We start from the raw sequence: 72089 nt of genomic DNA on the forward strand, positions 1-72089 counted from the left end.
AAGGAGATAACGATCATGGAAATAAACTTTATTGTGTGGATTTTTCCCCCCAAAGTGCGTTTATGTTACCAGTCCTAAAGCAGAGATGGGTAAAAATTGCGAGCGCTCAAATTTGAAAATAACCTAGTAGTGAACGAGCACTTCAAATTCGAAAGTCGGCTGATCTTGTTCAAAGAGAGAGATAAACTGTGCAAGCTCAGGGCGAACGCAGAATATTTGTTTCACTGGCTGATAGTTCACGGCGCGTTGAGCGAGATCGGCCGATCGATGGGCTAGTCTTTTCACTTTTGAGCGATAGTCCCTCTAGCGTCGCGGCAGTTTTTCAGTTGAAAGCGAATAGCGGCGCGTTGGGATATATCTTCCCGATTGACGGAATTGGATGTTCTATTTTTAAAACTAGTAAAGGGCGAATCTTGATCACGTTGAGCAATGGCGTGGTTTTTTCCTCGAATATCGTTCACCGGGAGGCGAACTTTCATTGAAAATATTTGGTTTTCTCATAGATTTGTCTATTATTTTTTAAATAAGTGGCCGTTCGAATAATTGTTTACACAACGATTTTTCTATTCTACAATTTGAAATATCTAGGCGGTTATAGAATAAAAAGTCTACAGTGCCCACCTTACGAAAATGGCGCCAGTCCGCCCCTGACCCTGCTTGTAATGCTTTTTACCAGTGGCCGGGTTATTTAATAGTAATTAGCTAGGCTAATACCCTAGGCGCCACCACAGTCCCAAGTCAGCTAGCGACTTTTAATGCCTTATTTACAGGTGGCCGTGTAACATTTTGTGTAGGAGTGTAGTTGCCAACCCTTCATGTCATCGACCATACATTTTATATATAAAATCAATTTTGATTTCAAGTTTTACGAGGGTTCAGTTCCAGGCTACTCAATATCTACGGGAGGGGGCGGGAACTAATCGTCATTTTAGTATCGTATTATACCAGTGGCGTAAATACGCCAATGTAGCCAATGTGGTGCATTGGGGCCCATAAATTCACTGGTGACTCGTAAACTCAGTTCCCGGACAGAAGGTTTTTCAAACGGAAGCGTGCCAGGCACCTCTAAACTGCGAAGTTACGTATATGGAGACATAATAAAGTGTCGTTTGGACCGTCTGAAGACGGAAGTACAAAATACAAAGTGACCAAATGCCTTTACTGCGCGGAGTATAAGCAAAAACATTATTATATATTTCTTATGAGAAAAGTATACATCACTCTATATTGTGACCATATGTAACGTTTAATCTACCACTGTTGGTAAACCGAAGCCAACTTACCCTGAGTTGCTACAATTGTATAAATTAAATCATGGGCGAGATATATACCTCTCGTTACTCGGGGTAGCGATAGCTGCTGTCTAGGGGTTAAACTTACTTTTAAAATTAATAACGAGGGTAATAAGGATTGCCAAACTTTAATTGAAATTAAATGTAACATTACCTAGAAAACAAACATCTACTAACCCGGAATACAACAGATCACACATATATAAAACAACTAAACTAAATAAAACACCTAACTAAACATTTTGCATCACACTAGCAACTACAGAAAAACAAATACACTTTAAACATCTAAAACAAACTATTTACAATACATAACAGATATAAAACCATATTTATGCAACTCCCGCACTCCTAGCCCACCTGCAACCTTGACAAATAAACAAATAAACATTGATACTCATAGTCAGCGAAGGTCCAACTTCTGTGCTTCTGTCACTTAAGCCGCCGCCATGAGCTCCAGACGGACGCCACGCACCAGCGCTTCCTTACGCGAGCCAACACTTTTCGCAGGCTCGCCGCGCCGACTTTCCCGTTGCGTTTTGCCGCGAACCACCTTGTCTCGAAGATCAAGGGACCCGGACTTGGTCCTGCGTTTTTCGGATCGCGACCGAGATGACGACACTGAGATCGAAGGGATTTTTCCCGCGCACTTGTTCAATCAAACCATGCGGATCTCTTCTGTCGGACTTCTTCTCCGTTTGGGTCCCAACACCTCGGTTTTGTTTAGAGCCAATGTCAATCAAAACACTTGACCATCGCCGCGACCGAATGGAAACCTAGGGGCTGATCTTCCCCTTGCCCAATTGGCGAACAGGGGTGACCCCTCGCGCGGAATTCTCGTGACGATGGGTTTTCTGGGAAAACCCGGGAATATGGGCCACGCACCATTTATGGCTCTAATAAAGCAATTAAGCGGAGCTAGGAGCGGAGTTTCTCCTTAAAACCCGACAATAAAAAAGATACACTAAACAACAATGGACACTAGAAAATATTTTAACAGTAGCTTGGCAATCCTTATTTTCTTGGGAGCAATGTAAAAACGGGAAAGAATGACTACGATAAATTAAGAAAGAACGAGGGCTAAAAATAGAACGAGGGCTTTTAGAAGGGATTGACAATTCATTAATATATATATTTTAAGAAGAGGAGAAATTATTTTTAGCGTGATGACCACCCAGTTTTCTTTCTTCGTTTTCTTAGCTTCTTATTGGTCAATTTACATCGGGACAAAGCTTATTAGACGTAGAATGTGGTAGCACACACTTTTCTAATTGGAACAAAATCTCTAAACCCAGTAGTTCTGAAGTGAGATTTTGAATGACATTGAAGACATAGTTCAAGGACATTGAAATTTTCATCGTCCAATGGCCCCCTGGGCGTACTATGTGACATGAAAAATTCCAAATCTTAGCTAAAACCGATTTTGAATAATTCACCCTGGATCTTTTTTTAGTGCACACCCTGTATAACAATGGCCGATGCCCCGTAAGATGCTTGTTAAATAAAACTCTTATCACACAATTCCTTCAAGATTTCAATTTGGTTCAAAACGTCACAAAGAAAAACGTTGTTCACGGTTTAACCTTCGATATTACTTAAATCCACAGCCAGAACTTGCCCCCTGTTCAATTTTACAGCGGGGGCAACACCCTAGCTACTTTTCTTCGGGCACATATTGGGCAAAGTTGTTGTTCACTCAGGATTCGTAGGTTTTTACTGTAAATAATAGGTTTTTTTACCATATTGTCCTAGACATCTTCTTTTTGCCCTGCTTTCGTAAAAACGTTGAGGTTTGTACGGTTCTAGCCCGCGCCTAAAGTAACCCACGGGCGTAGCACTGTATGCCAACACTGTATGCCAACATACGCTTGTTAGAGCTAGAAAAGTCAAAGAATGTACTGCATCAATAGCCTTTCATAAATTTTTGGAATCAGAGCCCAAGAAATTGGACATTGCCAAATTTACTGTTTTCGGTGGTTTCTCTTTGTGTGGTAGATATTTTTTTTAAATTAGGTCCGATAACGGCGAAAAAGGGTTGGGTTAGGATTCAGCGAAACTATATTTCCCGTTGTATCAGTAAATATTAATTTTAAGTATGGTTTTCGGGTAATTTACGTGGTTTTATTACGTTCCTTAATTTATCTCTGATTTTCATGAAAGTTATATTTTTGAAGAGCTGTGGTTTCCATATAACCTTGTTTTACAATTACGTTGCTTAATTATAAATCTCATTTTTTTGAGCAGCCTATACAAACCCCCGCAATTTCCAACATTGTCAATCGGTTTTCTTTTCGCATTTTTCAAAGCTGTTCTCGCACTCGACCAGTTGCGTACCTAGACCCTTTGACGCTCGGGGCGCATCACGAATTTGTCGCCCTCCCAATTTCCAAAAGCGTTATCGCTTAATCGTTAAAAACAGTAAAAACTACAACACAAGGCACTGTCTAATTGACGCTGGTGTGAAATCGTTTGTACCGCTTCGGCGTCGTCCTTCTTTCCCACAAGCGTGCCCACGCACGTACCGTAGTACGGTGATGAGGACTCGACGGGTCTGCGTTCCACGTCTTTGGGGGACTCGACGGGTCTGCGTTCCACGTCTTTGGGGGACTCGACGGGTCTGCGTTCCACGTCTTTGGGGGACTCGACGGGTCTGCGTTCCACGTCTTTGGGGGACTCGACGGGTCTGCGTTCCACGTCTTTGGGGGACTCGACGGGTCTGCGTTCCACGTCTTTGGGGGACTCGACGGGTCTGCGTTCCACGTCTTTGGGGGACTCGACGGGTCTGCGTTCCACGTCTTTGGGGGACTCGACGGGTCTGCGTTCCACGTCTTTGGGGGACTCGACGGGTCTGCGTTCCACGTCTTTGGGGGACTCGACGGGTCTGCGTTCCACGTCTTTGGGGGACTCGACGGGTCTGCGTTCCACGTCTTTGGGGGACTCGACGGGTCTGCGTTCCACGTCTTTGGGGGACTCGACGGGTCTGCGTTCCACGTCTTTGGGGGACTCGACGGGTCTGCGTTCCACGTCTTTGGGGGACTCGACGGGTCTGCGTTCCACGTCTTTGGGGGACTCGACGGGTCTGCGTTCCACGTCTTTGGGGGACTCGACGGGTCTGCGTTCCACGTCTTTGGGGGACTCGACGGGTCTGCGTTCCACGTCTTTGGGGGACTCGACGGGTCTGCGTTCCACGTCTTTGGGGGACTCGACGGGTCTGCGTTCCACGTCTTTGGGGGACTCGACGGGTCTGCGTTCCACGTCTTTGGGGGACTCGACGGGTCTGCGTTCCACGTCTTTGGGGGACTCGACGGGTCTGCGTTCCACGTCTTTGGGGGACTCGACGGGTCTGCGTTCCACGTCTTTGGGGGACTCGACGGGTCTGCGTTCCACGTCTTTGGGGGACTCGACGGGTCTGCGTTCCACGTCTTTGGGGGACTCGACGGGTCTGCGTTCCACGTCTTTGGGGGACTCGACGGGTCTGCGTTCCACGTCTTTGGGGGACTCGACGGGTCTGCGTTCCACGTCTTTGGGGGACTCGACGGGTCTGCGTTCCACGTCTTTGGGGGACTCGACGGGTCTGCGTTCCACGTCTTTGGGGGACTCGACGGGTCTGCGTTCCACGTCTTTGGGGGACTCGACGGGTCTGCGTTCCACGTCTTTGGGGGACTCGACGGGTCTGCGTTCCACGTCTTTGGGGGACTCGACGGGTCTGCGTTCCACGTCTTTGGGGGACTCGACGGGTCTGCGTTCCACGTCTTTGGGGGACTCGACGGGTCTGCGTTCCACGTCTTTGGGGGACTCGACGGGTCTGCGTTCCACGTCTTTGGGGGACTCGACGGGTCTGCGTTCCACGTCTTTGGGGGACTCGACGGGTCTGCGTTCCACGTCTTTGGGGGACTCGACGGGTCTGCGTTCCACGTCTTTGGGGGACTCGACGGGTCTGCGTTCCACGTCTTTGGGGGACTCGACGGGTTTGCGTTCCACGTCTTTGGGGGACTCGACGGGTCTGCGTTCCACGTCTTTGGGGGACTCGACGGGTCTGCGTTCCACGTCTTTGGGGGACTCGACGGGTCTGCGTTAAAAACCCCTTACCAACAGTTTTGGGGCCTCTGCTTTTTCTTATTCTTATTAATTCGATGCCTGAGGCAGTTACCTATGAATTACTGTTGCTCTTTGCTGACGACTTAAAATTATTCCACAAAATTAAGAACTTTAATAACTGTCATGAGCTCGAACGGGATCTGGATGCGGTGTTTATTTGGATGAAAAACCACGGTCTCTCCAAAAGTTCGGTTCTTCACCTGGACCTAAAATTATCGGCTGGAGTTGCTACAGCATCCATTCTTACTCCCACTGCTGTGAGCGAAGTGGGGATTGGTCCACCCATTCCTACTCCTTCTGCTGGGTTGAGTGGCTTGCGTCGAAGATGCGACCATCAGTAGTGGGGTACTGATACCCATGCTGGATTTGTCACCTGCCCGGGTTTGGTGACGCTGGCGTAGGGCACTCTGATGATAGGCCTCCGGTGGTATGGTCTCTGTTACTAGGTACACCGGGCTATAAATTCTGACACACTGCTCATGCCAACAAGGTCTCAAAGCGTGTTCGTTATTTCCGCTCCCCTTTGCTTATAAGGACCCTGTTTACCTCCCTTGTACTCCCCATTTTAGATTACTGCTCCCCTTTCTGGACCTCTCATCTTACTCTACACAAATTGAAACTCCAAAAAGCCCAAATCAATTAATAAACTCGTTACTAAGTTCCGAAATCTGTCCGCTCCTATCAGACTAAAATCCCTTAATATTACACCGGTCATTCTTCGTCATAAATTCTTCAACCTCGTTTGGTTAACTAATGTTCTTACAATAACTTGTTTCTGGGCTTTTCTGACTTTTTCGCGGTCAATGAGGGGTCTTGTACTCGAGGAAATTCTAGTAAATTATCTAAGCCCAGAGCGAACTCAATAACGCGTAGTAATATGCTCATACTGTTATAAATGACTGGAGCTCTCTACCTCAATCAATTGTTTATATTACTGATTATTTTAAATTTCGACCTGATCCGTCAAATCGCATAACGACATTACTACTAGCTTGGGCCCTGTGCAAAGTTAAATTTTTGGGCCACTTATTTTTTGGATAAATTACTAAGAAAAACACAGAACGAATTGTGAAGGGAAAATAATTCAGATCTGAAATTTTATGGTACAAGTTTGTGGGCGTGAGTGATGTTCGACGGTGAGAATAATTGTGTCGAAAAAATCAGCGAAGCTGAATGGTACTCAAGTTTTTAAGTTCGAGTGCCATAACTGCAAGAGAGGTGTATCCTTATATGAGTTTAAAAGCTCCTGCATGCCGTATTTCCAAAATAAAGATGCCAACGATTAAGGTTTTTACAAAGAAGAAATCTTTTAATTGAGATATATAAATTACTCTGAAAAAACATTTTGAAAGTGGTAAGGTTCTAAAAAATTTATTATAAGTGATACTTAAATTTTTCCTAAATACAAACTTTATATTAAATAAATATTTACTAATTTTTGGTACACTAGGACTTAGGACTCTATATTAAATGTTTTTAATAATATCAATATGTAATCAGCTTTGAGATAAAAAAAAATTTAATTTTAAATTAGTTCCAAACTTTAAAATTTATTTAACGTTTATCAAAACCAAACAAATTGGGTATGTTGAGGATCTGGTGGTCACATTCACGAGAAATTTGGGAAAGCTTAAGTCAAAAATTGGTTAGAGGTAATGTAAGTACGTTCTGCTAATAGAAGAAATACACATTGACAATACTACCAATGAAATGTGTGAAATATACTTCAAAACCAAGATTTTATTGATTCAAGAAACGTATTCCGACGCGTTTCGTGATGGTCTCATAAAGTTTCATGATTTCTATCTTTCCGCTGATCTTTTCAGCCGGTAACTTAATTTGTTAAATTAAAATTGAGAAAAATTTCCAAAATAAACAAAAAAAATCTCGCCCCCCAAATAAATTAACAAAAAAACACATAATTCAAAATAATCCACAGTTCACGATTTCAAACATCTTTTTGAATGGGGGTTGAGGGGGGGGGGATTACAAATTGGTATTATGGAAACACGCAACTTAGAAGATAGAAGGGCTGCCAAAATAAACGCCACTATCGTCGATCGACTTGTTCAGCTCATTCTCTTCTTCCTCGAGATACCTTCAACAAATAACAAGACGATCATTTACAGGGATGGCAAGAACCAGCCAGCCTTGTTTAAACCATTTTTAACCACCGATAAAATTGAAGGTTAAAAATTGAGAAATGAATTAGAAATATGAAAATTTAAATACTATTAATTCCAAATGAAAATGCAGAATATATTATTCTGCATTTTTTATTCCAAAATGAAACTAAAACTTAACCTTCACTTTTTGTCGTCTGGTATGTTGTCTCACGAAGTAATGAGGGCTATATATAAGCAATTGGAGGATCTTAAAATTCATTTTGCACGTGAAAATACGCCGCTGTGTCAGGGTATAAAAGCAGGCAATTAAGCCTGCTATACCTCACGGTGGGTACTGTCACGCGCAAAAACGTTATTTTGAAATCGGTCAATTTGAGCATTTTCGAAGTAATGAGGGCTAGATATAAGCAATTTGATTTATTAGTCGTTTTAACCAAATTAAACCACCGGTTGCATCCGGTTTTAACCATACTGGATTTCTTAATTTTTAAAAAAGCCACTTTTTTTGCCAACCCTAATCATTTTATTATGCAATAAAATAATCTCACCGTCATGGCGACTAGCCACAAAAGTGGCGACATCCATAGATTTATGGCCGAACTATAATTAGTAACGCTATTCCAGAAACTATCGGCGCTTGTGGCGTGACCGCGCTAGAGGAGTGTTCGTATTAGAAACACGCGTCGACAAGACTATCAAAAGTAAAATCAGGCGCCGTCTGCTTAGACGTCTAGCTCGGTCAAGCCAATAGTGGCGGTCGTTTCTTTTTAGATAATAATTACTTTATTTGCTAATATAAAATCTGTGCACAATAAAACTACGCGTTACCCTTAAGCGTTTTTAGAGCAGGCCAAACTTACACAATCATTGCCGAAATACAAGAATGGTACATTCACACAAAACGAATCATTTTACGTATGAACCGTATTAATTCATAAATTAGCTACTTTTGTCTACCGTATTAATTAATTAATTAATTTTAAGTAAGTAAAGTATTAATTAATTCATTCTGTACCGTATTTATTAAACCATCAATTAATTTTAATGGGCAGAACTGGTAATTTTAAAACTTCTGCTAATAGACAGTTTTATCAACACATGAAAATTTATTAAAGCAGATTTGGGGATCTAGTAGTTTGAAATAGATCCAACAGATGATTTTTCACTAAACAATTTGAAAGCTTAAAACGTATTTTGATAAGCAAGCACATGCGACAACGAAATTAGTGTTTGGAAAACAGTAAATCAGAGAAGCGAAAACCCACCCGTCGCATTTTCGTCGTCGTGTCCCCTGCTTTATCACTATGATACGCAAACAATATAAAACGGATGGCCGAGATTCTCGGCCACGGATAGCCGATATATCGGCTGTACCCATATCGTTGCATCCCTAGGTAAAAGTGACTAAGAAATGTACTTCCTTGTCAGCTGGCAACTGAACGATATTTGCGATTCGGGTCTATACCTGAGCAAGAGTTCCACACAGTGGTAAATGGACGGGCCAGAGTGTCCGGTGACGTTATGAAGTTTCTTCGGCCAGTAAGGCTGGAGCTGCAAGCATATTCGAATCGACGCTACGCATGAAGCCGCCACGGTGGAACAATTGTACTTCAAAAAAGTCGTTTCTGAAATGAATGAAATATTATAAAAATTTAAATTCGTGAAATATTCAGATTGCCTTGAATTATCAGGTGCATGTATTACCAGAAGAATATAAATATTAGTATCCTTCTAATTTATTTACAAATTTTTCAAAATAGGTTTCGGAACAGGATTCCGAAATGGTATTTAAAGCAAGCGTCGGTTCGTATTTTAAGGTTAGTATCATTGGCGAGCGAGAGACGTCACTTACGTCGAGTTTAGTCGAAATTGAAACAAGTTGAGCAAGCAAATTAATCCCTCAAAAGTAGGTGCCTCGACGTACCCCTTCCTTTGATTGGCTTTGCGTAATCACGTGCGCAGTCAACGTAGCTTGGATTGGCTTTTCTGCAATCACGTAAACGTCGACTTTCAAATAAATGACAATACGGTTTTAAAAGTCGATAATAGATGGAAGCACCTTCCCAGTGATCTAACCAATCATAGCCATCTTCGTTACATATAGAGGCTTGCGCTGCCGCTAAACGCCGCCGCCGCCGCTAATTTTGAACGCGCCGATCGCGCCGCCGCCGATTGTTCGAAAATCGGCGCAAGCCGCCGCCCCCGCCACCGATACAAAGAACGGCGCGCCGCCGTTTCTTTTTTTCTTTATACACTTTTTTTGGTATATTAAGCTTGGTTTTCATTTACGCGAAAATAACTATATTTGAACACGACGTCGAACGTCAAATTTTGGTTTTCGGATTTCGCCAGACGCAGAGTAATAGCTTTTTCACTTAGCGCCAATAGATTCCAGCATTGTTATCTTGGCTATAGCTAGAGAGTCACTAATATAACCAAGGCTTATCCACATTTTAATTATCTTTAAATTTAAATGTTGCTTGGCTTATCGATATGTTTTCTAAAATTGCATTATAATAATCAGTGGCGGACTGGGTTTAATATTTTTTGGTTGCTAGGAGACTTAGGGTCCCAATTTTAACAACTATAACGCTACCATGTTTACGGAGACCCACTTCATGAACGGTCCATGGGATCCACGCCATCGGTCAGGTTACCTCTATGGCCAATCCGAGACTGATAATATTTTTTTACTTTAAATTCAATAAATGAAGCATTTGATATACTGCATTTTAGACGTCCAATAAGTTTATAAAATCACATCATAATACCTTAAATTATTTTTAAATTGAACATAACATATCAAAATAGCAATATGTATGTTCACCGTGCGATGATAACCAAAAATGATATTATTCGTTACTCGGATATATTTCTGATTGGAAGGATCAGAGCGTCAGTGGCGTAGCCAGAATTTCGTCAAAGGGGGTCCAAGATGTTAATTTTAAGAGGGGTGTCGAGAAGGGGGTGTTAAATTAGTAAAGTCAAGGTAGGCCCAGGCGGTTGACTTTGAACCCTCTTTGTCTACGCCACTGCAGAGCGTTATCGTGGAGCACGACCAAAAAAATTAAAAGGCAATATCGAGCCTTAAACCGAATTTCGACCCGGCATAACTGCGAATAATTTTGGTTGTCGTTTGACGTCAGGCCAGTGGCCTACCTCGGAAGGACCATGGACTAATTAATGTACTTCGCACATTAAAACATTAAAACAAACGTTTTACAAATTGAGCCAGTCCCACGTGTTTTCCAGCTGCTGAGCTATATTTGTATTTTCCCTCTCCTCACCCCTTTTCCATCTTCCCCGGTTATCATTGGTTAGTTAGTTCCTAACTCCGCCGCCAGAGCGCACATTTAACAATCGCCCGAAGCAAATATTCGGGAACGGGGCGTCCCTGTGCGAAGTACATTAATTAGTCCATGGAAGGACTAGTACGAGTTGGTATTTGCCCTTGCCCTTCTGGTCGCGTATTTTTTAAACTGTCGCTACAAGAAATAGCTCTAAAATTTATACAAACGCCGGCGTACTCCGCCGCCGCCGGTCATTTTGGCCACGCCGAAGACGCCACCGCCGCCGCCGGAATATTTTGGGTCATACGCCGCCGCCGACCCATATCAGATCGGCGCAGGCCTCTAGTTACATAGACCCGAGGGGCAGTTCACTCCTTCGTAGAGTGCAGAAGTAATCAAGGTTAAAAATTTAATACAGCCAAAGCTACAGACATTAAATTTAATCGGATTAAATTTAATACAGCCAAAGCTACAGACATCAGATTTAATCAACCAAGAGTGCAGATTTAATCATGGGAGTGAACTGCCCCTCGCATAGACCCAATCAAAAATACAGAGGGCAACGATAGAGCTTTAACATGTGGTAAATAATGGTGAATAATATATCTCCTTTAAATATTTACAGATTTTAAAACTTAAACCAACGTTTATGGAGATAAAACCTTAAAGGTTTAGAACATAATTTTAGAGTAATGAAAATAAGGATTAAGATTTTCTACAGTTGATATATTCCTTTTTGGAATGATTTTCTTGATTTAACATATTATACAATAAAAAAACAATATTTACCCTTATTTACTACTCTTTAACATTATTTACCACTATTTCTTTAGTGATATTTTTCGGACGAAATATTGTGCGGGGCGAAATACAAGTTTTTAAATCACTTACGAAGGAAAAATACGTTAATTCCTAAGTAAATATGTCTACGGATTTTAATTTTTACACTTAACATATGACAGGGCTGGCAATTTTTTGATTTAAAAAATAATAATTTAGTATCATAATTTTACCTAAAACAAATATGTTTTAATTTTTAAAGACTTAATCTATGTATAATGAATTTATTAAATTTAAGAAGATTTTATTTTTTAAAAACTATTTTGCTACTTGACAAAAAAAAAATCGGCGGAATCTCCACCCACAGGTAGAATCCAATGCAACATTAGAGGGAGGTACAAGAAAGATTATATTTAAACCTAAATTATAGTAATTGGCGAGGTTTTTCTTTTTCAAAAATACTATATAAAAATTGATTTAAATCAAGTGTACACCATTGAGTTGGGAATATTAATCTAGAGGTCCAATCAAAACGTCGGATTTCAGTATTTCGCGAAACAAGTTTTAAAAAACAAGAATACAGCCGTCTTTTCCTAAATGACGATAAAAACTTTATCATTCTACCCGTGGCGCCGTCTATCTCTCAATGGTTCGTTCAAATAAGACGCGTTTTCCGGCAAAAATATATTTTTTTAAATAATGGATGGCGCCACGGGTCATATGATAACGTTTTCTCGTCATTTTAGAGGAGACGGCACATTCGTAATATGCAAAAACTTGTTTCGCGGGGAGCAGATTTGATTGGATCTCAAGATTAATATTCCCAACTCAATGGTGTACACATCCGCAGTTTGGCGGCAAATTCGCGTCATTGAAAAGTGATCGGAACCTCAATTTAAGAGCCTCGATAGATACTTCGTCACACATTTTGTCGAAGCTTGCACTTTTACTAGACAATAAATTTCAATGACAAATAAGAAAACATACATCAAAAATTGATTCGCTGAAAACAACTACTTTTTGAGGAGGCTATGAAAAATTAAGTTACTACTACCTAATTCTTCTTAGAACACTTTAAAAAAATGTTTAGTCTGTACTAATGTTACACTAGTTATTTCGCAATTACTTATTTCTGTAAGAAATAATCAAACAAAAAACACAAGTATAATTACCTCTAATGGCTATTGTTTTAAAATAGTCTCCATATTTCTTGACGTAAATGTCCCCTTCGTCCATTGTCTTAAATATTTTGGGTGGTTCGATGAAATCCGAAGGCAAGATGACGTACTTCGCGTAATAGTCCAGGAAATGAATCGTCGTCGGCTTGACCAAATCCCACTGGAAAAAGTGCAGTAGAGCCACCTCCATCTGGAAAAAGTCTCCGATTCGATACTGATCGTTGGCCGTGCGGTTCAAGTCACTCGCCTTTGGAATCAGAATGTCCTGCTCTTCGGATTTGGCTGTTCACGCAATTAAAAAAATTGGATGCGATAAATTCATAAACTGCTGAATTTTCGTTTGCTTAGTAAACGCTTTTTGATTTATCGCCTACTTAGTGGACGAACGAATCACGTTGGCCGCTACGTGGTTCTATGTAAAATCAAAAGTATCACTATCGTACATGCTGCCAGCTCTGGCTTCGTCACTATAGAGGACTCCGTGCTACCGGCTGCTTCGTGTAAATTGTGGCGTCCAAAGCGCCATCTCTTTTAATTACTGTAAGCTCAAATTTAAATCATTTACCATGGCGCTACTTATCATGCAAAGACGACACTAACTGCCGGTGGAAAACGAATAGCAGCCAATGAACTAAGAAAACTCCAAAAAACAACACGCTCCCCTTAAAGCAAGTGTCGGCTCTATCTTTTCCCTCTGTATTTTTGATTGGGTCTACGTAACGAAGATGGCTATGATTGCTTAGATCGCCGGGATGGTGCTTCCATCTATTATCGACTTTCAAAAATGTATTGTCATTTATTTGACGATTACGTGATAGAAACACGTGATTGCAGAAAAGCCAATCCAAGCTAAGTTGACTGCGCACGTGATTACGCAAAGCCAATCAAAGGAAGGGGTACGTCGAGGCACCTACTTTTGAGGGAATAATTTGCTTGTTCAACTGGTTTCAATTTCGACTAAACTCTACGTTAGTGACATCTCTCGCTCGCCAATGATACTAACATTAAAATAGGAGCCGACACTTGCTTTAAAGGTAAGCAAATGCGTCCAATACTAGTGAATGTTTTCAAGGAAGCTCGTTTCGTCTCTAATCTTAACAGTTCAACGAGTGATGCTTAAAATGTATATATTTTTTACCAAATAAGAGCGTCCTATACGCAAACCCAGACTTGATTTTATATTATAACAAAAACAGTTCTCCGAACTGAAAAATTTTTTAGAGCTCTTACCAGTTAAAGGCTTAAAGGTGCAAATATTACTTTTAATCTAATTTTATATCTTCATTTATTTAGTAATGTAGTCAACCGTACATTCAGTCTTCCAAATGACAAATACCCTATTTCTGAGACCGATGTCTATGGCCATATTTTTAACCGAAAAGGGTCTATATAACAATTTTATTCCTGTACCTCTCCTAACATTTACAATTTTACTCTCTTATTGTTCATGGAGACTTTTATTTTTATGAGCTACGCAGGACGTTCCTGCGAATATAAGCTCACAAAAAATATACGCCTCCATGAACAATAAGAGAGTAACCATGTCCGAGTGACGCTTTTGGCCACGGGGGTCCGGGTTTTTTCCACTGCTAGTTGGCTCTCTCTTGCCCGCTAACAAGGGTAAAAGAAAAATAGAGCTTCTCTATCTGTAAGCGAAAATATCGCCAGATTCTACCAGAATTTCGCGCGAAACGACGCTATCGTAGTGGGCTCCCACTTGAGACAATTTTCAAATAAAGATAATTTAGAGGACCGAAAGTTTCTATTTAATTGTAAATAGTTCCTACGTCACGACAGTTCAAACACGTAAAAAGTAATTAAGCCCGATTAAAATTATAGTCCAAACTTAAATCATTTTTCAGTCGGTGGTTTAGAGTTTAGCCTCTCCCAAATAATTTACAAGAGCTAGTCAAATGTTTCTCACCATTTACTATATGGTGCCGAAACCCGGGAAAGTACGGTGTTAAAACGGAAATCGAACAAATTTACGGAACTGAACTTTCGCAATTACAAGGCCAACCATGGCGCCAATTACAGACGAAGCAGCATCCGAGACAGATTCAGCAGAGCTTAAAACACTACATGTAAGGATAGGCAGCGCTACCGTGCGCCACAAAACCACGACCATTGAAACGAAACTTAAGAGTCTGCTTGCAGACAAGGCATCGCCGATCAACGAAATACAAGACCAGTTAGCTCCAATTGCGATGAAGGAGTCCACTCTTCAGGCATTGGACGAGAATATAATAAATTTGATGAACGGAGCTACAACTACAAAATCGAAGAGGAGATGGAGAAACAACAAGACTACGCAGACCGAATTATCCTCATCAGGATGCGAGGAAACCGAAGGATTCAAGAAATAGATGCCACACCTTTAGCGCAGTCGAACAGTTCGTGTCACCCGAGCGACAGTAGAAGAATCAAGGCTACCCGTGTTAGCGATAAAAAGGTTTTCGGTGGACATTTTACAGTGGCCGGGATTTTTCAGCCAATTTATATCTGCAGTCGACGATAAGAAAATAAGGAAAGTAGAAAAGTTTTATTTGTTGAGTTTTCTTGAAGGACCGCCTAGAGACCTATTAATGCAAATGCAGGCGTCGAACGCCAACTATGACGAAGCCCTTAAAATTTTAGAAGAAAGGTACAAGCGTAATCATTTAAAACAAGATCTGTTTAAGAAAATTCATAAATTAAGACCAGTTGATGAAAATGATTTACCAGGCCTACGTAGATTTTAAGATACCTGTTCGGTTAATGTCAGAGGTTTAAAAGCGGTAGGCGTTGATATTGCCGCGAATGAGGATTCATTTTGTTCGCATATAGTAGGGTGTCTGCCCAAGTTCGACCTGGGACGTGGATATTCTTCTCGAATTTATACGAAAAGAAGTAGAGGCTAGAGAAACTAGTGCTATTCTTAAGGGTGATTTTAAAAAAAGAGTTTCAATCTAGCCAAAAACCGCTACGGTTTGACGGGTCCAGAAAATTTCCCCCGAGTAGCGCCTCTACGCTCTCGGCAAGTGTTACCGAAGGGAAAATTTACTGTATTTCTTGTAAGGGATCGTCGCATCCCACTACAGATTGTTCGAACTATACGCTCGAAAAGATAGAAAAATCGTGAATAGTGCAGAGAGGTGTTTTGTTTGCACCCGGCTATCCCATATAGCTAAAAATTGCAACTCGCGTTTCGCATGCCATTTCTGTCCCAGAAAGCACAGTAGCGCCATCTGCGAACAAAACTCAGCGCATAAGAAGTCGAAAGCGAACTCCGAAGAAACCGAAGATAGTCAACCAAGCCTCACGCGACGGCTAAAAACCCGTTTTACCCCCCGAACCAAGAAGAAGTTAAAATGCTGCTCGACATAGGAAGCCAGGCGACCTTTATAAAGGAGGAGATTTCGAGAAGGCTCCGATTGCCCGTAATTGGAGACAAACTAGTAACGATTCAAAGTTTCGGAGATAAGAATCCGAAGGTAACAAGACGAAGAATAGTCAAAATAACCCTTCATAACACCCGACATCCAGATCGATTTATTGAAGTAGCCGCGATAGAAGCTCCTTTCCTTTGTAACGCCGTGACGTCAGTTAACTGTCAAGAGATCGAAGCTTATGCCAGATCGAGAGGTTTCGAACTAGCAGATGAAACCAACGAGAAGACCCCGAGTATAACCAGTATCGGAATCCTCATCGGAACGGACGCCTATTATGATGTAGTAATAAGAAACAGTTGCGAAAGCTTGGGGAACACCTTGGTCGCAGTCGAAACGTTATTTGGATGGACAATTCAAGGTCCTACAGAAACAAACAGTGCAGTGTAAACCCAAACACCTGCAACGTCGTAACCGTCCTGCGAGTCGGTATCGGAGAAGTAGAGCTAGAGTCAACCATGAAATCCTTCTGGGACCTGGAATCTCTTGGAATTGACGTGAAGCAAGAAAACGATCCCACCACCGAAGACGTTATGCAGAAGTTCCATAGAGAAGTCACCTATCAAAATAACCTATATTCTGTCCGTTTTCCGTGGAAGACTCCAAAATCAGATCAACCGAATAACTTCGCAGTGGCTAAGAACCGTACTAGGAAATTAGCAAGAAGGTTCAACGACGATCCAGATTTGTACCAAAATTACAAGAAGATTATAGAAGAACAGTTTCAAAAGGGAATCGTTGAAGAAGTCAACAGTCATGCCCCTTCAACCAGTAACGCGTGAAGCGAGCTCTACCACAAATTTACTCGTGGTATACGACGCTTCTTCGCATGTAAAAACGCCCCATATTTAAATGAATGTTGGGAGAGTGGTCCGAATCTCAACCCAGATATGCTAAAGCTATTGTTACGTTTCCGTATACACAAAATAGCGGTTACCGCAGACATAGAAAAAGCATTCCTCCAAGTGGAATTGCAAGTCGAAGAAAGAGATTCAGTCAGGTTTTTATGGATGAAGGAGAAAAACGGACGAGTTCTTTAAGATGATTTCACCACCCTAAGGCTCACCAAGGTCCCGTTCGGAGTCCGACCGTCCCCATTTCTTCTAGCAGCTACCGTCAAAGTTCATTTGCAAAGCAATCCATCCTTTGATCCTAAAGCCGTCAAAGCATTCGTAGATGACCTAACAGGAGCGGACGAAGGAAGCGTCCTACATACTCAGTACAGCCAACATGAACTTGCGCAAGTGGAGGACCAATTCGAAGGAATTGCATCAAAAATGGGGTAAAAAAACAGCAGACCCAGAAAGTTTCATGAGCTTTGAAATGGAGACCTATTCCTCAAATCAGAAAATCCTAGGACTTAAGTGGGACCCCGAAGTTGACATTTTTTCCTTCGACCTGTCGACACTAGTAGAAGCTTTACTAGCGGTGAAATTAACCCAAAGAACCGTTCTGAGCGCAATAGCTCGCATATTTGACCCCATTGGTATGCTTGCGCCCTATACAGTTCGGGCGAAGTTTGTTTGCGAAACAAATTCTGAAATTTCGAGTCGGCGCACTCAGCCGTCAACTCTATCATTATACGGGTGGCGCCATCTATAACTTTCAAAGTACATTAGTACTTTTAATTCAATTGTATAGTATATAGTTCCCGCCGCTAACAGCGGATGGCGCCACCGATTATAATTTGAATAAAACATAAAATTGAAATCTACCGTAACAATCCAATCTTAGACGACTTGACAAACTTTTTTTACTTGGCGAATTTCACTTACCTGCCCCCCCCCCCCCCAAACGTACTCTCTTCGGTACGCCACTGCCCTGGCCCCCCTGACGTCAGAGAAAGAGATAAAATCGAGGAAACCCGAGGGGATAGCCACTTGAGAAATGTGGTGAACAAACTAAGTGAAATCTAGATATCCAGGACTGCTCTTAAAAACCCAGGACCGCCATTAAAAATCCAGGACCACCATTAAAAATCCAGGACCACCATTAAAAATCCAGGACCGCCATTAAAAATCCAGGACCGCCATTAAAAATCCAGGACAGAAATTAAAAATCCAGGACAGAAATTAAAAATCCAGGACAGAAATTAAAAATCCAGGACAGCCATTAAAAATCCCGTGTGTCAGAATTTATAGTTCGGTGTACCTAGTAACAGAGACCATACCACCGGAGGTCTATCATCATAGTGCCCTACGCCAGCGTCCGCAGCCCGGACAGGTGACAAATCCATCATGGGTAGTATTACCCTTCTACTGATGGTCGCACCGTCGACGCAATTCACTCAACCCAGCAGAAGGTGCAGCAATGGGACGACCAATCCCCACTTCGAACACACCAGTGGGAATAAGAGCGGATGCTATAGCAACTCTATCCGACACCCTACCTACGTAGGTAGAGAGCCATACCCTTTAGAAAGAGTGTTTAAAAGGGAATGACGGGCACACAGCGGTCCGCATAACCCGGCAAAGAGATCCCAGTGTGCTCCTAAAGGCCGGGACTTGACTAACGACTGGTTGGGGCGGTAAAGAGTGGATCTTGGTTTAATACGACGTTTCGTTTGCCGGTAATTCTTTTACAATACCAGCTTCTAAATACTTAATATTTCGACTATATTCTGCATAGAGATTCGAATAATTCAGGAATTTATCCGCTAAACGCATTAGTCTCTTCCTCGCAATATAATAATTGTTAGACAGATCTTCGTAGTTTTCTTTCCATTGTAATTTAACGGAATATCTATTGTTTTTAAATGATATATTTTCTTTAAACATTTTATTTATTAACTTGTCTTGTGCTAAATTATCTTCGGTTTGTTCGTTATCTCTAATGCCTAAACTTTAATTCCCAGAAAGCCCGTAGATAACTCGGTAACGATTCTGGTTCTTTGACTATTAACACGATATTGACACTTCTAACATTGACTCGTGATCCTACGGTTAAACTGGTAACTTCAGAACGTAGTTGCACAAGCCAACCGAAATGCTATTTAGGGCTACTAGAGAGTCTCTAATTCTTTCATATCGGCCAGTATTTAGTTGTCAATAAAAGTCGGACCCCAAGAGCAACGATATTTCGCTATTATTATCATTTTGATTAAAAGTGTCATCCGGCAGTTTCAAACCCTTTCGTCCAAGAAAATCTTTAATTTCTTTCCCTGGGACATAAATATATATTGCGGTGTTGATAGCGGGGATTCCAAGGCCTCAATCTCTATAGTTGTACCATCAATTTAACTTTTTAGGCTAACTCTAACCTTTTTACATTTAGAAAATACTGGAGTCTTCAAAACAAATGTATGCAACTGAACATTAATTTCTCCAACTACTCTAAGCCCGAGTCTCTTCGAAAGTTCTTGTTTCACGAAACTACATTGGCTACCACTACCTACTAAAAGTCTTATTTGGTCGTTACCTCTATCACCCTGTACTATAGCTTTAGCAGTTTGTAAAAGAACAGTTTGTTGACTCACTTGGTTGTTTACGACATTCATAGAAGCGGTTACCCCTAGTTGCGATTCTGATAAGGTGTTCTGGCAGTCGTTGGTCGCAGTATTTTCCTTGGCGTCTTCATTTTCTTCACAAACCGCGGAGTGATGACGTTCTTTTACATTTTTTACCTTGCAAAACTTAGCTCTATGGTTGCCTGTTACGCAAACATACTTCCGGTTCGTGATGACCTCCTTTGCAGAAAATGCATACTCGCGATGTTCCGACAGTAAACACTGCAGTAGACGAAGTCGACGGTCTCTGATACTTTGGGTTATAATTATGCCGATAGTTGTAATTACCCGTACTCGGATACGATTGCTGATTTCTGGTTCTAAAATTCCGATGATCTTGGTCTTTAGATCTGCTCTTATAAGCGGATGCACGCTCTCGACTTTTTAATCCTTTTCGAAGGTATTCGATCAATTCACTTACGTCGATATCACCGTCGTCTTCACTCTTTCTGCTGTAATCCAAATTAAGATCGTATGCTAACTTTATCAAAAGAATGGAACACAACACCGTTCCGTAGTTTTCATTGGCGTCGTATTACAAACATTTTATTTAGATCTCGCAGCGGTCAAAAACTTTTCTGAACTCGTTAATGTTGGAAGGATCGTTGAGCGATGGTAGGCCAATCTATTTTTTTTTTTGTGTTCCGATACCCGAGCTACCTTTTAACCAAATCGCCTCTGCAAATGTTCCACGGCCGCTTCGTACTTTTCTTCTAACTGGGCTTTCAGATAGCAGAATTTGTTAATCGCATTCATCGAGGAATTGTGAATGGTAACTTCGAATTGTGCCCAGAAATTCTTCCACTCCGTCAAATTCCGGTAATTCCAGTCACAATACATTTACCATTGGGGCGCTTGTTGGACTGGATGAGATGCGCCTTGATTCGCTATTTGCATTGTCTTTATTGAAACGCCAGCTTGTACAGTGTTAAATGCGTGGTATATTTTAGAATAACAAAATGATCTTGCCGGAGTACTTTTGTACTTCATCCATCTCTTCTTCTAAATCATCAATACTGATTTCAGCTACAATTCCATCATTTGGCTTCAATAAAGCGTCTTCCTTCAATTTGAGTTGTTTTCGGCTCGCTTCTAACTCCGGTATACTAATCAGTTTCATTTCATTCTTCGTGAAATCTTCTACGTTGCCGTTGGTATTATTCAAACAACAAAACCTCACTTGCAATTAATATTAACGCTGGTGAAATACACGTAAATATTACCTTCTTAATAAGTAACGGCCTTGTCTCAGAGTTTCGGCAAAATGTAACTTTGTCGTATTTGAAAGAATCACAACGTAGTTGAAACTAACTAAAATCAACAACTGCTTTATTTACATTAAGTACAATTTTAATGCAAGTCAGAATACTAAGCGAACGATAACCATTGATCTTGAATTTTTCTTATTTTTCCTCTTTAATTTTTCCATATATTGATTAGAGATTTTAACCTTTATGATAAGGGGCTGTTCACAAATTACGTAACGTGGTAGGGGATGGAGGGGGGTTTTGGCAAGCGTTACGAAATGTTACGTGGGGGGGAGGGAGGGTTCACTGAAATGTTACGTAACACATCTTTTTTTTAATATCATAAAATAAAATTTTCTCCATTTTCAGAAACAGTCACAATTATTAAAAACATTTGTATTTTCATTGGTTTACTCACGTTTAAAAGAATTTCATACCCATGGGTATAAAGTGTTGCGTAAAAATACAGTTGTAATTTCAAATGATAATTACAAACAATAAAATTTAGTACCTGATCTTATTGTACTTTATTACCAGCATATTAGTTGTTACGTACTATAATAATTTAAGGGGGGTTCGATATTTGTTACGTAATTTAAGAAGAGGGGTCTTTCCATTTGTTACTCTTTGTTACGAGGGGGAGGGGGGAGTCCAAAAAGTGGTTTTTCTGCGTTACGTAATTTGTGAACAGCGCCTAAGACTAGAGTAGACATTACAATTTTCGACATGTTTTATTATTTTATTGTATTACGCAATTTTATATTTTAATTTAAGAAACGAGGAATTAGTGTATTTTTAGATCACGATTTTTAACTGTATAAAATTTTTTACAAGTTCGTAACAGTCATTAATAAAATAAATTAGGAATAAAATATTAATTTATCCTTCACATATTACGTCATTGGTTCTGTTCTACTGAGAATTATATACTGATAAAATTTCCAACGAAATCCAGTTGTCATTAAGAACGTTAAAAACTAAATTCTACGTGTGCATTAATTCTAAACGTCAAACGAATCTAAAGGACTTTTAGGAACATTTATATATAAGAAACGTACATGTATATAGTTGGAATAGTTTTGGGCCTTTTGGCGCCCGGTTCAACATTCCCCCTCTGTCCCCCTATCCTTTGGTAAACACGGTAAACAATTTAGCTGCTCTGCTACTCTAGACCTTAACTATGGTACAGAGGTTTTCAAATTAACTTATAGTGCTGTAGTCAGCCTACGCTCCGGAGAGGCGGCGTTTGTGTTTAAGGTATGCCCAATATCTCGTCAAATGTGCTCAAAATATTACTAAAACGTTAAACATTAGCGATAGTTAACAAACCTGATGTGGCATTGCGAGCCACGTTAAATTAAAAAATCCTATGAACCGATAAACTAATGTATTAATTTTTCTAGCACCAAATTTTCGTTACCGAAACTTTTCTATACACCTTATTTTCCTAGAGTTAAGTTAGAAGAAACCACCTATGGACTGTGAGAAGGATGATAAAATACGCGAAAAAGTAGATAAGTCCATAATTAAAATTATCCCTTTTAATTTTTTTTTTAAATTTAGTTTATTACTCGAAGATCTATTTGATCCGAGTTTCGCGTTGCTCGAAGACCTATCGGTACGAGTTATTAGTAAGGTTTTAAATTTCTTCATTTTGTTTAGGATTTAGCTATATTATCCCTTTTAATTATGGACTTATCTACTTTTTCGCGTATTTTATCATTATTTTCCTAGAGTCCTATAATTTACCTAAAATTTTCAAACACGTACCTCGACCCTATTATACAGGATGTTTCAAAAGGTGATGAAAAATGTGAAGGAGTTGTAGGGGGTGAGTTGAGAAGTATGCCTGTTTTTTCTCCATTTTCCTACGCTAAGTTAAAAGAGCGCCAGAGAGCTTCAAAGTGTGGCCTACTAGCCCCTGGAAGTAGGCTGCAACAAGCACAAACCAAGCCAAAGGATAACGTCGCCAGACAGCCATTATAGATTATTATAGTAGGACAACATATACTTCACTTAATTCACTTTAACCTAAATTATATATCCCATATTAAAATGTTTTTTATAATTGCTGTAATCTATCTATATAATCTCTAAAATAAAACGCTAAGCCCCTTTCGTCGCATTTTTTCTGACTTTCATTCGCGACTCTAACGTGGCATCGCCGCAGGTACACGGAGGTACACACCGAAGGTATGCCTAGCTCTTCGCCTTAATACTAGGTTATCTACATAATTTTTTCTGACTTTAATTCGCGCCTCTAACGTGGCGTCGTCGAAGGTACACGGAGGTACACACCAAAGGTAATTTCTCTTTGTATAACCCGTGGTCGTTGCACTTCGCCTTAATACTAGGTCAAGTATATTTTGGTCATTAAGTTTGTTTTTGGAATTTCGGATCGGATTTCGCACTGGCTCGAATTTCGCACTGTAAATCGGGATTCAAGGACGAGCGTATTTTTATTTGTTCGTCAGCCATTGGACACAGGGGGTTTAAAGGAGTACAGAGGGGTTTGGGACGGCAGAGAGTTTGAGTTATTTTTCCGGGAAAAAGGGTACCACGGAAATTCTCGCGTGGGAAAAGGGGAGGGAAGTACCACGGTAACTATCACATGGGAAAAGGGGGGAGGGGTTACCACGGGAATTATTGCATAGGGCAAAGGGGAGGAAGGGCCTTATTGGGGTGGTTCTACTATGGGGAATGGAGTACCATGGAAATTATCCCCTGGGAAAAAGGGGGATGAGGCCTTACTGTGGGGGAGGTTCGACTATGGGGTAAAGGGTACCACGGAAATTATCGAGTGAAATAAAGGGTCGGGGGCCTTACTGCGGTGGTTCGACTATGGGGTAAAGGGTGCCACGGTAATTCTCGCATGGGAAAAAGGGGCAGGCGGCCTTACTGCGGTGGTTCGAATTAGTGCTCGGATTTCGATTAATTTTTATCCATGAATAAAATAAGCTCGGCGATATTTAAATAATATTTATTTAAATAACCAATAGTTGAATAAAAATTGTTAAATTGTTTAAATAATCGAAAGTGAATAAGCCTATTATTTAAATAAAACAAACAATTATTTAAATAAATGCCACTTTTATTCAAATAAATGCTTGGTTGTGTAAAAAACATAATTAAATAAGTTAAAATGATATTCTTTTTACCAACGTTTTTTAAATAAATCGAAAAATTTGTGGATAATGAATAAACAATTTCGAGCACTAGTTCGAAAATGGGGAAAAGGGTGCCTCGAAACACACCACTAGCTGAGAAGCCCGCCTGTAATGGAAACAGGGGTTTAAAGGAGAACAGAGGGGTTTGGGACGCCTGCGAGTTTTTCAGTTATTTTTGCGGAGAAAAGGGTACCACGGAAATTCTCGCATTGGAAAAGGGGGGGGGGGAGTACCACGGTAATTATCGCATGGGACAAAGGGGGAGGGGGTACCGCGGTTATTATCACATGGGAAAAGGATGGAGGGGGTACCACGGTAATTATAACATGGGGGAACGGGTGGATTGGGTACCACGGTAATTGTAACATGGGGAAAAGGGTGGAGGGGATACCACAGTAATTGTAACATGGGGAAAAGGGTGGAGGGGATACCACGGTAGTTATCACATGGGAAAAGGGGGGAGGGGGTTCTACGGGAATTATCACATTTGAAAACGGGGGAGGGGGTACCCCGGTAATTATCACATGGGGAAAAAGGGGAGTAAGGGCCTTACTGGGGTGGTTCTACTATGGGGAAAAGAGTACCCTGGAAATTATCGCCTGGGAAGAAGGGAGAGGTGAGTACCATGGTAATTATCACATGGGGAAAAGGGGAGGAAGGGCCTTACTGGGGTGGTTCTACTAGGGGGAAAGGAGTACCGTGGAAATTATCCCCTGGGAAAAAGGGGGAGGAGGCTTTCCTGAGGGGGGGTGTTCGACTATGGGGTAAAGGGTACCACGGAAATTATCGAGTGAAATAAAGGGTCAGGGGCCTTACTGCGGTGCCTCGAAACACAGCACAAGCTGAGAAGCCCGCCTTACAGTTTATGTTATAACCGATCAAATCAACGCGAGGGGCAAGGATCGAACCGAGCCTCGGCTGAGGCTGAGGCTCTGCCATTTAGAAGACCCTCGGCCTCAGCCCGAGGGTATTAATTTTAGCCGAGGAACCGAGGATCCTACGCGATTATTAAAAACTCGAATTACGTCTCAGCTTGAACAGCAAAGCTTTATTTTTCTGCGGATCATCCTTGCGCGGGAACCCTGGACGCCTTTTGCGGTCCGGCGTCTGTTTCGATCCCGAAAATCTTATGTTTTAATCAAGGAGCAACAAACACAACACCACACACAAGCAGAACGCAACCAGTCAAAAGTCGTGGATTTTCTTGTGTACGTTTTTCATTGGCTAGACGCTTTAGCGCCTGCTGACGTCGGAAGGGGAAAATTCGGAAATTGTCATCCCCACCGCCCGTAAAACGTTCAACTTAAAGGCTGGTGACGCTCGTCCAATGAAATTCGTACACAACCCTTCGTTAGCGTGTTTAAAGGCTAGCTGCGTTCTCCTTGTGTTTGTTGCTCCTAGTTTTAATCAACCAATAAAATAACGGGACGTTTTACTTTATTTTTAAGGGGAGGGGAGGGTAGCGTGGGAATCATTGAAGGGGTGCATTGGGACTTGAGAGGAACGCTAAAATTCGAATCGACACAGACATTCGGTAAAATTCGTTTTTTTTAGTTTGGTTTTTTTACATACGAGTTTGCCTCGGCCTCGCTGCCGAGCCGAGAATTTTTAAACCCTCGGCCCGAGGGAGTTTTTCGACCCTTGTTCGATCCTTGGCGAGGGGGACCTATAAGTACCGCCTTTTTTATTACGACGCTAGCGACATCTATTGAAAAAAGAGCTACCACACGTCGAGTCACAACTTGCTGTAAATCACACGACCACACAAATCAGTTCAATGATACTTTTACGCGACCAACAAGAATTGATCTATGAACTTAACTAAAGCCAAAACAAACCATTTACCCACCAATAAATGTATCGTATTTAAAGCGTTTTATATAGAAAAAAGTTAAATATATCAAATCAATTAACCAAAAAACCAAAAGGTAGCTGAAATAATTTAAAACCGATTTAGTTTAAAATAGACTTAAGTAAAATAAAGACTAAACGGGCATTGTTTATATAATCCCTGGTGACCAGTAGCGGCGCCAGCAATAGGCCGGGGTAGGCCTGGCCTACTTGAAATTTTGGTAGGGGCCTCCAAAGGTCGTCTTAAGGGGCCTCCTAAATGTAATATATGGGCCTCCAAATTATTTAATATAAAAAAATTCTGTAATTTTTTTTGCGAAATAATTTATTTATTAATTAATTTGCTTAAACTCGGTGAATTAGTAGACCTTAACGTAACTTCAAAATTCCCAAAGGGAAAAGTTACGATGGGCTTTTGCCATATCAACCGAAAAGGTTTTTGAACACACCAAATCCAAATTTATCTATGTGATTTAACATGGGAAAATCACATATATTACCGAACTTTACTTTATCTTACCGAATTTCACTCGTATTTTCCGTAATTTATTAACATTTACCTTAAATTATCAGTATTTATCCAAATTATTCGACTTTGTCCAATTTAGACGATTTAAACCAAATTAATTAAAATTTACAGGTTATTACTAATATTGCCGAATATTTATCGTATTTAACATAAATATACCAAAATTTATTGTTTTTCATGGTGTATCCAATTTTTTTGAAATTGGTCCAATTTAGTCGAATTTATCTAAATAAATTTCTATTTTGTTAATTTAATTAGCAATTATTCACAAATATTTGAACTTACCTCAATTTACCCTACCTCGCTCGCTTTTACCCAACGACGTACCAATTCATCCAAAAATAGTCTCTCTTACCCAAAAATACAAATATTTTCCCAATTTACATAATTTTTTTATTTAATTTTTTTTAAATTTCTTTGTTTTTTCATCGGGGGGACCCTTGAAATATGTGATTTTCCCATGTTAAATCACATAGATAAATTTGGATTTGGTGTGTTCAAAAACCTTTTCGGTTGATATGGCAAAAGCCCATCGTAACTTTTCCCTTTGGGAATTTTGAAGTTACGTTAAGGTCTACTAATTCACCGAGTTTAAGCAAAATCTGTGAGTTACACCTTAGGTCGTCTCCTTGTTAGTGTACCTACGTACATTCATTTTCGTATAGTTGTAAGTTTTGATGTAAGGGATGTACATGCGAAGTACCGAAGGAATGAATGTTAATTGATAGACCGGAATTCAGTCGTAGAAATAAGTAAATAACCACTCATTTGTTAAGTGTTATCAGTATACAAAAAAAGATCAACACACTCAGTTTTTAGTAATGTTTAAATTTATAATGAACTCTAATTTTTTCGTCGCGTACCCATTTTACCCAAAAATTTCACCACTTGCTTCAAAAAAATTAAATCATCCACGTGGACGGATTTTAAAAAATTGTGCAAGGGTGGCCTCCAAATGGTTGGCCTACCCATAGATATAGTAAAAGTATATAAAGGTCTAGATAAAATATTTCCAAGGGAGTGAATACGGAGGTGACAGCTAGCCGAAACGCGTAATTTCTGCAGGCTATCCTTATAAGGCGCTATCTATCGGTAAGAAAGCTCGTGCTATCGTCGCGAGAGCCATTGTCTCCTGCTTAAAAATTATACTAAAAGTCACCAACAGATGGGTGTCTAAAGACTACGGCCTGCGGAAAGGTCAAGCACTTAGTACTAAAATGCTAAGAGAGCTCGCGCTCTTGGTCACGTGCCTTATTCGGTGTCTGCTAGGTATCAATTCCGTATTTTATGTTAGGCTTAGACGCCCCGAAACTTATCTAGACCTTTATATACATTTCTTATATCTATGGGCCTACCTCCCTAAAAATCCTGGCGCCGCTACTGCTGGTGACTGTGGACAAAGATAATATAAACCCTAGGAGGATGGAAATACGCAGTATTATATTCCTAGATAAACCTAGTTCCCTAGATTCGAAATAACCGCCGCGCGCGTTGTCAATAGCGTTTACGCACTTCCTTCCGAAACTCCGAAACAATTAGCCCTATAATTACCATGCTAACCAACTATAGATAAGGCTACGGCCAACTTTGATGACGTGCTATTCGCGCAACAGCGCATCATCAAAGTTTGCCATAATAAGACTATGGCAGCGACCGATCGAGGTCGCTTTTTTCTGAGGTCACGTACCGGAAGTGCGTAAACGCTTCGTTACAAAACCGTCAATTAGAAAGCTCTCAGAATTCGAATCTAGGCCCACTAGGGTACGAGTTTTATATTATCTTTGCTGCGAAGTAAATTATATAGGCCAAACAAAACGAACGTTTAAGTGAAATTTGGGTATTTCTTAGTCTCTCATTGCTGAAAGGTCCTAGACTAACTTGCTTCAGGCCTCGCCATAGACGCCATCATTATAATTACCATAAGTGTATAATATTTAATCATAAGTGTGACGCTTCCTATTCTTCACATGCAAAAGTTTTACTGAGAGCTATTCACAAGACAGACTGCATTACGGGCTGTTTTGCGTCCGCTTTCTAACGCGTCACACGTAGCCTTTGACAGCGCCTCGCTAGGGAGAGATTTTCTCCTTGTGATGACGTCACTCCGTTTTTTGGCTCTCCGTAAAATATTCCCCAAAGTGACAATCTAGTTTATGTGACAATTTTATGGAACAATATTATAGACTTATGTAGTTACCTATGATATTTCTATACAAGGGCAATTTCGATATCAGAATAAGTGTTGCCAGTTTAATATATTACAGTACTTTACATTTCATTATACGTCAATATAGAGTGGTTTTAAAGAAAATTTCCATTGAGAATCCAATTAATTGTCACTCAACTAGGCCTAGTGGTTTGCCGACTTCTTCGTCAAGACTTAAAAATTACTCGAAGACGCGTTCCATGGTTTTCTCGTTTTAATAATTTTACATTCAACCATATGCAGTACTACCAGATAAGATAAATGGCGGGAAATGAGGAAATTGCCGTCGTTTTTTTATTTCATAAAAATATTTAGTTTAAGAAATAAGTCAATTTCAATTGAATTAGTAAATAAAAATCAATTAGAATGAGTATAGCTATTTTCCGGGCATGGGCAAAATCGCTAGGGATTTTTAGAGATTCCTGAACTAAGAGTGCGAGTGGAACTAAATAAAAATCTTCACTCTTTCCCACTTGGCTCTTCCTCACTCACCGACTGCCTACTTCTCAAAGAGTGAGATTAGTCTAGGTTATTAATTTTACTCGTATTCTCGGCGGGAAACTTGAAATTTAAGGCAGGAAAATTGAATTCGTCCCAAAAAGTATATTATAGCTTCCTTTGCCGTTAATAGATGGCACCACGCTTTCCAGTAAAGTCATTTAATTAAATTTTATTTCAAATTTCCTGCCTTCTTTATATAGCCTTGAATCTCGATAAGAGTGAAAGAGCTGACCATGACCACCTTCACTCTTTTCCCGCGAGCTCACTCGGCGAGTGACGAAAATGTAAAAACCACACTTTTACGGGTGGAGTTTTCTATTAGGAAGTGGAGTGAGAAAAAATTTGGGTGAGGGGGAAATCACTCGCACAAATTCACTCTGAGTTTTGCTCATCTCTGCTTTTTTTCCAAACGAACTAACTGTTCGAATAGGGGAGTAGGAAATATACACAGATTTAGACCGTTTCAACAACTATTGAAAATGACGTTTACGGGAAAATCTATCAATTGCCTTGACGTTGGTAGACGTTCGCGTAATTATAATTTTTATGAGTTGTTGAAACTGACTATTAAGATTTTATCGTGATATATCGTAGTTTTAGGGATATGTTAGAAGTCAAAGCAAAATATATTTTTAAATACGACCTTGAAAAATGAGTAATACCTGCCACCAGCAGACAGCTCAAGGCCACTAGTTGCAGTTGTTCCGTTTCTATACTGTGGCTATCCATAAATATGTCCATGTACATTACAGCCAAATGAAAAGTTAAATCGCTCAAAAAATGTTTGTCACACACTTTTTCCAACCATTCGACCAGATGCCTCCTTAACCCGATTTGGGGCGACCTGAATCGAACCGATTTACGCTTTTTATCTTTGTCTTTCATGGCGTTGTGAATATCCACGGCGTATTCGGTCACCCACCAGTTCGTTTCGACCACCGATCTCATTTGGGAAAAAACAGTGAACTTAAAATAAAACTTAAACTCTAGTCTTCGCAAACACCGACACGAAAAAACATTCGCCTATAAATAATGAGCGAAAATTTACAACAGACACGAAAGAGACGATTTAAATTTAACTGTCGGACCTTTGCACTTGGTGACTAAATACACGACACTTTTTTTCACAACTTCGTGTGGATAGATTTTCAGTGGCCTCGGGTGATAAGTGAAAAAAAAAAACCACAATTGGAAACGGTAGTTCGTAAATAAATAAAGTTTGTTTTAAAATTTATGACATTATATATTTTAATCAATTAACCTAAAATCAGAAGTGACTACAAATTACAAGACGACCTGCATTTTTTTGATCTACTGTCACCATAGGAATCTTATAACATAGAATGATTCCGTATAAATACAAAATGGGCCAATTACATTTTCGGATGTTTCGTCATTATAAGCCAATCACTATACAAAGAGTGATTACGCCATCTAGTTTGTGTTACTGAAAATATTAATTCGATTTTAGATTACGTCACCTTAAGAACCAGCATTTGATTGGCCCACGCCAATCGAGTTTAATTTAGTTTTTAAATATGGTAGACTGTTTCTTTACTCGTAAAGATTTTTCTCTTATATGCAAACCTTTTGGATAACTATTGCGTTGTTTGTTGTTATGGCTCCTCGATGCTTCAATTCCACAAGTAGAAAACGATTTTCGGTGGACGATAATGTGTCGTTGTGCAGGTAAAAGTTTGGGTTTTCTTAAGCCTCGGGGCAATTTAAAATGTTAACAAATGGCGGGCTATTCAAATTGGTGATTTGGTAAAAGTTACTTCAGGAAATTCAGTGAGCCTAGTGGAACAACAACTTAGGACTATAATTACTGCAATATCCGGTTTTTTTAAAAACACTCTATTTAGCATTGTAAATATCGGTATCTCTTATGTAGTTTAACAGTGGAATGTTGAATTTAAGCCGAGTGCGAGACATTTATCTTGGCTAAGCTTCTAAGAGAAAATATAATAGTACTTACTTTAAATGTGAAATAACCTTTAAATACAAAGACATTGCCTGCTATTTTAAAAGTTGGGCCTATGTCAGGCCTAGGCTTAAATATTTTCAAAGCGAACCTAAAAATAAATCTTATTTATCTTCCTCACAATGGCATTTAAATATTCCTTATAATAAGTAAATATGAAAAAAAAACTAAAAGTTCAAAAAATCTTACCACTATTATTAAATAAAAATCCAAAAACGTTGAAGTGGTTCATGTGAAAAAATTCCAGCAAAAACCTATGGGAATTCTGCGAGATTGGATTGGATGGATCCTGTATGAATCGTCTGAGCTTCTACTATTTTTAACCGCCATGTTATGGCGCTAGCGGCTTGCCGTAATCAATGAATGGCCGCTGATTGACTGAAGCTTAAGCAAGGACTATATAATCATTAGTCGTTGCTACAAAATGTCCTGGCGTCAGGTTTTCCCGTAGGCCGTTAACCGGAGCATTCTAGCATTCTAGGTAGGAGTATAAGATTTCTATGACTGTCACTAAGCGAGTATTTTCGGGCAGTGATGACAAGTCACCAAAAGGAAATTTTCCTCACAGGTTCTTAAAATTTCCCTAAACTGAAAGTCGAGTTTTTGCTAAGGCTTGATATTTCAATAAAAGCTACCTGGTTAAAAGGGAATATTTGTTGCATACCTTACAAGTGAAACGTTTCCATTATTTTAACAAGCACAATATAAACAGTGACTTGCAGGTCCAGGCTCTCGGAAATATTACTTCTTGGCGATTTCCTTGAAGATGTTTTATTGAAGTGTCTATTGTGTAAGAGGGTGGTGGCATTCCCTTCATGCCACGCGAGCCCACAGTTCCAAACACTTACTATTACCATTATCCTCTAAAACGTTTTACAAAAAGGGGAAACCGAAGAACTTGAGGGAAACCCCATTAACCAGTGAGGAGATAATATGGAAACTCTACGCAAAAGGAGTAGTTCCAGGTTTTCACCTAGTGCCATAAGCTGGGATCGAGCCCGGCTCCTCTTGCTGCGAGGCGAAAGTGCTAACCACTCCGCCACCCCACCCTCGCTAAGAAGTCTCTTGTAGCATCGTCGAAAATAAGAGAAAAAAGTCGAAAGCAATAATGCAAGGGTGCCAGGTCAATCGAAAACATTGCGCTTTCTTTCTATGATGACTCTATTCGCGGCCGAAACGAGTATAGGTGGCGTAACGGCGCTCGCTTCTCCGATCTAGTCTGTTACAGCATAGCCTGCAGGCTATGGTTACAGACAATATAAAAAGTCAAAATAATGTTTTTTTTTTAAATAAACTTATCAAAATCGTAAATTTAAGCAAACGATGTAAATATTATATTCAAATGCAAGTATTATTATTTAAGTAAATTTTACGAATAACGATGAAGAAAAACTAATATCGTCTGCTTAAGCCGCTACCTATGTAACTTTCAATGGCGAAGCAAAGGGGGCGTAGCGATAGATTTCAGTCGCGATTTAATATTTTCTTCTTATTAAATTATTTTAAATATTGTGATTATTTAGATTAGTAGCTTCACATTCAAATCCCCCTATGTTAAATTTTCTAGTTTTCGCAAATTTTTGGTCTGATTTCCCGTTTTGTTTTTTAGGGGTTTAAATTTCCCTCGACTTGCATCACCGTTTTCGGGTTAACTAAATTATCAAGGCCCGTGCGCCCATCGAAACCGAATTTTGTTTCTGGCAATTTTAGTTCGCTACCAATAGCCGCAAGAGGCGCTTATTCGTCGAAAACTGCGGCCAGCTTTCACGAATGTATTGGCCGTGTTTGTGAAGCGTCGTCTGCTTCTCGACGATACAAGTACGTAAAATCGTTCAGGCACTACCGCTCTTACAAGTACATGTGGATGTACTACTTCTTATTTGTAAGTAAAATCAGAAGTTTATAATAAACCCCTTCGGGGGAAGTATTCAACTTCACTTTATTTGTGATACATCATTCCGCGGCACTTCAGGGGTTTTGCTTAAACGTGGCGGAATACAAACAGAGCCTACTCGCGGTTGGTTATAATCCTACGCCACGAGCGTTTGCCGCCGTTATCCATTCCGTCGTCCGCTTTAATAAACTAGACTTATGTAAGGAACGTTTACAGTACAGTGAGGGTTGGCGGGGTTTTTTTGGTTGCAGTAAACTTTTTAAGGAATGTTATTGCGATTTTGTAGAATTATTTTAATACTAAATGATATATTTTTTTTTTATTCAAGATTATGGAGGAACTAAAAAATATAGAGAACTTTATGATGTTCAAGGAACTACTATTCTGGAATTGCATAACTAATTTATTGACACTGTGTTTCAAAGCTCTTTTACAAGCTTTAAAGCGCCCGGTGCAGAGACGTTTTAGCGATTCCTGTTAATCGGCGACGCTGTAATTTTTCCGAATTTTTATACCCAAGTCACGGACCAATAGGAGAGCTCGAGTTTTGACGCAAAAAGCAATCACGTGGTTATGGTTGGCTTGCATTTTGATAATGGAAGATTGGCTCTTCTAATTAATAATTTTCTTACTCTAATTTTATTATTAGTTTTTATAATTTTTATAGTTAAATCCGTTATTTTATTAAAATATATTTATATAATATAGCCACGAAGGGAAAGCAAATCAGTTTCTGAAGAATGAGAGGTTATCCAAAATCTTTTTTAAAGCCATAAAATAGTGCATGAAAATGTTTTTTCTGATTATATAATTTTCTTACTCTTATTATTGCATTTATTACACAGTTTAATGGTTTTTTTATTTTAAAAATATATTTTTATAATATGGTTTGGGAACCAATAAAATAACGAATGAAAATAAGATTAATTACTATTATAAGTCAACATTTTCCAAAAAAATTCTCTGTTAGAAAATGAGCCATATCATATGGTTTTTGGGAATATATTTATTTCAAAACTTAGCTGATAGCAATTAAAATAAATAAAAAAACAGAAATTTCACGAGTGTACAAAAATTGGTAATTGTCTAAAACAATTTATAGCTAAATATATTGATCACACGTAAAACAATGGTCCTGCTTTTTGATATAAGTTGTTGTTCTACCTAATTATCTGGCATTTACATAGCCTAGTCAAGGTATAAATTGTAACAAATGATATAAGCGTGGAAAATTAACTGACAAACACTTTTACGGTACTACATCAAATTTGCTCGGTAAGCTCTTGATGCATGCCAAATAAACTTGACTATTTCTATACATCTTTTATCGCAACTCCTAGTCTACCTGAGGAAAGGTTTCTTCTTAGTAGATGAGTTGGTATAAACGCTGGTTGATAGTTAAAGATCTTTGATACACTGAACCAATTCACCATGTCATTACTGACTCATTAGTTAAAACCCAGTGCATACACAACCAGCAAATAAGGATCTATAAATAAACCAAGCATTAAAATTACACCCAAAGAAGTAATATATATATATATATATTATAATTTATTCTTACCTGTAAAGTTGCTAAGAGTGGCTGGCTTATTTTAGTGTTTCGTAAATCGTGATTGTCGTTAGGCCTTAATTGGCTCTGACAATAATTAATCCTTTTTGGTTGATGTATAGGTCCTTCTATATTTTTAGTTCGCTTGCCACTAACTGATTTCTTAATTGTTGATTCACGAGTCTGAAATGACTTATTTAAATTATCTTTTATATAAAAATTACATTGTGTTTCCTTATTAACACCACTGCCAACTCGGTAGATTCCCGCCATTTTATTTTTAATAAAAAAATCCTCCGATGTCGACCTCTGGTACTACCAAAGATAATTTAAACTCGTACCCTAGATTCGAAATCACTCTCTCGCGCGTTGCCGATAGCGTTTACCCACTTCCCGCCGGAACTCAGAAAAAAATCGCTCCGTGGTTTGCGCCTTACCGCAACCACAGCCAACTTCGATCACGCGCTGCCGCGATATGTAGGCAGCGCGTGATCGAAGTTGGCCGTGCCGCAACCAATGGAGCCCGATTTTTCTGAGGTCACGTGCCGGAAAAGGGTAAACGCTTCGTAACAAAACCGTCAATGGGAAAGCTCTCAGTATTCGAATCTAGGGTACGAGTTTAAATTATCTTTGGTACTACTTTTATTTTAAAAAACGTCATGATTTTAAGAACGAATGAATAGCGACCGTAGTGGCGCGCGGTTTTTGAACTGTCACGGAATGATGTATCATTAAAATAACATGGGCTCAATGGGAAGTTGAATACTTCCCCCGAAGGGGTTTATTATAAACTTCTGGTAAAATTTATTAAATCGATTTTTTTTGGCCTAAAAACTAAAGTAACTAGGTAAATTTAATTAAAACTAATAAGGTGATAAAAGGTTTTTTTCTTGCACCAGAAAAAAGTATATTGTAAAGTCTAAATAATAATGAGATACAAGTCTACCTCACTTTTTATAGTTCAACTCATTTTTTAAATTAAGTAATATTGCTGTGATGTTTTAAAAATGTAGAAATATTAATGAGATACAAGTCTACCTCACTTTTTATAGCTCTACTCATATTAAGTAATATTGCTGTGATGTTTTAAAAAAGCTTAGGTGATAAAGTGTAAAAAATATTCTTTACCAAAAAGAAATTGTGATATTTTGTAAGAATATAGCTTTCTTTGACAAGAAAGTATTACTATGGGAACTGTGATTGATCAGTTGCAATAAAAATAAGATCCTAAACTTTAGATGATTAATTTTTTGTAAATTGTTGTAGGCCTAAAGGTTTTTATTCTTTGTTATTTTCCCTTATTATGGAATGTTATGGTCACTTTACACGGAAATATATTTTCTTCGAGCAATATCGTCTTGAAAATTGAAAGAAAGCCCATTTGAAAGCAATTTGAATATTATCATAGTGAACTGCCCCTTACTTTGCGATTTTACGAATAACCCCTAAAGAATTAGACTTAAGATCGCCATCTACCGGGAAAATACGCGTAATCCTTCAGTCAAAGTACCCCCCTTCGGATAGAGCGCGCACGGGCCTTGATAATTTAGTCGGTAGTGGTTAAACATAACATGGGGCGCTTCTCTGTCTTCCGTATTATCCTTTGACCTTTATAGGTTTGACAAAAATATATCTATCCGTCAAAAATGGCCATTCGCGTGTATAAGTTAAATTTTAGGTAGTGTTACGCTATATCCGGTATTTGAGTCAGATCATAAACTAAATGCTTAAGCAGATAACAAATATCTTTAATTTTTGGTGCCCAAGGCTAAAATTGGCACCACCGACCGTCGAAGCATTTGAATAAAATCACCTACGTCGGCAATACAGACCGCCACGATTTTGAATTGGATCAATACTATCGATAGTTCGATATTTTGATAACAGCTTATTCTCAACCCGCGCACTGTCATTTTGACAAAACAGGATTTTTTGTCAGTTTTAATTTTTACAGAATAGCCTCCCAGACTTGAGTATAGAAGTGCAAAGAAAAAGCAGATCCGATTGGTTCTGGAGTGTTCCAAATACCGGTGCTTATTCCAGCGGGCTTTGTCAGGGAAAGATAATAAAACTTTGCCCTGTCCTAGTTAATGACATGACGCGGAAAATTTACTTGATCCGAGTGGGAGTGGAGATCTGATAACTTAATTTAAGACTTAGGCTAGGCGCCCACTGGCTCTCCGTTTCGTATCCGTCCTGCCTTCCACAAGGCATTGTCTCCGTTACGAAGCAAAGGCTTGTGGAAGGTAGTACGTAGACGTTACGAAGAACAGTGAGCGCTTGGCCTTAGACTTGTGACGAACGGAGACTCCGAGGGTGAAACGGAGGAGAGGAGTAGTGTCGCTCCTCGGAGTGTGAATTTTCTCTCTCTCTCTCTCTCTCTCTCTCTCTCTCTCTCTCTCTCTCTCTCTCTCTCTCTCTCTCTCTCTCTCTCTCTCTCTCTCTCTCTCTCTCTCTCTCTCTCTCTCTCTCTCTCTCTCTCTCTCTCTCTCTCTCTCTCTCTCTCTCTCTCTCTCTCTCTCTCTCTCTCTCTCTCTCTCTCTCTCTCTCTCTCTCTCTCTCTCTCTCTCTCTCTCTCTCTCTCTCTCTCTCTCTCTCTCTCTCTCTCTCTCTCTCTCTCTCTCTCTCTCTCTCTCTCTCTCTCTCTCTCTCTCTCTCTCTCTCTCTCTCTCTCTCTCTCTCTCTCTCTCTCTCTCTCTCTCTCTCTCTCTCTCTCTCTCTCTCTCTCTCTCTCTCTCTCTCTCTCTCTCTCTCTCTCTCTCTCTCTCTCTCTCTCTCTCTCTCTCTCTCTCTCTCTCTCTCTCTCTCTCTCTCTCTCTCTCTCTCTCTCTCTCTCTCTCTCTCTCTCTCTCTCTCTCTCTCTCTCTCTCTCTCTCTCTCTCTCTCTCTCTCTCTCTCTCTCTCTCTCTCTCTCTCTCTCTCTCTCTCTCTCTCTCTCTCTCTCTCTCTCTCTCTCTCTCTCTCTCTCTCTCTCTCTCTCTCTCTCTCTCTCTCTCTCTCTCTCTCTCTCTCTCTCTCTCTCTCTCTCTCTCTCTCTCTCTCTCTCTCTCTCTCTCTCTCTCTCTCTCTCTCTCTCTCTCTCTCTCTCTCTCTCTCTCTCTCTCTCTCTCTCTCTCTCTCTCTCTCTCTCTCTCTCTCTCTCTCTCTCTCTCTCTCTCTCTCTCTCTCTCTCTCTCTCTCTCTCTCTCTCTCTCTCTCTCTCTCTCTCTCTCTCTCTCTCTCTCTCTCTCTCTCTCTCTCTCTCTCTCTCTCTCTCTCTCTCTCTCTCTCTCTCTCTCTCTCTCTCTCTCTCTCTCTCTCTCTCTCTCTCTCTCTCTCTCTCTCTCTCTCTCTCTCTCTCTCTCTCTCTCTCTCTCTCTCTCTCTCTCTCTCTCTCTCTCTCTCTCTCTCTCTCTCTCTCTCTCTCTCTCTCTCTCTCTCTCTCTCTCTCTCTCTCTCTCTCTCTCTCTCTCTCTCTCTCTCTCTCTCTCTCTCTCTCTCTCTCTCTCTCTCTCTCTCTCTCTCTCTCTCTCTCTCTCTCTCTCTCTCTCTCTCTCTCTCTCTCTCTCTCTCTCTCTCTCTCTCTCTCTCTCTCTCTCTCTCTCTCTCTCTCTCTCTCTCTCTCTCTCTCTCTCTCTCTCTCTCTCTCTCTCTCTCTCTCTCTCTCTCTCTCTCTCTCTCTCTCTCTCTCTCTCTCTCTCTCTCTCTCTCTCTCTCTCTCTCTCTCTCTCTCTCTCTCTCTCTCTCTCTCTCTCTCTCTCTCTCTCTCTCTCTCTCTCTCTCTCTCTCTCTCTCTCTCTCTCTCTCTCTCTCTCTCTCTCTCTCTCTCTCTCTCTCTCTCTCTCTCTCTCTCTCTCTCTCTCTCTCTCTCTCTCTCTCTCTCTCTCTCTCTCTCTCTCTCTCTCTCTCTCTCTCTCTCTCTCTCTCTCTCTCTCTCTCTCTCTCTCTCTCTCTCTCTCTCTCTCTCTCTCTCTCTCTCTCTCTCTCTCTCTCTCTCTCTCTCTCTCTCTCTCTCTCTCTCTCTCTCTCTCTCTCTCTCTCTCTCTCTCTCTCTCTCTCTCTCTCTCTCTCTCTCTCTCTCTCTCTCTCTCTCTCTCTCTCTCTCTCTCTCTCTCTCTCTCTCTCTCTCTCTCTCTCTCTCTCTCTCTCTCTCTCTCTCTCTCTCTCTCTCTCTCTCTCTCTCTCTCTCTCTCTCTCTCTCTCTCTCTCTCTCTCTCTCTCTCTCTCTCTCTCTCTCTCTCTCTCTCTCTCTCTCTCTCTCTCTCTCTCTCTCTCTCTCTCTCTCTCTCTCTCTCTCTCTCTCTCTCTCTCTCTCTCTCTCTCTCTCTCTCTCTCTCTCTCTCTCTCTCTCTCTCTCTCTCTCTCTCTCTCTCTCTCTCTCTCTCTCTCTCTCTCTCTCTCTCTCTCTCTCTCTCTCTCTCTCTCTCTCTCTCTCTCTCTCTCTCTCTCTCTCTCTCTCTCTCTCTCTCTCTCTCTCTCTCTCCCCGCCCGGGGGCGTTGTAGTCGCCGGAGTTCCTGGTCGTCATCTCTCCCCCCTGTCTTTGATATAAGATCAGCAGCGTTGCCATAGGTACTATAATTATGGTACAATTACCATAATTTTGCATCATAATATAAATGGTACTATTGTTTTGAGAGCGTACTATATAGTACCAAAATGTACCATATTTCCAACCTATTGTATTATAATAGTACTATTATTATATTATAGCCATATAACAAAAGCCGTTACAGACTGATTTGGATTTAAGACTTTTAAGTGAATCAAAACTTCATTGAAAATAAAAGCAATTAAAATGTATTTATATCGAGAAAAGTTACATGTCGAGAGCGAAATTCATACGTTGAGTAAAAACCTATTTTACTAAAACAACCAAAAGATATTTTAAATTCATAATAAAAAATAAACGGCCATGTCAAAATTTAGTTTTAACACAGCAAAAAGAAAAATGGCATTACATTTTTTAATAATTGCCAAACCACTGCCAACTTTGACACTCACGGAATAGTGGCCAACCCATTCGCCGAATTTCCATGAACAAGAATTTTCCCGCTATAAACCCTGCTATAAACTATCGGCGTTCAGCACCACGCTCGTTTTTATATTGGCCTAGATATTGGCTTCAATGCAAACCCTATTCTAAAAATAATTTTCCTTTAGGGGTGCTCAGAACAGAGATATATTTTTGTTCGTAGGTTAACGAATGGCATAGCTGCCATTGCGCGAGTGTCGAAGTTGGCCGTGGCCAAACTAAGCGTTAGTTTTCCTTTCGAAAGCGTTTTGAATTTCGCTAAGCCTCGTAAGGTCAATTTCGGAATTTTCCCTTTCCGACGGCAGCTGGCGCTAAAGCGTCTAACCAATGAAAATTGTACACAAGAAAATGCACGACATTTTACGGGTTTTGTTCTTCTTGTGTGGGGTGTTGTGTTTGTTGCTCCTAGATGTTAGGGACCAGATGCGCCATAGAAATCGGAGAAATAACGATTTTTATATTATTTCGGTGCGAGTCGATTAGAACCGTTCCTTTAGCCTGTGCTTTTCATTGGTTGGCGTACGACAGTAACGCTATCTAAACACGGGGTAGAAATGTACGCGTCATCTGTGGTTTCATGCGATTCCCTAGAAAAGGTATCTAATTATAATACTCTACAATGGCTCTCTGACGAGGTTATCTCTTTTAATTTTTAGTTACCTTTGACATAAATAGATGGCGCCACGCTCTCCAGTAAAGTCGCATTTTTCGAAGAATCTGATATAGTCAGTTGTAGGCTAAGAAAGACAAAATATATAGTACAATCAGCGCAAGGATGCCTCAGATCATTTCCGGTCATTCCACCACGCTAAATTTGAATTTAGCCACTTTACGGTCAAATTCGAATTTTGCTCTTTTCGTCGTCTTTTAGCGCCATCTAGAAACGAAAATTGGAATCTTTATTTTTAAATTTAATAATTGTGGTGGCGAGAAAATTTAAAAGATAAGGCATTCCTATTATTCTTAAACTTAAAATAGTATGTATAATTATTAAATTTTGTAAATTTATTTCTACCTCTTACCAGTTAAATCGGCAGTTTCTTTTAAAATAGCTACCACGGTTTCTTGGGGCTAACGTTGTCTTAATGAGCTACAGACGTTTAAAATTACGTTTTTCTCTTTACTTGTTAACAATAAACCTTTATCGTGCTTTTTATAGTAACCTCTTGGGCTATTTAAAATATTTGGAGCTTCCATTATCGAACTTTCTTTAGCAAAATAATTCGGCTATATTCAGTTATTAAACTCATGACAAAATGAAATTAAAAAAAAATCCAATTTCGGTTCCTAGAGGGCGCGAAAAGACGATGAAAATCACGAAATTTTAAACTGACCGTAAAGTGGTCGAATTCAAATTTCGCGCGGTCGACTGGCCGGAAATGGTCTGAGGTATTTGACTTTCTTAGCCTGCAACTGACTATAGATCCATGGCCATCTCTAATAAAAGGGGCCGTCTCAAAATATAGGTGGCAATGATAGATGATTGCTTTAAAGGATTTTAACAACATTTTCTGAAGGATAAATTCTTAATCTTTTGCTAATAATTATCAAACCTTTTGCTGTTAACGAATTATCATGAAAGCGGTTATTGTTGTAAAAAGTCTATAGCTTCTCCACTACAAACCCTCCTTCATAATGGAGTATCAAAAGCTTTTAGCCAATTCTTTACTAAATCGATCATTTTAACAGGGAATCTTGATTTCAAACCATTAGTTTAGTATCCCACGTCTTTAATTATCATAAAAATGTTATTTTAAGCTTACTTATGCCATGAAAAGGTTTTGTTCAAATTACGAACTTTATTTGCTACGCCTAAATTAGCATTTCAAATCGAAATCAGTTTCCTGATAAAATAATGATTTTACGTTTCTCACCGCTAGTGGTAGATGACACCACCGAGTAATGATAACTGTGTCGCTTCGCACGTGATTTCAAGAAAGTGCCCTTAACCATCAAATACATGTATAAATTATGAAATTCCCAAAGCCGATTTACCGGAAATTAATGCTAGTATCCTTCCGCCAAATGTTCTAGATACTTTGCCTTTCTTAACCGGGAACTGAGTATAGAAGTACTATATTCCCAACTCAATGAGTGTAAGAGATCTACCAGAAGAGCGTAAAAGATATGGGTATAGGCATAAGCCTATAACCTCTAAGTTTGAAACGCGCATAGCACCCTTTGTACCACAACTGGACGGGCGAAAAAGACGAAATCAGGCGATAGTATCGACACCTGGTAGAGATAAATTGAAGCTTCTTCCTTCCCCCTTTCTCTCTCTACGCACCTCTCTCTTACCACAGCAGCTGGCACCATGCATTGCGGGACGCGTTAAGTTTCTCTTTTCTGCCACCGGGTGGATTTAGCGCTGTACTTTCGCCAGTCCTTTTCTTGAATCAACACTGCCTTTCGATTCAAAAACTTAGGGTCGATAATATTAACAAAGTTATTTATCATAACAGTAGTGTATACAGTCAAGTATGACAAAATCATTGTAAAAGACGGTTCAGTGCACTGTCATACCATTTTATTCTAATGTTTGATTAAAAACTTTTGCAAGAGCATATCAATTTGTTTGATACATATTTTCTATCACAAATCGAATAACGTTGTTTTTTAATGGTTTACACTTGTAAACAAGACGTACGACGGTCGGAATACACACAATCCTCCTGATGTGTTAAGTTTGTTTCAGCTATTTACAGCAACCTGCAACGCCGGTGACATAACCAATATATATCCACGGCCATACTTATTTGCATTTGCACTTTGACTTATTTGTTAGTTCTGGTCAGACCTTGAGTATCACATTTATTTGTTACTTATAGTAACACGTTCAGTGTCCCTCTTATTGGTTACTTCTGGTCACACGTTGCAAGCATCACGTATTACTCCGAAAAGTGTCACACTTCTGTGTTAATTTGGGTCATATTAGAACGGCCTCCAATAAGTGTCACACTTATTTGATTTTCAGGTCATACGTTGTAAGCATCACGTATTATTCCGATAAGTGTCACACTTATTTGTTACTTTGGGTCATATTAGAACGGCATTGGAAAATGCCAGAGAGAAATTCGCGTATAGTCTATAACCACGCGTATTTCCAATGTTGGAAGTTGCGGGGGGTACGTAAACGCTGTCCAAAAAACCTTACTTAGAATTATAATTAAGCAACGTAACTGCAATTCTAGGTTATATGGAAACCACAGCTATTCAAAAATATAACTTTAATGAAAATCGGACTTAAATTAAGGAACGTAATGTCGATTTTCAGGCGGAAATACAAAACCACGAACATTATTATTTAATTATTAATATTTATTGATATAACCGAATATTAATAATAAACCAATAATATTTTTTTAACGTTACCGGACTTAATTTTTAACAAATTATCTACCACACAAAGCCCAACTACCGAAAGCGGTAAATTGGGCAAATGCCCAACTTCTTGGGCTTCGATTTAAAAAAATTGTGAAAGACTATCAATGGCGATGTATGTACACTCGAACGAGATATCATTGACTCTTCTTGCCCTAACCGTTGAAGAGATATGCGCGACACGGCGGCATCGGCTACACTGTACGTGAGACCATGAATTTATTCATTTTAAAATGAATAAATTCATGGTGAGACTAATACACACAAATCCTTAGGATTGTGTGTACAAACAATATGATCTGAAGTCTGGCGTACGTGGCGCGGCAAATCAAATAAAATATTATCATCAATTAGTTAATCGAGAATTAATGAATCTTATTTTTAAAAGTGTTTCATGAAAATATTTTTTAATACCGGTATCGAGAAATTTCGGCATAGTTACCGATATTAGAAAAATAGACCGATATATCGGTGCATCCCTATTAAAGAACTCGAGTTAATTTGTATAGCAGATTTATTCAAATTTGGTCAACCAGGATACCAGAAAACAAAATGTCCGCTTAGACAATAGTCAATAAATTACAAAATTTTCACTTTAGTATTGTTAAAACTCTTAACTTGTTCGTAGTGCACCCTGCTTATTAGAAAATGACAAATTTTCAAAAAGTATGTTGGAAAAGCTCTAGTTAGCAAACTGAATTGAAAATTGCTTAAACTTCTTAAAAGTTTATTTTGACAATATTTCTGGTTTCACGCGTGACTTCAACTCTTTGAACAGAAGGCTTCTTTCCTTTTTGGCTCTGGCAAAGATGGTTTTGTTTTCCGAAGCCCTTCTTGCCAAGTATGGCAACGCTTCGTCTAAAGGACCATAAGGAATAGACTTGTACACCTTTACACCCGAAAATGCTATGTATAAAAAGTAAAATAAAAAAAAATTAGTTTTAATTTAAAATGTTTGTAAATTGAATCGTGATTTCCATAACTTAACACCAGATAACATAAAGGCCCACACCGGCGTTTGACAAATCGTGGTGAAAATACCTTGTGATGGCAAATCCTTCCAGTCACATTGTGGGATTTGTAAAACCCTCCTTCCTGAGGAAACACCCTTGCGGCCCTTAAAATTCTTACCTAACGGAAACGTAATCTGATCGCACATGCCATAAAGTTGAGCAAAGCTAATGCATTCTAATTCCTTCTTAGACAGATTCATGGCATCAATCCTAAAAGTAATAAAATATTTATTTTAAAGAATTTTATGGGAACATTCAGTTAAAGGTAAAAATGTCTACAGCACGGTCTCCACCAGCTTTATATATAAGTTATATAACTTATACCTGACATCATAATATTTTTAGTGGAAGGCTAGTGTCATAGTGTCATTACTATTTTCCTTGTCAGGCCCACCCTTTTAATAAAACAACCCTCCAGTAGTTCTCTTTTAAAGATAATAAAACCTCTAGTTTTTCTGGTACCCCAGCCCCAAAATATTTCCATATTGACCATGAACTCCTACATGTATGACCTTTCGTATTTGTTGTGGCCTTGGAGATTATATTTCCTTTGAAAGGTGGAGGAAAATGTCGAACAACCCTGCAGAATTTAAATTTATACGAAGATGGATCTTGCGCTTTTCATCTGAAAAGCACACGATTCTAAACCGAATACTAGAAACTGCGCGAGAATAAGCCGCGTTCACACATACCCACTGCAACGTTGCGAGTGCTCCCGCAACGTTTGTATCCCGTCGGGTGAACAGTGACCGTTGCGCAGTGTTCAGCGATATATAGAAACGGATCTAGCTACGTTTTTAGGTACTTTTTTTAGGTACAAGATACTATTGTGGGTAAAAGATACTAACTTTGTTCAGGCGAACACAGATATAAAAAAATCTCTTACACATACCTTTTTTCCGTATCTGTTTGCAAAGAATGTATCTTATGTATCTAAATTATTGCCCTTTGGTATCTATCTTTTTTGAGGGGCTATATCTGCGACGTTCCTTATCTGTATCTTTCTTGTTTTGGTAGTTATATTTTAATACATCGATAAAAAGATATACCAGGTACAAAGAGTGAAAACGAACGTAATTATGTTTTTAGTTTGAATTAAGCATTATCTGGGTTTCTTTCAGGCATCTCTTCGGGGGGAATACCTACCTCCCGGGCGTTAAGAGCTTGCCAATGGACATCACACACACGTTTGTCTGGTAAAAACCACCCTGAGCCTAGTTACCTTCACCCGAGGAATCGTTTCTGAGAGAAACACTGAGCATTATTAACGTTTGTAGCGCAAGAGTCAAACTCAGGGGGCGGACAGGCGCCTTTTTCGTGAAGTGGGTACTAAAGGCTTGCGGCCCCCCAAAAATCACTTTTCAAGCGGTCCCCAGTCGAACTAAAGGGTAATTTTGGTCGAGGCCCCGTGAGATAACGCTCACCAGCCCACCTTCCCAATCCACCCCTGGTCAGACTTTAAAAGAAACATCTACTCTTAACATGACGGACATCGTCGTTTGCCGTCATGAATGTAATTTAATTAGTATTTCGCATAAATGAGTGGGTACTATTAATACGGAAAGTATGGTGACTACCGCTGAGTTCAGTGTTTCTCCATCTTTCCACTACTATCCTATCATAAAGGAAGACGACGAAGTGGTCGACGATATGACGTAGGGGAAGTAAGGTCGGCGCTAGGGCATGGCGACAAAGGCGACCGCCTAGAGCGCCGCACTCAGCGGCACTTATTGGGGGCCAGCATAAATCCGTCATGGGGAGTGGCCGAAGTCTGGACCCGGAACCCCCCTGGTCTACGCCACTTGCCCGCACTTAGCGACATGTTTTGGGATCCCGCAGTTAGCAACACTTATTGGTATCCCGCACTTAGCGGGGGTTTTTGGTTCCCCCCGTACTTAGCGACATGTTTTTGAATTCCGCAGTTAGCGACCCTTATTGGTATCCCGCACTTAGCGGGCGTTTTTGGTTCCCCCCGTACTTAGCGGCACTTATTGGTGCGCCCCCTCTTTTTTCCATCGATTGCGTTGAGAGAAGGGGCCCCTTCTCACTATTTAGGGCCCCGCACTCTCTAATTCCGGGCCTGAGGGGGGAAGTTGGACTTCACTTCACGCAAATTCTCACCCACTGGCTTTCTGAATCTAACTATCGGTCGATTTAACGTCTTGAGTTAGTTTTGTTGATATTCGGTCTATGCCTGCTTTTCTTTGAAAGGTTCTGTTAAATTTCGTGTCGCTACTCACAGTACATAGTAATCGTTTTGTATATCTAAACTGTACCTATTATCTAGATACAGATATTTTTACCTTTAGATAAAATCATTTTTACTGGGTACTATATTTTAGGTTAATAGGTGTTCGAGGAAATATCCGATACGCGAATATAACTCTCGAATACGTATGAGAAGATAAACAGTATAGCACGTTTAGATAATTACAGCTGAACTAGATAAAAGTATCTTTCCACTAACAATCAACAGATACGCTAGATACTTTAACCTTAGGTACAAATATCTTTTACCTAGTATCTTTTATCTTTTACCTAGATACCAAATCGCTGAACACTGCCGTTGCGCGTCCCAGCGTTTCAGATCGCTTCGTCTGAACCGCTTCGTCGACCATTTTGATAGCGATTCGTGACGTCATCGAGTCGGTTTTCGTGAACCACGAGCCGTTTTTTTTAACAAAATCGAAAATCGTGATTTTTTTTGCGCCTAATACATTTTTATGCCTTTTTTAGAAGAAAATGTCTCGCAACCTTTGGTCTATTTGTTTAAAAATACAACAAATTTCTTCTGGGTGCATTCATTTTTAATTAGAATGTTTTAAAACGTCACTCAAATGCGTGAGCAGATAAACTCCTAATTATATTTCTATACTACGCATGCCCAATTTTCTTCAAAACTCACTGGAAATCTCACGTGTGAACAAACAGTTTTTCCAAACGCTAAGAACCGCAGCGAGATCGAAACGAGGCAAAACGTTTCCGAGGGTACGTGTGAACGTGGCTATAGCAACACCAAAACGTGTCAATGTAATCGTTTTCAAATGAACGTTACACGCGAAGTAAAAGTTAGGAGGGAGAAGGGATGGTATAAATGGGAATGGAATGAAGGCTAGCAGACTTATTGATTATTCGCCACTTGATGGAAATGCTACCGCCATCTATCTACGTTTTAATACAAAACAGGAAATAACAAACCCGGAAGTGGGTGTGTAGTCCATCTTAGTCTAGCCTACTATCTTGATAGCAGAATTCAATAAATCTTTAGTATAGGTTTCGTGTGTAAGTTTAAATTTTGGTCAAAAGTATCGCTGCCTACCGACAGAGTTTTAAATTAAATATAAGAAAGCTGTCTGCTCGTTCTAAATTAGCTCTGCACAACAGCTGAAAGAATCAACCAGAATTGAAAAGTCGTCTACTATTTTTTCACACAATTAGTTGCCGGATATTAAGGCAGATGGCGCATTATTTCCTAAGCTCGAATTCTATTGGAATGTATAGAAAGGGGCACACTCTTGATAATTAGGTTACTTTTGAAAATAGGTCGCTCTTTAACGTGGTGAAGTATCACTTACTCGATTTTGTATTTTCACCGCCATCCTGGAACTACAATTTATTTATTAAAACCATTTAAATTAATGAAATGTGTGTCCTAGTCGTTCTTTCTCTTAAAGGGAGTATAACCTTTTTAGCAATTTGGGGCAATACATAATTCCCTCCCTTCAATTTTCTAACCACGTGTTATACGTGTGAAATACAGTGGTTTTTGAGGAATTATCCCACTAAAAGTATCCCCGCATTGATAGTGCTTTAATTTCTCATATCTACTAAAACGCCTTGTTGTTAAGTTAAAAGGAACCACCTATGGACTGCATTGTAAAGGATGAAAAAATTAGCGAATATGTAGATTAATCCATTATGAAAAAGGGATAATAAAGCTAAACCCTAAACCACCACTCTCCCCCTATTCGGCTTTCCGTTGCTATGCAACTCGTTTTGAAATTTTTAATATTTAGGCTTAGTTTCTCTATTCGGTGTTATAGTCGCAAGCACGGTACTGATGAGTCCCAAATAGGACGAAACCGGTCTACCGTTGGATTTTCTGGCTATTTTATTTTATTTAATTTTTCACTCGAAGATCTATTTGGTCCGAGTTTCGCGTCTTTTTGTTTGCTCGAAGACCTATCGGTACGAGCTATTAGTAAGTTTTTAAATTTCTTTAATTTTGTTAAGGGTTTAGCTTTATTATCCCTTTTTAAAAAGGACTAAAATACTTATTCGCCAATTGTTTCATTCTCTAAAACCACGTACCTCATTATTAGGAAATTATTTTTAAATAAATATCCAAACTATAATGAAAATAATTAATTCATATCTCTGATATTGTTGTTTATATATTAATTAAGGGTGCATTTAAAAAATAAACACTAAATATGAAACAATAAAGGTTTGAAATGAGAAAACCTCTTCGAGGCGGGCACACTTCCTCTAATAGAAGAATTGGGTGTTTCTACTATCGTTCTAGACTAGCGTCATGAGCGAGAAAAGAGAGAAGCTAAGGCGCACCCCCACAAACGAGGAGGGTTCTACTCTCTTTAAATTCGGGGTAGGAGGTAGATTTTTACTCCGACTATGATGTAGATGGCGCTACACAACATTGAGGCGCTTTCTCATTTATTTATAATAACGGCTCGCGATGCACTCTCGGTGTCACGTGTTAATTCAAGCGTGCCAACGAGCGTACGTCGCGGCTTTATTAAACCGAAGAGCAAAAGCCCTCTAATGTTCATCTACATCAAAGTCGCAGTAAAAAATCTTCCTCGTTAGATTTCTTTAAAGAAGCTAAAACTAAATAACATTCCAAATTTATTAAGCTACAATTTACACTTTGAAACGCCATATTATTTTGTGGCTCTTGACCATAGAGTAGCCCACTCACATAGAGTGGAAGGCTATCATCGAAACTTGTTAACACTTTTCGTACTCAACGTCTTTTTTTCGAGGCGTGAAATTATCAAGTTGGCCTGAAGGTACTGTACAATATCTGGATAAAAAAGTAAGTTTATACTCTAAAAGATGTAAAAACAACACCATCGCTCTTCGGACTATATTTATTCACGCCTCGAAAACAAGTTGGACCGTTAGGATTAATGTTTCATGCGCTTCCAGCGCATAGGGCCTTCCACTCTATGAGAGTGGTTTATTCTATGCTCTTGACTCTTGAATGTTGAAATCTTGCTGTTGCCTAGACAACGAGGGCCATATAGGAGGTAACCTTAAGGTCAGAATCATCGAACTAAAATGACAGAAATAAATTGAACGTAAGCAACGTTTGAAGGTAAACCCAGGTAGACCCGAACTCAATTTCACGATCTATTCCCTGCAGACTGAAAAGTTTGTTGCACGGTAGAAGTTTTGCTGAGCCATATAACAAAATGTCTTACTTTTCGTAGGCTCCTAAGATGCTCTTTTCATTATGCGTGGCGAGAATCACCAAGACACGAGCCTGAGATTCTCTGACTGCATCTAACAGAGTGTTCGCTGCTCTAAAATGTAAAACAGAATCATTATAATGTGGTGTTTTGGCGCACCAAAACCCGCTACGCGTCTGATTTTGTAGACACACTCTCATTTTAGAAAAAGTAATAAAATAACTTTTTTTATGAATCAAACTTTCATAAATAATATTATCCTCTCTCACTTTGAAACCAAGGCTTATCGAAATTTAAATCATTTCGAAAATGGAAACAAAATTTTGATTAATTATTCAATCGGGGCATAGACTTTATTATTGAAAACACTTACTCGTCTTTAGAAGTAATGTTTTTCGAACTTGATTCCTAAAAGCGTTTTGTGTGGAGTTTATCAACATCAAACTAAATTTTCCGATTACTATTGGATTGTTTGAAGTTGAATTTGACTGAGAAACCCACAAAGTCAACTAAATTTCCGGATTAAATATTTTTTATTGCTTCTACTAATTTGTCATATTTATTTAAATTATGTTACTTGTGGCTATACGTAAGTATGTGAAATATCAACTTAACCCGAAAATACACGATTTTAGATCGCCATCTTGTCATTCTTGTCCTAAAATGTAAATTACGTAATCCTTTTTTATGACGTCAAGTATGCAGCTTTTTTAAATGAATGGATGCCCTAGAGATTTTTTTTAACGAAAGTGGGAAAATCATACATTTTAGTGTTGTAAGTCTGAAAATGACCGAGACCTTTTTTCCGGAAATTTTTCCGTATTTTTCCGCAAAAAAATAAAAAAAGATTTAATGATTAGTCTAATATTGCTTACAAATTGAAATAAAGCGGCATTTTCGCCTTATTTTTTCGAATCTGAAAGTAAAACTAAACCTCTAGACTAGTTTAAAACTGATTAACAATGTAACACTATTAATGTTTTGTAGTATGTTTACTGATATTATACGTTTTATATCGTTAAAACATTAAAAACCCTTAAAAAGTAATTCATGTTTCTATTTTTTATTTTTCCGATTTGCGGAAAATTTTCCGCATTTTTTTTTAACAACACTAATATATTTGCTGCCATTTTCATTGATAACCGTAAACGTTCTTTGAACTAAACTAAGAAGGAATGCCCCCCATTTGGCATAAGGCTGCATTTACAGATTTTTATCCTTTACGCAATTTAAGATAAAAACGCCTTAAATTTATAACAACAAGAACGGATCGAATCAACTGAGAGAAATTAAACAGATACATGTATCTCCATGTCGTACTCTTTTTTCGAAAATTGTGGTCGGGGCTAATTTGGTCAATACGTCCTTTACAAACAATGAATAGAATTAATTATTTTAATAATCGTTAATTTTATTATTCAATTAGAAATGATAAGAATAAAGAATTGAATAATAATAAAATAATATGGTTCTAGCCTTACGCCGTTAGATAATAAAATAAATAATACAACACGAATTATTAATAAATTGAAATTAATCATTTATAATCATTATAATTATTTTAAAATGTGGAATTATTATTTTTTTAAAATGTGGAATTATTATTTTTTTTTAAATATGGAATAATTATTTTTTAAAAATGTGGAATTATTATTTTTTTTAAATGTGGAATTATTTTTTTTTAAATGTGGAATTATTATTTTTATTATAAATGTGAAACTTGATTTTTATAATTTTGAAATTATAAATTACTTAATAAATGTGAAATAATAAATTATTTAACAAATGTGAGATTATAAATTATTTAATAAATGTGAAATTATAAATTACTTAATAAATGTGAAATTATAAATTATTTAATGAATGTGAAATTATAAATTATATAATAAATGTGAGATTATAAATTAGTTAACAAATGTGAGATTATAAATTATTTATTAAATGTGAAATTTTTAATTCTTTTGTGAATGTGAAATTTTAAACTGTTTTATAAATGTGAAATTTTAAACTGTTTTATAAATGTGAAATTTTAAACTGTTTTATAAATGTGAAATTATCAATTTAATAAATGTGAAATTATCAATTTAATAAATGTGAAATTATCAATTTAATAAATGTGAAATTATCAATTTAATAAATGTGAAATTATCAATTTAATAAATGTGAAATTATCAATTTAATAAATGTGAAATTATCAATTTAATAAATGTGAAATTATCAATTTAATAAATGTGAAATTATCAATTTAATAAATGTGAAATTATCAATTTAATAAGTGTGAAATATTAATTTAATAATGTGAAATTATCAATTTAATAAATGTGAAATTTTAAATTATTTAATAAATGTGAAGTCATAAATTATTTAATAAATTTGAATATATTATTAATTTTAATTTTTAAAAGACTTGTAGTCCGATTTGAGACAAAAGGTGGCGTGGTCAGAAAAATAAGTAGAAGATCACTCCACCATGTCGCAATGCTACGATTGTTTGTTCCCAGTTGCATCGATCTGCTCATGATATTAGTGGATTGAGTATTAACGTACTTATTGTAACATTTGTTGGTCTCTTCGTACGAATTCCAAATCGGAATATCTTTGCCCATGCTTAGGGCCCTCTCCGTTTCCAGGTCGATGTAGGCTCCACGCACCAATTTGGCTCCGAAACAGACGTCCAATTTATTCACGATATCCATTTCCGTTTCTAGAGTTCTAATAGCATCCTATCCGAGTGGGAAATAGTTATTTTTATAAACGAAAATGAACAATATATATGTTTCCCTTAACATCACGAGACAGATCTTTATTCAAATGTTTTTGTCCCGCGTAAATCGAATCACATATATTAGCTGGCACTCGAAGACTTGTTGAAGTGGAGCTGTGTCGTATAGAGAGCATTTTCTCTAAACTGTGCCAACTCCGCAACGCAGACTCATATTGAATCAAAGCTGCCGAAGTTGACCTTTACCAGATGGAAACTAACTCCCCCATTAGCCTGAGCCAAAACCCAGTTTCAGACTGAATTTGGAGGTGGGGATAGGACCACTTAACCCAGGCTAACACCTTCCTTATTTGTCAAATGTGCCGGACCCCGACACCACGGTAAAGCCACCAGTTATTGCACCCCTTTAGCCCGTTAAGGGCGTATCCAGCACTACCAGGTTCAGATGGTTGCAAAATTTAGACTACGTCAATTTAAGTTGTCAATTTTAGACCGACTAAATTTAATCCGTTAACCGTTCAATTTTAAACGGAAAACCAACTAATAATACACAGAAAGACGATCAAATTTGATCCGAAAACCGACTGCATGGCGTTCTGTTGTAAAGCTGTTTCTCGAAAACTATCCGACCAAATATAAGGAAACTTAAACTATCCGATCAAATCTAAGTACACTTTGGATAAGTACAGAACTAGCAAGCCTCCGTGTCCTAAAGAAAGACGAAATTTTTATTTAAATTATGATCTGGAATATTTGAGGGCACGTTCCAGTTAACTCGTGCCAGCGAGCATACATCGCGCCTCGTTATTAAATAAAAGCGGGAAAGCCCCCTAGTATTGTCTAACGAAATCTCTAAGTGTAGTGGCTGAAGAAATATTTTTCTTCAGTAAAGTTTAAATAGAATATTCTTATATTTCTTGAGCTAATGTAAAGTATACCATGGAAACTTTAAATTGTCGAAACCAGAATCTAGCGAGGAATTCTGTAAGTGTACAAAATCTGTTTCGCTAACTTCCGCTAAAGTTGGTGACGCGTTTTTCCTCGTAATTTACGTTATATCCCGTAAACAAGGTTTCATTAAAGAAAATTTACTGAGTGATTATGTTACATATGATGAATATAACAACGATAGACCAACGATTGTTCTCTACGACATGCTGGTCTAGACGAAGGGATTTTACATCTAGTACTTAACGGATTTTTTCAATTTCATTATTGATGTCAAATAATTTTAGAAGCAGGGGAGTAGGAACGTTCTGGAAGTTGGAGGGGGCAAAGTGAAACCAAAAGGGGTCCGGAGAATAGTTGAATTTTTAATGGAGTGTAGCTTCTCCGAATGCTTTTGTAGATTTTACTACTATATACATTGGCGGGAAAAGACTAAAATTTAAACACAGTTGAGGTTCTATAAGCTTTATATGCTTTTAAAATGATAATTTGAGCCTTGCGAAGATTTCAACTGACTAAAAAGTTGGAGGGGGCAATAACATTAGTTGCCCTCCCAGTAAAATTCTAGGGAGGGGCATTGCCCCCCTTGCCCCCCTGGTTCCTACGCCCCTATTTAGAAGTATCGGAACGTTTTTAACTTACTTTCAAATAGCACTGATAAGTGTTGGAAATGAAAGGTTCTGTTTGGTTGAAAATGGTCATCATCGAAAGCGCCATTAAACTGATTCCTGGGTTGAGATTTGTGAATTCGGCGTCTACCAGCAGACGAATATTTCGCTCTTTTGCTTCCTATTTAAAAGAAACCTTTTGAGTTGTATCAGGGACAACTATACAATTTTCCGTGCGAAATGTTTCAATTATTGATTTATGAATGTTTCAATTAACACAAGTGTACCCCGGGGCACGTCAAAATTCTGAGAAGGAATTCTTCTCTTGAGAAGAGTTCTTCTTGAGGATTTTTCTCCCCAGAGAACTCGCTAAAACGCGTCAAATGTAAAAAGCTTCTTTTAAAGATGGCGGCTTACGAGAATGCCACGAATGTTGTAAACTAAGCCTTTGACCATAAATATTATTTTTACACGATTTCACGACCATATATGAAGGAAGAAAACATTTTATTTATAATTTAAAAGGAAATGTTTCATCGGAAATTAACTAACCATTCTATATTCGCTGAAATTCATTTTCGTCCACAAAAATATCACGTGGTTTATTTTCTTCAGCATCAAGTAAACTTAGAATATTAGCTGCCATTTTTATTTATAAAATCCCCCTTTTTGAGCAAGTGAGAATGCTCGGAGGCATTCTCACTCTTCTCAAGAGAACTCGTGAGAAGAGATTACGTTACCTCCTGCGAGAAGGATCGTCAAAATTTTGAGAAGTGAGAATTCTTAGAATTTTGTCTCGCCGTTATTAAACAGAAGTAAGCCCTAGTGTTTTGTAGCGCCATCTTTAACCTATTCGGTGTATTAATAATCTTTCTCATTAAACTTGCAGTATATTGTTGATATTTTACATTGGTTTTACAAGCGTTAAAAGTTGAGCCGTGATTCGGAATATTTCTCCCCAATCTGGTGGGAGATTTCTATTTGGGGATCTGAGAAGAAACGTTCGCCGCTAGTGGCGTCACCGAGTTATAGGTCTTTAAGCAGACGGCGCCTGATTATTAAATTATTTATTAAGAATTTATATTAAGAATTTTATTCCATCAGTTGTCTTGACGACGCGTGATTTTGAAACTAAGAACACTCGCCGTCCACTAATTAGAGGACCTCAGGCACGGTCAGTCACTAGAAATATTCTTCTCAAATCCTCATCTTGATGACATCTATGGATACTTCTCGTTAAGATAAATTTCAAGCTTGTGGTGTGACCATAAGTGTATGATATTTTACATAAGGCTGACACGTCCTATTCTTCACATCAAAAAATTTTACTGAGAGCTATTCACAATATATATTACGGGCTTCGTCGCAATTTTGCGTCCGCTTGCTAACGTGTCACACGTAGCCTTTGACAGCGCCTCGCTAGGGGGAGATTTTCTTCTTGTGATGACGTCACTTCGTTACTAGCTCTCATTAAAATATTCCCCAAAGTGACATTCTTATGGAACATTATTATAGACTTATGGTGTAACCTATTGGTTTTTTCCCACCATTCTGTAAGAATTGAAAGTATTAAGTATAAAGAAGGATGTTCAATGGTGGGTACACGAAATTCATTATTTTCCCGCTAGGAGGCGGTTGGTTGACTTATTTATGCAAATTTCAAACACTCGCGTCTATGCCGAGGGCGTTCCTCTTAGCTTAGTGGAAGATGATCCGTTCAAAGTAGATTCTGTTAAACAACTCGTCAAATCTGGTAGAATACTCATATCTTACCGAAAAGTGGATTGGGATGAGTGGGAAGTCACTTTCGCCTTGCTTACTCTCTAACAATTTTCACTACGTGTAGACGATAGTGCTTACAATTGATTCTCAGATATCAGCTGCGTTACCAGGAAATAATTACGATTGATCAGATATCATATTATCTGCATTTACGATAAGATATTATCAGATCAGTTGTTATGGTTCAAAATGCATTGCAGATAACTAATCTGAATTCATTGTAAACCGACAGACAGAAGATGGGCATATTACAGATGCATCTACCTTTCATTTATCGATTTTACATATATCCGGTTAAATTCCTTTGCAATTGTTTATTAATTTAGTTTGATTTGCTTTCCACAATATTATATATTAAACGTAAAATTCATATGAATTATAGCAGATTAGTTCAGATACAATTTCAGTTTAGATTGCATAAAGATAAACCTGATTTGACTAACTGATTATCTTAAGATATCTGAAAATTACTGAAATTGTGCCATACCTGAGCTACTTTGTATAATCTCAAAATTCCATTTTGAAAACTCTGGTTTTCTTCATCTTTCAAACCGGCCATATTAGTCAATGGTTTCTGCGAAAATAAAAAAGAATCGTATTTTGATTGTAATTAATTGCCATTTAAGATATATATTTAAGGTACTTTTCCTGACACTTGTTCCACGACTGATTTCACAACATTCAATGAGTCGTTCGTTTTGATTAACATCTGTGATATGGAAACCTAAAGATCAAAAATTAAACTGAGTACAGAAGCACAATAGGAGATTGCAGCATTTATATGGTACATTAGGCAAATCAAAAATGGGAAACATGTTGCACTTTATATTCAAGCGTTTGACAATACCCACCAGAACGTTCGCTGATATGATACTCGTGATTTTGACTTGCATCAACGGACAGTCGGACTCGAATGAAGAGATCAATTTCAAACAATCCATCAACCTCTGAACATTTCTATCGTATAATCCTTCCCTGCAAAGACACTCTTGTTAAAATGGAGTACAATCACAGAAGCACAGTGGTGTAGCCAGGATTTTGTTTCGGGGGGGGGGGGGGAGGAAATCATTGAAAACAAAAGTAAAATAAATGAAATTATAAGTACGTACGACCAAAATAGAAATATCGGTAACAATAATTATAATCAGCTAGGCTAATTCTACCATACGTTCCCCCCCCCCCCCCTGGCTACGCCACCGCAGAAGCATATAGCTCTTAGGCCTGGATTACTAAGCCTGAGGATGTAGAAGTAAAAATTATACTACCTAGAGTTATTTACTTACTTATAATCAATATTTTGGTCGGTAATAGTTTTAGAAAGTAAGTACATGATGTACTTTCCTATTTGTATCCCAATCGAAATTTTCAAAAACGAACCCAGTGAAGGTGTTTATCTTAAGCGAATGAAACTACTAGTATTGATATATACTCTTACTTATCTTGTAAGATATATATTATAAACCTTTGTTAATAGTTTTATGCCCATATAATGTACACGTAGTTACCGCCTGTGGGCTTAAACTGACAGGGTTACGAAAAAATTAGCTTTTTTCATTACTATTAATTTTAAAATATAAAAAACATTGTGATTATCATTTGCGTTCTAATTTTGATATAAGTCATCGAAAATATATAGGTTACATAGGTTTTTCGTTATCCCTTAACAGCCAATCACAGAGTTTTATGTTCTTATCAGGCTCCGCCTTTCACCTTGGGCAATAGGGTATTGCCGTTGAATATTCATGGGTAAAACAAATTCATGATTACAGATCTTTAGTTGACCCAGTGGCGCATTTTTCATTGTGTCTCTGGAATATTTAAGTTATCTGATTACCCATGATTTTCTCCGATGTCTTCCTCCATGGTGCATACTATCATCGGTTTGACACTGCACTGGCTTAAGCGATTGACCAATGCTTGCATTTGTTCGGGAGTATCGCCTCCTATGAACTGATCATAAAACGTCTTGCGCAGCGTCGCGTTGCTCACTGTTTCCCCGGTGCATTTTCTCAAAATTTCCCACAACTAAAGTTAGAAACAAAACATTGCAATTAAAGGGGAATTGTCACCAAAACCAAAATTTTACACAGAATGATAGAAAATATATTAATGATTATGTCCCTGAAATTTTATAGTTATTGGAAAAGTATTTAAAAAGTTACGCTACTTTTTCCGAAACGGCTCCAAAAATTTCAGAAAACGCGGTTGAACCTACGTGCAGCGCCAAAAGAATGAAGCGGCAAAAATTTGAGAAAGGGTAGCGTGTAAGGCATTTTAAAAACACGATAAACTACAATCTACGAGTATAACTCGGTTGAATTGACAAGGAGAATGTCGTAGCAGACGACAGTTCCGACCAAAAAACGATAAAACCGGGGCAAATAATATTTCGTTCACGAGATGGCGCTGCAGGTAGGTTCAACAAAGCGGTACTGAGATTCTCGAGTCGGGGGGGGGATAAAACACGAAATTTGGTTGCTAATAATAAATCAAATACGGGAAATATTAACATGAAATTTTTTGTATAAACATTTTCATTAAATAGTCTATCCATTTAAATGGTTTTTAACCAATTTTAGGGTGGTGACAATTCCCCTCACCAATCTGTTCATCATTTTTCAAAATATAGGCAACTCTTCCAGTCCTAATTATGACCAAAAATGTATATATTTCTACTGTCGGGAGAGTTAATTTGTTGAACAATATACAGGGTGTTTCGTAGAAGTTTGGCACATATTTACAGGCGTGTTCTTTGGGTAACAAGGAGCGAAAAAGGATCTAATAATAAGGAGAGAGGAAGCTACTGATCTGTCGACAAAGAAGTACCCATAATTTTATCTGATGTTCTAATGTTATATTTTTAATTGTACTAGCCCAATTAAATTCCTTTCTAACCCAAACTAAAGTACTAAACTAAAAATCATGAAGGTGCTCTAACAACCCTTTTACGAAAAAACGGTTAGAAATTATTGATGGTTCAGGGATTCTTTTCCAAATATGGATCAAATATATTGTAACGGCAATTGTTGCGCCAAGTAAGACTATAATAATCAAAATTAGGTTAGCAGGTTTTGTAATTATAAATGGAAATATTCTCATCCTTAGGTTATGATCGTAAAAGCTTAATTTAGCTTACTTTTACGTTTTGGTGTAACGCACAATAGTTTTTAAAGATATTTGGGATAATTGTGTTTCAAAGTTACGAAGAAAGCTACCCCCTACTTACTTCCTTTTTCATTAATTCTTTAAAAAAGTAAAAAGCAAAGTTAGTTATGAATATATTTTTTGGGATAGTGATTTTCCTAAGTATATTTTTTAAGTCTATTGTTTTATTTTAAATATTAGATTAGTTTAATTAAAACTAAAATCTTATTATTATTTTAGGTTTTTTATATGATTTTTGATAAATTTTATAGTAAAAATAGTAATTGCATTGAACTTATTGAACTTATTGAAGTGAATTAGCCAGACTAAAGTGAATTAGCCAGCTAAATGCGTGGTAGCCGCTACGGTTAGACGTTAGGTTTACACAAAGTTTGTTTCTAAACGTTTTGATTTTTAGTTTAGGAAAAAAATATTTGGTTAGTTAGTGGAATATTAGCCAGACAAATATTTTATAGATTGTTGAATTTAAGATTAGTATTAAGACTAGGATTAAATACCATATTATGCTAATTTAAATTGTTTAAGGAGTGAGTCTAAAATTAAGGAATTTCGCGGTGTTATATCTTTATAATCGATAATCCCCTGTAAATCTTACCTTAGTTTAAAATTAATTATTTAGTTTATATACCGTAGTTTTTAGATTACTTAGTAAATAATTTATGAGTTTTCACAAATGAAGTTTTGTTCTATGACCTTAAATCAAGGTGCAGTTTATGCTTTGGTTAGAGATGAGTTACTGTGAGATAGCTGTGAATAAAAAATGGAATTTGTTTTTATAATATAGGATTTATTAGTAAATTTTCAGTAATGCGGTTAGTTGAATGAAGCTCTAGAACATGCAAATATCGCCCGTCACTCTGGTTTTAATATCTAGAGGATCAAATAAAGCTTTAAATTTTCAATATTTTAATTGAAAGGAAATTTTGGGAAAGGTAATTATATAGCTCATGTTCTTCATTAAAATGTTTTGAATTGGTAAAAGTGTTGTGTAACTGTTAAGATTGTACGAAAATTTAGTAAGAAGTATAAGATTTTGAACCTTGTGTCTCAGGGTGGATTAAAATATTTAATTTGTTTCAATTTCCCGAAGTAATTGTGACATAATTAATTAAATAGGTGTGTAGGAATGAGTTGTTAGTTGAATTCTAGGTTAGCTGGTTTCTTTAGAAATTATATAGGTTGTCACAAAGTCTAATAGATTTAAGCTTAATATTCTATTGTTATATCTATTTATTAATATGGAGTTTATGTGGTTTAAGAGTAGCTTAATGTATTATTACAGATGTTGTCTTTTTAGAATAATTATTTATAAAGAGTAGGCTTTAATTTGTTAAAGTTAGTAATAATGATTTAATTAGTAGAAGTGAAATTTAGTTAATTTAGGAAATGCAGATTTAGTAAATGCAGAATGGAATAGAAGTCTTACAATGGAAAACCACCAGCGGTCAAAATTTACAAGTAAATGGACAAGGGTTAAGTTAGACCGTTTTAATTTGAAATAACGCGCCACCTTGGCACATATGTAAAATTAAAACGGTCTTACTTATCCCTTGTCCATATAATATATATCTTAACTGTTTATTAAAATTATGTATTTGATAAATATTATTCAAAGTAAAATTGTGCCCCCTCAATTAATTTAAGGGCCGCAGTAGCCTGACTGTAAATAAATAAATAAATAATCAGCTAAGCTAATACCCAAGGCACCACCTTAGGCCTAAGTCATCAAGCGACTTTTGCTAAGGTGGCATAATCATTATAACTGTCTTTTTTAGGTATTTTGAATTTAAAATTTTGGTAAAAATGCTAGAAAAGACCTATGGGACGATAAGACTTTATAACGCTTAATTAATTGATTTTTAGAATTTTTTAATCAACTTCAGATTACATTGCAAGGTTACACAGTATCGCGCTTTGTTTATATTACACGATAACGATATTCGTCCTAACTTCTATAAACAACGTTCAAAATCTTTCAGATAATACGCTAAAGCTAAACTATACAGCGTTGCCCTTGGACCAGCCCGTGCTTTCCCACAATACCCCGGTGTATTGCAAGTTTGGGAGAAACATGGGAGCTGCCATTACCGCCTTTCACTAGCTGATAGATAAAAATCTATCGATTTGATTATGAAGTTCACACATACGCCACGAATGAATTTGGCGCTGTTTGTAGCTTCTCGGTAATTATTGCGGGGATTCTCCTTTGCCAGATAATTTTTGCTTGAGACCAAGGCCTATTGAAAAATAAATATCTTCCATAATGAAAACCGACTCTTCGGCGAATTAAGGTCAGATTATTGAATCGTAACGTAAAATTTACTGTTATAAACACTTGCTCTATTTCTGAAAGTACCTTTTTTTAAATATAATATAAAATTAGCTGAAATATTTTGTTTCGTCAATGTATTCGATGTATTAAACCCCCTTAAATGGCTCCGCTCTCGTACATCTTGGGCGGTGGAAGTTTGTTGAAGATGTGTGTATTGGGAAATATTCGCCCTTTAACCAGTTTTGCCGCTAAATATTTTCAGGATATACCTTTGGAGAACACGAAAACGCATTATTCGTACTTTAGCTGTGCAGAAGACATGGTTCCTCCTATTTCTTTATATTTTTAATACCTACAAATTTCAATAGATGGCGCTTGAGTTAATTTTTTCACAAAATTGTTACACTTCGAAACAACGTTGCCAGACGAACGATAATTTTAAGGGCGTACTATAATTTTCATGACGTACGATATCGTACCATTATTTCGATAATTCAGCTCACGCGTACGATAATGTACGATAATTGTTTTTATTAGTTGAAAACCAGTTAAAATTGCGACTTTTAAATATAAGTTTTCAATCGGCCAAACTTTCAGTGTTATTAAAAATTTGATTTAACAAATTAAACGTCAGTATTTCTCACAAAATTTTTAATTTATCGCCAGTTTTCAGGCATACGAGAATTTTTTCTGAGATCGATAATTTTTTGACTGTGGTACGATAATTTGCTTTTAAGGAACTGGCAACGCTACTTCGAAATTAAAATAGGGAACATTGACCATGCAAAAGCAAAATATTCCAAATTATGGAAAATCTACCCGGGTTAATAGGTTCTAGAATGTCTTTTTCTCTTCATTTCAGGGTTTTGAAAAGACCAATAAATGGGAAATTTCCCAGATCTTAAAACAAAATGCACTGAAAAGTAGTTTTGTACTTAGAATTTTAAAAACTACAATTTTACCAGTTTTGGCAGAGCAATTCTATGTTTTAAATACAATCTTCTGGATAGTATACGAATACCAAATAAAACTTACTTTCATGCTATTATTAACAACGGTTTGGGAAGAGCATATTCCCAGAACTGCAAGGCCCCTGAGTAATTCCAAATTAGTCTTGTTGTCGAAGGCTTGTTGATTGTTCTCCAAATCCAATTTCAAATGGTACTGGCTACTCGCCTCGTTACCCGAGTATTTAGAAACGTCAGAAAAAGCCGCGAAATTCACGTTACAGTTCTTTAATTTCCCGCGATTTTTAACACACGCCAATAAAATCTTTCTGGCGGCCATGAATGGCATACTTGCAATCCCTATTTTTTCAATCAAATGGTGAGCAGCTCTTAGAAACATATGTTTTCATCTTATCAATTTCATCGTGATAAAAGCGGCAAATTCTAGTTAAGCGTAGGGGTTGCTTATTTTCACTCTAGCTGTATTTGGAATGCGAGTAACAGTACACTGGAGGCAGAGTGTCTACGGAAGACCTTCTAACAACCCACATGGCACTGTTTTTAATTTGCTGAGACGAACCCTCGCTTATGTCTCTCTATGGGGTCTTTGTTTCTCTCTCGCGCGCGCCGACAATTCGTGAAAATAAAACAGCTAAGGTCTTGTTTTGGGGAGGTTTACAAAATACGAAACGCCGTAACTAACACAATGAACATTGGTTGTCCAATCGGAAGATTCTTAAGAGGAAACTTCCAGGTTAGTTTGAAAATTCAAATAAATCCAAAAACGGATGGGAAGTTTATAATTTTGAATTTTGCTCTCTGGTTCAATAGAAATTTTAAGTCAACACCCGAAAACGAGTAGGAAAATAGGCTGAACACAACAAAGCTACGTCAACGCTCTACAAGTCCCTTCTACACGTTTTCAACTGGCTTGCTCAACCTGTCTATTAATTCATCATAATATTCCCAAATTAAGCATTATTTTTTCAAGTAGGCTGTTTGTGTTGATTTCTCGAGGCACCTAAAAATATCTCAACTATATATTTCAACTGAAAAGGAATCACATATAAATTAAGCTTATCATCTGCAAGGGAGTAAAGGGTTTATCAGAATAACAGAAACACGCTGCTCCACCTATAAATAAAGTCTCAACTCTATGTCTCAAACCGAAAAGGAACAAGGTATAAATTAAGCTAAGTCTCTGCAAGGGAGTAAAGGGTAAATCAGAACAACAGAAATACGCTGCTCCACCTATAAATAAAGTCTCAACTCTGTGTCTCAAACCGAAAAGGAACAAGGTATAAATTAAGCTAAGCCTCTGCAAGGGAGTAAAGGGTAAATCAGAACAACAGAAATACGCTGCTCCACCTATAAATAAAGTCTCAACTCTATGTCTCAAACCGAAAAGGAACAAGGTATAAATTAAGCTAAGTCTCTGCAAGGGAGTAAAGGGTTAATCAGAACAACAGAAATACGCTGCTCCACCTATAAATAAAGTCTCAACTCTGTGTCTCAAACCGAAAAGGAACAAGGTATAAATTAAGCTAAGCCTCTGCAAGGGAGTAAAGAGTTAATCAGAACAACAGAAATACGCTGCTCCACCTATAAATAAAGTCTCAACTCTGTCTCAAACCGAAAATGAACAACGCATAAAGGGGCAAAATTTTAATGAAAAAACAGAAACATTTAATAGTCAATTAATTTTTAAGTTTTATTTAAATAGATAATTATTTTAAATTCATGTAGCAATATGGGGGGATAAAATGAGCCCACTTCTGGTCGAGTTTTTATTTTAAATAGCTATTTATGAACATAGAGGCTGATAGATTGAGTTCCCTTCCTTTTGTATTTCCATATTTAACGTAATATGAGTAAGTATAACTTTTCCTATTCTATCGACGCGAAATTTTTAAAGGTCGAATGATAGAATTATGTTTCGACAGTGACCATATAAATAATTATCTAGTTAAGTACTAAGAACTCTCCGCGAGCTATTCATGTCTATGGAAATTACAGAGAAGTTCGAGCCCAAGTTATTGAAAATTGAAACACTTTCAACAATACAAATAACGTATATACTTTAGTTAGTGAATTATAAATAAGTGAATCGGAATATTAAATTGACTATAATGAACATCCACTTCGTTTCTGAAAGTAGTTTTTTTTTTAAATTTAGGACCTAAAAGCGAGAGTAGTGTGACGCGTTACCTCTTAGCAAAGTTATAACGATCAGTACCATATTTTGTATATTTTTTATATATTTTATAAATGTTGATATTATTTTTCTTATGTTTAAGTACATTCCATACTGAAGGTTACCCCCCTAAAACTTATAGATTTGGTTTCAGCGTGTATCTTTGCGTAGTGCTTCCAACGGCCAACTGTTCAGGTTATTCAGGTCTTAATTTTCAGATATCTGATCGCAAATTGTATCTGATTCATAATACCAAGTAACAGATCTGTACTGATCTGCTAATATTTATCTCTCCAAATTCAGTTAGCTGTACTGTTATCTGACCTTTACTTTTAGTAGATAAAATCTTGTCGTAAGTAAACATTCATTAAAATTTCGAAAGTAATGTAAATGGAAAACATATAAAATCGATAACTGTCAGCCATCTTAAAACTGCCCAAAATCTGTCTATCGGGTTTCTTTAAATTCGGATTAGTTTAGGGTTTAAACAATGGGCTTTACATTTCGACCCATATCAACTGATCGAAGCGTAAATTCGGGTAAATCTGATATCTGATTGATCACAATTATTTTGTCAGTTCAGATAACGGATCTGGGAATCGATTGGAAGCATTGCCTGGGCGTTGGTGAGATAAAAGGTAGGGCCTCTATTGTCAAAATATAAAAAGTATATAAACATTTAGCGAAATAATTTTTAGAAACAAATAACAAACGTGGAGCTATTCATCAAACGGTTCTGTCAAAACAATCGTATTAGCGAAGCTAAGCACGCTACATTAAAAACAGGAACGTTTTGGCTTTCACCGTAATTAACACACTCTCCATCAAGTTAGTTAAGAAGTGCAGTTAAAACGTCCAGAAGTTTCTGATTACACTTCCCGTATAAGGCTATGATTAGACTTTCCATCTATAACTTAAAATGAAACATTAGTGCTTTAAATAATAGCGCCACCTACCTTTCGTAAAACATAATAAAAAATTCAATAAATCATTGATAAAAATAATACTGAAAACAGTAAACAATATGAATATGTAACTTAGAAATAATTTTCAACATTTTTCAACATTCGAGAAAGAGATTTTAGATAATCTTAGCTTCGGAAGAATAAAATGGACATAACATTAGATTTAAAGAGTCCCTGCGTTGCAGTTGAGGTACAAGTCATTTTCAAAAGCAATTACTCTTAAGCTGCCGGGCACAATTTGAAACCTAGAATATTGCATAATCGAAGATAACTTGAATAGCTTTTTGATTCTCGAAAGCGAAAAACTTCAACTTTTCTGAGGTGGTCAAAGTCAACCATAAATCAAGTCCTTGATTGCCCATTGGATTATAATACTGATAAATTATTTATGTAGGCACAGGAAGGATTAATTAATTAATCAATCTAAATATAGAACACTAACCGAGTCCTATAATAATTATCAGCAAGGCACCACAGTAGGTCTAAATCATCCAGCAACTTTTAATGCCATTAATTCAGTGTCACTGGGTTAAATTTTCTTTCGTGGTCTCGGTTGTCCAAATGTTCAATGGTAATCCAAAGGTTCGATTGCACCACGAGGCAGTTGAAGTTTCTCACACAGAGCACGGAACATCCTTGACCAAAGCGATATTCGAAGTAATTTGTACTTCTTTAGGATGGCATGTCTCAAATAGGTTCCTGTCAATACCTTGTTAATCACTTAAACAACAGGTAATTATTTTTTTGTAATGATAACACAGTTTTGACCGATAACATTATCGATATTTTTGTAAAACGTATATTATGCGCCGGTTTTATTATCCTAAAAACCGGTTTTCAATAACCATTTCTAAAACACACCAATTGGTTTAAAAGATTTAAACTAAGTCCTTTAAAGATGTGAATATTTCCTTTTTGGCCCTGACCGAATTAAGTTATTTGTATTTCCATTTTGCCAATTGTCGTATTTATGAAAAAGTTCTTCCAAATTAGTGTTTCCATCGGCCAACTGGTCAGATTATTCTGGTCATAGTTCTCAAATATTTAAAGATAATCATTTAGTCAAATCAAGTTTAGCTTTTATATTTCCCGTGCTTATTTCTTCAGTGGTGAAAATGATTTTAGTGGCTTTATTAGTATACGATATTTATAAAATAAGTAGATAAGTCCATTATGAAAAGGGATAATAAAGCTTAACCCTAAACAAATTTGAAGAAATTTAGAAACTTACAAATAGTTCGTACCGATAGGTCTTCGAGCAAACCAAAAGACGCGAAACTCGGACCAAATAGATCTTCGAGTGAAAAATTAAAATTTTTTGCTCGAAGACCTATCGGTACGAGCTATTCGTAAGTTTTTAAATTTCTTCAAATTTGTTTAGAGTATAGCTTTATTATCCCTTTTTAATACTGGACTAATCTATTTATTCTCTAATTTTATTATCCTTTACAATGCAGTCCATAGGTGGTTCCTTTTAACCAACGATATTTATACCTAAGCAATTAAGTAAAAAATAAAGCAAAGTCTTAAAAATCCATTCGTTAATACTACTCTCCGAGTGTACTGATATTCTTGACACGAGTAAGTTAATAAATCAACCACATGTAAAGCCACGGTTACACGTTAGTATGTTTTAAAAATAAAAATAGCACCATGAAGTATCCGTCGTTGAAAAAAAAATTTATTATTAAATTAGTTTATAAAACCATGGTAAAAAATTAAACATATACGATTATATACGATTAACTAGCTATTTTCTAACTTTAGTCGTAGTGTCATCATAGCGAGTTGCAAGAATAATTATTTCAATCATTTTCGGTTGCCTCGGTTTTGAAAAGCAACACGAAATGGCTTCGACTGAAACCTTTCTTACAGGGATTCCCTTTTATTACATTTTTAAAGGCGTGTGAGAAAGTAGATATTTTTCTACTTTTAAAAGTCAAACACTGTCGGTTAAGAAGTAAAAAATAGCCGACTCCAAAAAGTATAGTCCTCCGACTGTGCATGCTGACACTTGAACCATGCTTTCGCTGAAAATCTTTTAAAACCGATCTTCAGTACATGTGGCCCAGCTTGCCACCTCATAAGCATATAATCTTATGAAAAGCAAAAAAAATGAACAGTAATATCAATTTCTTAAGAAATTTAATCGTGGGATATATAAATTTGATAACTGTGAGACATCTGAAATTTGGCCACAATCTGTGGGTTTGCTTACAATAAATCAGGTTAATTTCGGGTTAAAACTATCGAATTAATTTCCTCGGATCAGGTAACCCAACTGTTGTCTGAGGATCTGTTGGAAGCACTATTCTAAATTATTGGAACCTAAACTATACATTTAAAATATAAAACTATTATTGTTCTTTTAAGCTTTAATCTTCTAATTAAATAATTTTTACAGAAATATTTGCGCAGTACTAAAGCACCGGTGGTCCGATATCAATCAGCCAATTGATGTACGTATACTAAAGATACTGTTAGGAGAGTTATATTATATATATATCATAAATAAATCTCTTAGTACGATCGTTTTTTGGCAATTATCAGGAAAAGTCATGTGCTCTGGAGCGCGTTTAAAAACTTGACAATCAAAATATACGGCTAGTTAAAGACTTGCCCGCCTATTTACTTTTGGTATTTATCGTCTCCAATTAATTGTATGTAGTGTAAAAATCTTGTTAAAAAGAATAACATTCTGTAATGAACCGGGTTCAATTTCAGCTTGTGACACTGGGTGAAAACTCGGAATATCTCCTCCCACTTGGAGTTTGCTAAATCTCTTCCCTACTGGTTGAAGGAGTTTTACACCGAGTTCTTCGGTTTTCCCTTTTCTTTAACATTGCAAAGGTTAACTGTTGTGGTAATTGTAGAGAGCAGTTGGTTCACGTGGAGTTGCTCACTGCCATTAAGTCACTCGTCGTGGAAAATTCCTGTTCTATCTCTTAGTCTTACCCAAGATACAAAAACTAGAAAATCCGGGTCGTCCAATCGTTTCCGTCGGTTCTTGTTCAACAGAACGGATATCGAGTTTTTTGGATGAAGTAATTATCCATCCACAGATACTTCTGGTTCGTTTGACTGAATTAGTTTTAACCCTAAACGCATCCGAATTGAACGCAAAATTTTATAAACAAGTTAGCGGAGTGGAAATGGCAACCAAGTTGTGTCAAATTAAGTTTCGCGAACTTGTTTGTTAGCTGGGCAGAGTAACAATTAATAATAATAATAATAATCAGCTAGGCTAATACCCAAGGCACCACCTTAGGCCCAAGTCATCTAGTGACTTTTAATGACATTAATTCAGGTGGCCGGGTTACAATGCGTACGAGGGTGGTGGCAAGCCCTTCATGCCACGCGAGTCAACAGTTCACTACACTAACTATTACCGTTAACCTTAACAAGTTTTTATGGAAGGGGAAACCGAAGAGCTTGGGGGAAAACGAAAACCCAGGGCCGGCGCTAGGATTTTCGGGCCCCAGGTAAGCGTTTTCAGGCCTCTGCCCCCTACCCCTTCCAAATTTTTATTACAAAATTTGGTTTTTTGGAAATAATCAGAAAGTTTTAGTTATGCCCGGGGTACTTTTGCTCCGCTTCCCCCCCCTGGGAAAACCCCTTAAACCAGTGGGGAGCGAACTTGCAAACTCTACGCGGAAGGAGTGGTTCCGAGTTTTCACCCAGTGTCACAAGTTAAAGTGATCCTATACCGTCGTACTATGGTCGCTACGTAGATGATCTCCTACATCTTGGGTCTTGCAGCCTTGATGACTATGACTCTTTTTCTCGATGCCATCGTTACTATGCTATAATGTTTATATTAACCTTTCGTACGCTTCGATCTCCTTTTGGGATATGACAGTTTAAGTCACGGAGGACAATATTTCTACCAGTTTTTATCGAAAACCTACAGATAGCTGCTCTTACCTACTTCGGATATCAACCAACCCGAAACACACGACCAGAGCCATTCCATACTCGCAGTTTTTGCGTTTGCGTCGTATTTGGTTAACGCTTTGGAAATGCGCGATAATTTCAAAGTAAGAGGTTATTCGGGTACTGTGCTCAGCTTTGGATCGTGTCAGCCAGATCATAAGAGCTCAAGCGCTAGTTATCAAGAGCAATATCCCGATAGGACCATAAGCCTATGGTCCCCGTAAGTAAAGGTCGAGCATAGAGCCCCATGTTTACGGCATTGTCCATGCGAGAAGAAAATGATTTTATTTTTAAAAATTTCTACGTCTAAAATATTATGCGATAAAATTGTGAATAAGCCTTGGCTACGGTGCTAAAGGCTCGCGGTGCAGATTTCCCCCGCGTGGTTCTAAGTTTAAAAACTTTCGTGCACGGCTTGCGCGCATTCATAATGCATTTCACGGAATTTATTTCGGAGTGCATAGTTTAGGACGTAACTACTAGGAGGTTCAGACTTTGAATACCTACCTCTTAATAACAGGTATGTGATCGTCAAAATGTGGCCTAGACCTTTGCTTATGGCAAGGTTGGTGGAGAGATAGTTGATCGACTTGTATTTTTTCCCATAGTATATCTTTGATAGTGCCAAAGATAAATATAAGATGCCGCTGTTATCGCTAAGTAACCCCTTTCTGTATTACGACTGCTTCTCTGCATAGCAGAAGGGTACAGTGGTGCAGCATCATCTCATATTGATAGGGTATAGGGAAAATCAATATATTTTTTTTAATTAACAGGGAATTTTTGTGTTTTACCCCCTAGATAAGTTTTATTAATTAATTTTTAATGATTTGAAAACGATTTCACTTTTAAAGTATTTTTTATTAACTTTTTTCATATTTTGAAAAATATTGTATTTAGACTTGTTCGTTTATTGATAGTATTTCATGGTGAGATTTGGTCTTCAATTCCCTGAACCATGTTGGAAGAAGGCTCTGGATATGAATGGGACGATCCAAGTGTTCGCTTATCGACAATCCACGATCTGGTCCAGTCCTATTCGAAGTGAAATTACCACTCTCTCTTTTATCGAAATGGATTCCTTTGTAAGATATTACGCTACTTCTATTCATATGCGCCCATGTATATAAAACATACTCTCGTGTGATTGTCGTTGGGTCAAGACTAAATTTTTACGTAGCAAAAATTCTTCTGTTCAACCATGAAAAATTGGCTATTTTCCAGATTAGCCAATTCTATTTCTGTAAGCTAAGTCTTGAAGAACTCGGTGCGTAGATTACGAATATATATAGTTTCTTTAGTATGGTAAATTAATATTTAAATTTTAAATGAATTCAGAAGTTAGTGTTAAAATTATGTGCATATAGTTACACATACATTTTAGTTACTATATGGATCCTCTAGCTCGCAATTTATGTCCACCGTGCTTAGCTAGAACAGGGGATCCGGCGTCTCCGACTTATCTAAAAAAACCTTACTCTTGAGTTCCACTTTTAAAGATGCAACCTTTATTGAATGATATTTCGTCAACACGTATCGTATCGGTTGGGATAACGGGTACGGTCTAGAATATATTCCTACCCTTACTCAAAGATATTATTTCACCAAGGTGTGGGAAGATGGCGACACAGTGCAAGTTGTGGCCTTTTAGTGGGGTTAATCAAATCGGAGAGAGGGGGGTTACTTAGAAGGGAAAAGGGAAAGGAGGGTGATTCGATTTCAGAATGGAAACCCTATGTTTTTTAATCATTCACAAAATCTTTATTTAACACGCAATAAAACACTATGCGAGGAAAACTTATCATTGTTATCGTCTCTTGATATCGAGGGAATAGTTCTATTGGAATCTTGTGATGCTTAGACCACCAAAACTGTGGTAAATTTTCTCTATCCAAAATAAGCGGGGGATTTAAACATAAAATAAACACTTCTTGATTTTAAATTAGTTAACAAAGTTATTTCTTACGATCTTCCATGTTCCAGTATTCATGAGTTCGGGCATTTTTTGGCTCGAATTAAGCGGGGGAAAAACAATATACGCTAACACTAATTAATAAACACTACAATTAAAGATTCTACAATTAAACAATACAAAACACTAACTGCAAATGATAAAAGCGAGGGTAAAGCACGAACGAAAAGGTAATCCTAGCGGTATAAACATACAAAGCGGAATGAGCTCTCAACTCGAGGGGGGTTGTCTTTAACCTCTTTCTTGAACAATATCGAGGGCCAGGCCCGTAGCCAGGGGGGGGGGGGGCGTACTCGGATCTCTTTCGCCCGACCTAGCCTTTTCTGCAACTCAACTCCGACGCCCCCTTTTGCAACAATTCTCCCCTCCTAAAATATGGTTCGCCCGCTCTATATCGATGATCTGGCTACGGCCCTGGCGAGGGCTTAAACCTTCATTCTAAGAATTCTTCTGTACGTTTCACTGGCTATTTCAGATTTTGTTCCTGGGTACTCTACAAAGGGGGGGGGGGTAAAATTTTATTCACCACTGGATTCTCTTCGTGGCTGCTCTTCGGTTTACGGGGTTCCGGATTACGCAAGACACAGGCACTCACGTTTTCTTGGAGGGGGCTTTTGGTTTCGCTCCAAACTGTCAATTCGTCTCGCTTACGGCACGGATGCCCGGATTACGGTAGGGATGTCCGGATGACGACGACGAACTTCTTAGAAGCTGGCGAAGATACTTCGGGTTTCGGTCTAAAACATCTGGTTAGGCGAGGAAATTTGTCTCTTTCATCTGGTTTTCTTCTCTCGTGATGATTATCTCGTTCGGGACATAGCGCGAGAATTATTGAAGATTCAGGCGCGTATACTTTTAGGTTCTTTGCGACATGGTTTCTCTCTTGGTCGGAGAATCATAATTATCTCGCACTGTGACTGTCCGAGTCTTGAAACTCAGAACAACTTACTTACGTTTTATGTGGGTCATTGGTGCACCTAAGTCACGTGTCCGGCGATGCCACGGATGACGTTGCTGACCCAGGACAGTTTCCTCGTGGTTACGAGGGGGGCGGGGGTATTTTTAGATTGTCTTCTAGCGGAAACGTCCCCAGCGACCTTGTGGCGGCAGCCTTG

At 38.0% G+C, this 72089-nt stretch overlaps 2 protein-coding genes across 2 annotated transcripts; both read right to left on the reverse strand.

The window, feature by feature from the left end:
- Positions 1–7191: 7191 nt before the first annotated feature.
- On the reverse strand, positions 7192–30294 carry CycJ (Cyclin J). The gene is made up of 4 exons (XM_090160730.1): positions 29861–30294; positions 12759–13046; positions 8982–9141; positions 7192–7488 (listed from the first exon to the last, which is right to left on the reverse strand). The coding sequence occupies exons 1-4, from the start codon at positions 30144–30146 to the stop codon at positions 7407–7409; spliced, it is 816 nt and encodes a 271-aa protein (XP_090016856.1). The 5' UTR covers positions 30147–30294; the 3' UTR covers positions 7192–7406.
- A 13262-nt stretch (positions 30295–43556) lies between these two features.
- On the reverse strand, positions 43557–62302 carry LOC149925380 (hydroxyproline dehydrogenase-like). The gene is made up of 10 exons (XM_090160733.1): positions 61999–62302; positions 57361–57551; positions 56378–56501; positions 56170–56250; positions 56014–56100; positions 53779–53925; positions 52014–52189; positions 49479–49580; positions 44153–44244; positions 43557–43927 (listed from the first exon to the last, which is right to left on the reverse strand). Exons 1-10 carry the CDS (start codon positions 62257–62259, stop codon positions 43749–43751), a joined length of 1440 nt encoding a protein of 479 aa, XP_090016859.1. The 5' UTR covers positions 62260–62302; the 3' UTR covers positions 43557–43748.
- Positions 62303–72089: the final 9787 nt, after the last annotated feature.

The sequence above is a fragment of the Leiobunum rupestre genome, chromosome 10, assembly GCF_980474605.1.
Source record: "Leiobunum rupestre chromosome 10, qqLeiRupe1.1.hap1, whole genome shotgun sequence".
NCBI classification, from domain to species: Eukaryota; Metazoa; Arthropoda; class Arachnida; order Opiliones; family Sclerosomatidae; genus Leiobunum; species Leiobunum rupestre.

Bases quoted from the DNA above. Each gene is read 5' to 3' on its own strand.
- CycJ (XM_090160730.1), bottom strand. From the start codon at position 30,146: ATGAGATCGGTGGTCGAAACGAACTGGTGGGTGACCGAATACGCCGTG. The intron at 13,047-29,860 runs GTATTACTCATT...TTGCGTGAACAG, and splicing joins GAGCTGTCTGCTGGTGGCAG to CCAAATCCGAAGAGCAGGAC. The intron at 9,142-12,758 runs GTAATTATACTT...CATTCATTTCAG, and splicing joins TAAAACAATAGCCATTAGAG to AAACGACTTTTTTGAAGTAC.
- LOC149925380 (XM_090160733.1), bottom strand. From the start codon at position 62,259: ATGCCATTCATGGCCGCCAGAAAGATTTTATTGGCGTGTGTTAAAAAT. The intron at 57,552-61,998 runs GTAAGTTTTATT...TTCTAACTTTAG, and splicing joins TTGTTAATAATAGCATGAAA to TTGTGGGAAATTTTGAGAAA. The intron at 52,190-53,778 runs GTAAGTTAAAAA...CCACTCGGATAG, and splicing joins CTTATCAGTGCTATTTGAAA to GATGCTATTAGAACTCTAGA.